At 39.0% G+C, this 60,792-nt stretch overlaps 4 protein-coding genes across 8 annotated transcripts; 2 read left to right on the top strand and 2 right to left on the bottom strand.

The window, feature by feature from the left end:
* Positions 1–1,728: 1,728 nt before the first annotated feature.
* LOC147868128 (uncharacterized) lies at positions 1,729–10,169 on the bottom strand. Its single transcript, XM_087339383.1, has 5 exons — positions 9,957–10,169; positions 9,088–9,153; positions 8,857–8,988; positions 4,116–4,913; positions 1,729–3,371 (listed from the first exon to the last, which is right to left on the bottom strand). The coding sequence occupies exons 1-5, from the start codon at positions 10,167–10,169 to the stop codon at positions 1,929–1,931; spliced, it is 2,652 nt and encodes an 883-aa protein (XP_087195509.1). The 3' UTR covers positions 1,729–1,928.
* A 12,022-nt stretch (positions 10,170–22,191) lies between these two features.
* LOC147868127 (uncharacterized) lies at positions 22,192–26,150 on the bottom strand. Of its 4 annotated transcripts, XM_087315692.1 has the most exons (8): positions 26,007–26,150; positions 25,192–25,417; positions 24,602–25,023; positions 23,570–23,638; positions 23,406–23,474; positions 23,032–23,118; positions 22,848–22,915; positions 22,192–22,475 (listed from the first exon to the last, which is right to left on the bottom strand). In XM_087315692.1, exons 1-8 carry the CDS (start codon positions 26,100–26,102, stop codon positions 22,394–22,396), a joined length of 1,119 nt encoding a protein of 372 aa, XP_087171818.1. In that variant the 5' UTR covers positions 26,103–26,150; the 3' UTR covers positions 22,192–22,393. The 4 variants fall into 4 exon arrangements, with proteins under 4 accessions (XP_087171818.1, XP_087171816.1, XP_087171821.1 ...); XM_087315690.1 differs by having other exon boundaries at positions 24,602–25,417; XM_087315695.1 differs by lacking the exons at positions 22,192–22,475; positions 22,848–22,915; positions 23,032–23,118; positions 23,406–23,474; positions 23,570–23,638 and adding an exon at positions 23,648–23,987 and having other exon boundaries at positions 24,602–25,417.
* Positions 26,151–28,499: 2,349 nt separating this feature from the next.
* LOC147868126 (uncharacterized) lies at positions 28,500–37,476 on the top strand. 2 transcript variants are annotated; one of them, XM_087315677.1, is made up of 9 exons: positions 28,500–28,742; positions 28,888–30,072; positions 30,460–30,793; positions 30,927–31,020; positions 31,112–31,233; positions 34,990–35,047; positions 35,206–35,308; positions 35,378–35,434; positions 35,504–37,476. In XM_087315677.1, the coding sequence occupies exons 1-9, from the start codon at positions 28,647–28,649 to the stop codon at positions 37,469–37,471; spliced, it is 4,017 nt and encodes a 1,338-aa protein (XP_087171803.1). In that variant the 5' UTR covers positions 28,500–28,646; the 3' UTR covers positions 37,472–37,476. The 2 variants fall into 2 exon arrangements, with proteins under 2 accessions (XP_087171803.1, XP_087171799.1); XM_087315673.1 differs by having other exon boundaries at positions 34,975–35,047.
* A 16,556-nt stretch (positions 37,477–54,032) lies between these two features.
* LOC147868125 (uncharacterized) lies at positions 54,033–58,090 on the top strand. The gene is made up of 2 exons (XM_087315669.1): positions 54,033–54,236; positions 55,840–58,090. Exon 2 carries the CDS (start codon positions 55,897–55,899, stop codon positions 57,997–57,999), a length of 2,103 nt encoding a protein of 700 aa, XP_087171795.1. The 5' UTR covers positions 54,033–54,236; positions 55,840–55,896; the 3' UTR covers positions 58,000–58,090.
* The last annotated feature ends 2,702 nt before the right edge of the window (positions 58,091–60,792 follow it).

Below are 60,792 nucleotides of genomic sequence, written 5' to 3'. Positions count from 1 at the left end.
ACCAACTGCATTGACCACATTGATGATTGTTGACATCAATCAAAATGCCATGCTTCAAATTGAGAAGCTCTATTTAGGTTCTAGTTGTTTTAAGGAAACCATCTTGATCGTGTGCCCTCATTAAAGCATAATTAATCACACTTAAGCAGATTTAGTCATCAATGGTAGAATCATGTTCCAACTATTAGAAAAGGATTAGAAAAGCTCATTGCGAAGAATAATTAAGGGATTTTATGCGGCTCTGGGTTTTTTAAAGAAACCATCTGGAGCATGTGCTGAGCAAGAGGAGGAGTTGTCTGGGGCTGTATCTCTCCAATGTTGATCATGTGCCTTCATTAAAGCTTAATTAATCACTTGAGCAGACTTAGTCACCAATGCTAGAATCAGATTCCAACTATTAGAAAAGGATTAGCTCATTGCAAAGAATAATTAAAGAATTTTATGCAAGATCAAGATTATTTCCGGGATTTCACTTCAAATTAACCGGCATTTTTGAGGAATTGAGAGATTTGATTGGTATCAATTTTACATTAAATTTAAGTGCCCAATTCATCATATGGCATGATTAAATCACTCTAAATTTAAGCTCCATTCCGAACTTAAACCCCTTTCTGTTACTATAATTGAATATCGAATTTTGATGTCATTAATGGCCATTGATCACTCTCAATTGCACTAATAATGAATGCATGATTCTTCTTTTCGATGACTCCTATGATTAAGTACTCTAGTTAGACATCGGACTTTATCATCATTCAAATTAATCCCTCTCAACCACTTCAAACATTCAATTCATCGTTCTCTCACTATCAATCTAGTTTTAATCATTATGATTGAATGCACAAATTATCATCATCATAATTAATGTATCCCCATTAGTAAAACAAACAATGTGGCTTTCTAAGTGGAAACATAATTAGAGAATTAAGGTTCAAATTACTTGTCCAAATCACAACACAATGCTCACTTAATAACTAAAATGCAATTAGTGTTTGAATATCATACTTGACAAAACTCATTTCCCAAGTAATTCCAAATTGGTCCTAAGGTCATCTTGAATATCTGCATCTTAGTTTGGGCTTAATGTGAATTTTTTTGTGATAAGGAGCCTGAAAAATGTGTAACTATGTTTCTTATATATATTATGTAGCATAAAGAAAATCACGACTCTATTCATTGGAAGAAGCTATTATGTTATGAACATACATATTTGGACTCAAACCTTAACATTGTTATTAAAATATTGCTGAGATAGTTGTGTCTGACTTGTTTGGATATCATAAAGTCATTGATGCTGTATGCACATTGGGAGAAGTGAAAAAGCATACATTGTCCCTCCTTAAATACTCAATAATAGGAGGATATAGATGTGCACAAGGAAAAGATCATTTACATGCCAATGTAGCTATGGTCATTAGATCAACTGTGATACCAGGAGCTAGCATTGCAAGTATAGACCTATAAAATTGAATTCCAACTTCATAATAGTTGCACTCGTGAATGGTCTTCGAGTCTGCGGTTACCCAGCACTGCAGTTACCCAAAGTGTTTGCATGCCAGTGTCAATGGTCTTAAAGATTTAATGCATAAACTCAATGAGCTAAAATGTTTGGTGCACAGTACCAGCAAGTGTCAGCTCCTCTGTCACACAAAATCAAACCACAGATTATATACATCATCAAAATGAATTTTTTTGATGCAACACTAAATGCTGTTAACATCACATGAATATTTGAATAACTTTGTTGCTGGAAGTAATCATATAAAAGTAAAGAATTACATATCAACATGCAGATATGTGGACAAATATCTTTTCCATCACTCAGTGGATGTACAAAAGCCCAACTAACAAAGGGTTCCGAGATTCACTTACAACTTCCTTTATTTTGATGGACTGGAAACGTTATGCCCTACAAATGGAGAAGCCCATCAATGATTCCATTGCCGCACTGGACTAGAAATTATATGCAAAGGATCACGAACAATCAACAGGTTGTCATTGGTGTCCTCATAAAGAGAAGCACGCCTGTAAGCCTTGGTCATATTTCTTGCTTTCACATTTGGGTTAAGTGAACTCGTATGCTGCTCCATGTTTTGCCATGATTTAATACTTCTCTCATTATGTTCCTTCAGACTCCAATCTCTCATTTTCTCACTTTCATTGGCAGTGCATTCAATCCAACATGAATAATCTCGGAGTTCCCTAGTTCCTCTTTCACCTTCATTTTGTTCCGAGTTAACATGTCCATTTGGAAGCAAAGCTCTTTGATCGATAAAATCTTCTCCTCTGTACTCATATTCACATTGATGGAAATGATGGAAAGGAATGTGTGTCCATTTCAAGTGTCGATCCTTATTCAATTCAATTGAATGCAAATCATCATCGTCAAATGCTTCTTCAAGGTCAAGCTCTGAATCTTCAATGTTGCAGCCCCTCTGATTGTTTTCCTTAATTAGCTCATGGTCGTGAGCTGAATCAGTAGATTTCTGAACAGGATTAACCATTCTTGAATTGTCACCTGGCTGAAAGTGTCTGGCCAAACCTTGGAAAACAGCTAAATCATGCAAATCACTGCTAATGTAAGGAGATGGTCGACCATCGCCAGATCCGATTACAGAAGGTTTCACCTTCTCATCAACTCTACGTTTAGCTTTCATGAAAAAGGCCTCCACATCGCTTCTTAACTTATCCAGAGCCAACGTCTTCACTTCCATCTCTAGTTTTGCATCAGTAAGCTTCATTTGCACACGTTCTTCCCTCCAGATATCTGCTAATTGAAGCATTTTTCTCTCTTCTTCCACCTCTCCCCTCATTTTCATCGACTCACGTTTCAACTCTTCTACCCTTTCTTTGTCATCACTTATCTCCCTTGCTAATTCATCGCACACATCTTCCATCAGTCGCCGAGCCTTGATCTCTTTCTCAAGTTCTTCCAGAGCTTTATTCAACCTTCTCTTACATTCCCAAAGCTCTTTCTCTACCGTATTGTTGTGGAGCTGCAACTTGAGCTTTTGGGTCGACTTCTTTTCTTCTTCAAGCTCTTGTTTGATTGATTGTACGGCGATTTTAATACTTTCTTCTTCTTTCTCTCGCCGTCGAGCTCTCTCTATCGCCAATTTTTGGGCTAAGTTCTCAACAGCCTTACAACGTACTTTTTCATTCAGCGTTAACATTTGTAATTGAGACCGAGCTTGAGAGAGCTCAGATTGTAAGATATTTACCAAATGTGTACTCAATGCAGATTGTTCCTCTGAGAATTCCAGGAGATGAAACTCCTTTAGGTCAGGCTTTGAAGAAGTGTATTCTGTCACACCACTGGCCATCACATTTGCCATTGTTGACGTAGAAAAAACTTTTCGGGCCGCATTTTTCTGAAACAAAACATCATCGTAATGCGTACAAAGATTGACGGCCAATAAAAAAGGTAACAGCAAAGATTGATTGAAAGGCAAAATTTCCATATGGAACACAAATAAACCCCATCATGATTCTCTGCCTTTTGTTGTTTTTATTATCCTGTCAACTTACCTCTGGACAATAGTAGATCTCTGACATTAGTGACTCGAAGTTAACTGTCAAGACTTTGGCAACAGACAAGGATTTTTGGATAATTAATAGGTATTAGAAGAAAATTTATCAATACTCTATGAGCATTGAAGAGGATTTATACATTCTCAATGAGTTATCAACGAGGATATATGCATTAATACATGCAATAATGTCATTCCAAAGCATAGTTACATTGATAACACTTAATGACACCATAGATTGAAACAGGAAGAAACCAAACGCTATAGATCTTCAGCAAAAAAAGAACCTCAAGGAGCTCATTGATACCATCAACCAGGATTAATACATGAAATTCTTGTCATCTCAATACCTAAATCTTAGGAGTATTGAACAAACGTATTTGTAATAAGACAAGGCATTAAAATCCAACAAATTTCCAAGTACAGATCTGGGTTTATACATTTTAAATATATGTTAACATGGATATATGTTATATTCTTGGTCAGCTTTTTATAGATTATATTCCTGATGAGCATTTTGTTTTCATTCCTAATGGTAGGTTTACAAATTACAGCGAAGATGAATAAATGTGAAGACTTACAAACCTGGGGGTGATGATGATCTATATTAGAGGATCGTGATAATGTACTGGGCGAAAAGCTGCGAGGAGAGGTAATGGAGCTCTCCCAAAGAGAGGCTGCCAATCGCCGTACTGAGACAACCTTCGATGTATTCAAATGCTTTTGTTTTTGCTTTTGCACCTGATTTCTCATATCATGTTGCACTTGATTTTCCAAGTCATATTGTATCTGCATTTGGTTTTGCAACTCATGTTGCATTTGCACTTCATTTTGCTTTTTCATTTGCATTTGGCTTTGACTTTGATTGTGCATCCGCATTTGCTTTCGAGTGTTCCACTCCATAGGGATCTCGCGAGCTTTCCAGCTTGGCACTGGGGTGGAAGGGCCAGTGGTGATACCACCTCCGCCTCTGTTGCCACCTTGGATTAAGCCTCGAGACGAGGTGTGAAACGGACGTTTGAAGTGGTGGCGATGGTGACGGCGGAAAAGGTGCCCAGACCTTGATAATTGGGAAAAAGGGTCTCCCCTAATCTTTCGTCCTCCAATTACTCGAGTGACTCTGCAGGAATTTACGTTAGAGCTGGCTACAGATGAAGGTGATGGTGGTAACGGTGATGGGGCCTGCCGGATCTGCAGGATTCCCGTGTGTTCTTTTGTCAATGATGACATCAGCGTGTCCTCACCACCATGGGATGAGGACCAGGACCAGGACGCCATTGGAATAGTATAGGTCTGGGCTTCAGGGTTTATTGATTCCTCGTCTGGCTCATTACTTTCTGGAGGCATGAGAGTAGGGTTCAGGGCTCTACCGTTTTCCAGGGTTTAGGGTTCAGGTACGGATTTCAGACTTAGGGTTTAGCGGTTCTGGTTCTGGTTCTGGTTCTGGTTCTGGTTCCGGGGTCTGGGTCTGGGTTTAAGGATTCGAGAATTTGTTGTTTCTAGGGTTTCGAGTTTAAGATTTAGGTCACCACGACTGCCGTGGAGATGCTTCCGCTTGGCTGTAGAGGAGAGGGGTCCCGTCTCCATCACCGTCCTCCCCCGTCGCGGTCTTTGTGTCTGTGTGTGTGCACATAATATGTATTTGTTTTTCACTGCATTTGTTACTGACCATGTAGAGATGCCCCTTCTACCTACCTACCCCTTCTATAATAACCCTCCTACCCTTGGATTTTATTATTCTCGAAGTGTATGCATGTACATACATATGTATATGTAGTGTATTTATGCATATCTTCTCTCCAAATGTGTGCATTCTTGCCTTCCCATCTAAAGTCTATTTTATAGGCTCCTCAATGCTCATTATAACGAGAACTTTGCATTTGAAAGTATAATCCCTTTATGGGAGCCCTAAACAGCATTGATCCCGCAAACAAACGATTCAATATTAGCATTGTAGCCATCTACTTCTCGATTGCAATAAGCTATCACTAAGTCTCGCATTCAGTTAGGAGCAAAACTAAAAAAAAGGCAGTTGTTTAAATTTTTTATCCCATTGTCTACTATGGTTTTATAGTGTGATGATAAGCAAGAGGGGAATATATTGTGTTGTGCACATCCATTAAGAGACCCCACCCAATAAGCATCGTAGTCATCTATGTCTCAATCATTGCAACCGATCACCAAATTCACCAAATCTAGCTCCCAATGAGGAGCGAAAGATAAAAAATAGTGGTTATCGTTATTACCCTAAACCTCATTCGTTGTCTTCTAATGTTTTTTTCGTATGAAAATTAGTGAGAGCAAAAAACGAGAAAGATAGTTTTAGATTGATATACTCACCCACCCAAATTAAGGCCAGTGTTATGAAGGTTTGTGTTTCTATTCAAAAAATATGGAGAAAAGTAGACTAATATGCAAATGTAGGCTATTTGCAAGTTCAACTTTGATTATTGCAATCAAGACACACTTACTCTCTAATTAAATGGACGTGGACAACTGACTATCGAAATTTTAGCAAAAAATCATCTCTTGACCAATCTTCATACTAATGTTTCGTTTGATTGGACGCCTCAATTATGACGAAGCATATATATATATTGCGGATAAATAGCATATTTTAACAAAAATCCTTTATTTTTTTATTGTTATTTAATTGGTTTTTATGAGGATGTGGATGTGTTTCACGGTTGACGGTAACCTTACCACCCTTCATTAAACTATCTTCTTTCCAAGTGCTTTTACCTTACGAGGAAACCCAAAAGTCAACACAAAAGGGGCTATGAGCGTAACTTGTAAGTTCACCTTGTCTAGACACCTAAGCGTCTAGTTGAAAAAGCTCCAACTATTTGTACCCAAATGTTGAAGAAATTTATCCATGTTAGTTGAATGCACCTTGATTGCATTTCATACATGGCCATTGGGAGAATGGTAGTATATAAACGTCTCCTCCCAAAAGTGTTGCCAGTTTAACAAGAACACTATATATAAGTCTTTTTTTCCTGATACATATTATGTTTTCCTTCCAGAATTAACAGACAATAACTAGTTTTATTTGTTTGCACCAAATAGAAGGGTTAAATATTTCAACGCTTTGCCCTATCAGTTGCATATTGCATACAATGGAATGCATACTTAGTAGATACGACAAACTTTAGGGAATTACTCGATTGATTTATAGTCAAACCAATAATAATCGGTTGAAATCACCAAATGAAAATAGGGGGAAATGTGTTTTGTTGATGCATAGAGATTCCATGAGCTACTTGCATACTCACAATAACGTATAACATAAATCATGTTGAAAGGTCTTAATCGGATGTCGTTATGGCCGGAATGCTCAAAACAAGCGACTTTCAAAAAGATTGTGATATTCAAAGAGTGCATACTCCACTGTCTTTTTTACATTGAATTCCATCACTTCACATAATTAATGTCACTTTTAAAACACCTAAAATCGATGTTGTGTTTGTTGAAAATTGAAATGCTCAAGAGTCAAAACAATGTGTAAGTGCTATTGGAATTTTATTTTATGTGTATGAGTTTGGGGGTGGTTGTGTGTGGATGTGGGTGTGTGGATGTGTTCTAATGCGTGCATGTGTCTATTAAATTTTTTTAGGGGGGTAGCTGAGCAAAGTCTAGGACATGGGTTCTTAATATGTACATATATGATTACTTACTGATTTTCATTGGAAAGAGAGGGGTAGTTTGGGAACATGATGTTCCCTCCTCCCTATTATTGTGGGGTACTCCCTTCTTTGCCTTCTTCTTTCGGCGGGGCAGAATGTTAGGTGAGTAAAAAAACATGGGGCATTTCGTGGGTCACCAAGTGAATGTGGAGGCTTAGCTCTGTTTAGTAGTAGGCTTGATTGCAGGTTCAAGGGCATTTAGTGTGCCTCGACGACAACATGCATGCATCTAGACCATTGACTTCGCTTGCTCTTCACGTTGAAGGAGGTTTCCAATGAAGGAATTATGGAGGGATATATTTCCCCTGTGCCCCTGTCTTGGGGCCGGAGCTTTGGAACTCTCATAAAATTCATAAAATACTATAGTTTGAGAGAATGCACCCTAAAAAATATGGCATTACAAATTAGATCTAGACATATGCTCCTTAAATACTAGTAATACTTAGTTGATGCAACATTCCATCTAGCCAAAAGATCGCATCACGAAACACTTTGTATTCGTGTCTTATAAATTTAGACAATTTCATAATATTTTCTTCTCTTAAAATGTAGTTCAATATATGATGGCAAGTTTTCTTATCATCAATAGATATTCTCAAAAAGAATGTGTTAGATTGATGTAGACTTATGCATGAGCTACATTTACTTTTCACCTTGAGGAAAAAGGTTCTTACCTTGCATGAAATCATGTTATTTACAACTTTCTCACTTGCCTAGAAAAACCGAGAGTGCACTAAATATCTAGTGTAGCAACATATTAATCATGGCCCATGGGTAAAGGAAATGTACTCAGGCAGGGTACAATGAAATTTAACGTATTCAGTAAGGGTACAATGTACTCGGTTTCTTGTAGTCAAAGTGATTTAATCAAAGCGCACAAATAAAGATCACATAATTGTCTACCAAGTTATGTCATGCAAGGATTCTCCATCTTCCCTAAGGTGACCCTTGGCTCAACAAAATATATCCAGTTCTGCAAAAAACCAACGATAAAAGTAATGAGGATTGATTGTACATGTGTGAAAAAAATGAAGTAATTGTTATACAATAAGTTAATCCTTGTTCATCAATGTCTTCCTAACATTGAATGATTTGGTTGTTTACAGATATATTTCCCAATTTAGAACCAAAAAAAGAAACCAAATATGCATGTCATGCATACACAACATATAATCTTCTTTTCATTCATACGTCTTAAATTGTAAATGTACTATTTACTTTTATGATTATGTACTTATTTATTTATGTGAATTATTCTTATTAGAAAGTATTTTGCTATCACTTTCACTAGAAAAAGAGAGTGAGTGAGTGGAAATGATGGCACATCGCTTTCTAATGAGTGTAAACCAATACAGCCAATGTTGTTGATGCTTGTAATCTTCAATAATCAGTGTGCAAAGTTTACAACGGATTATAATTATATCAATACTAGTGCTTTACAACATTGACATTTTTTGGAGTGCATTGCTAGTGAAGGCAATGGCATCACCCTACCAAGTTATATTAGAAAAGGCAACTACATCACCCTTTAAAACTTTACATTGTTATAAACCTAATTCTAATTATTAAGTGCAATGTTAAGGAAGGAATGTTACATGTATGATAATATTTCAATTAGTGTTGATATATAAAATTATTACCTGGTCAGATTGGAGCTCACGGATGATGTTAGTAGGGCTTGTTGCAGCGAGCTTCATCGATAGAAATTCAATTTGTTGTTGCAAAGATTTCACATAGTTGATTATCTCTTCCAAAATTGCAGCTTTGCCCAACTAGTTGGATTAATGACATCATCATAAAATTAATCGACATTTAATAGGATTTACTAACTAACCAAGCGAATATACATATACAAAGAGTATAATGATTACATTCTCGCAATTTGGGATGAGTTCTTGGAGGAGTTTCATGCGCGTATTGATTCGCTCACGTCTAAGCTGAAAACATATACATTTAGCTTTTAAAATTGTAACATTACAAGAAGGTCGAAAGCTAGAAACCACATTTACTTAAAAAGTGTTATTTATGACGGGATGTATAGTATAGTCACAATTTGATGAACAAGGAAAGGGCGAGTGCAATCCGTGCACGTTTCTAAGAGCAAGTGCAACATTTGTCGGCTCTTTCGGTCTGTTGAAGAGGGTTTCACGGGTCTGGTTGTAAGATGGTGTGGACAAGGAGTTGAGTTTCGATCCAAACACACACGCGCGCGTATCGAGGGAAGGTTTGGACCATGGTTTCTACATGCAAGTAGGAAAGATGAGGATGTGTGCGTTCAATAATATGTTATGCTAGCTAGTTAGTGTGGGAGGCCCAAGTTCCAACCGGCAACCAGTAGAATGGGGGAGAAAGGAAGGGCGGGTTGGGCTGGTTCGTTAGTTAGTTAGTTAGTTTTATATGTATATGTATATCAATATGTATATATATACTACTGATACATATCCACATGTATGTATTTATATCTATGTAGATATCGATAAATCTATAGTTACTTACATATATGTATGTATATCATCCTATCCTATATGTATACATATGGTTGTTGGTTATCGATATGTATATACATAGTTAAAAGAAGAAGACACAGATATGAACAGGAAGCAGAGAAAATAGGGGAGGGAGGAGAAAAAACAAACACAGAGAAAATAGCGACTACTCTCTCTTCTCTCTCTGTCTCTAATAATCGATTTCTCTTGAGACAGCTCAGTTTTTTTTTTTTGGGGGGGGGGGTTTGGTTTACCCGCTCTGACACACTGTGGCTGTCTGTCGCCTCTCCTCTGCGGGCTCGGACGTGGATCACCCTCCCTGAATCCTCTGAACCACCTGAACCACCTAAACCTGAACCAGAAGAGCGGCGCCGCAGCGCCTCCGCCTCCGCCTCCGCCATCGCTGCCGCTCCTCCTCCTCCTCCTCCTCCTCCTCCTTCACTTGCACGCTTCTTCCTCCTAATCATCGCTGCTGCTGCTGCTGCTTCCTCCTCCTCCTCCTCCTCCTCCTCCTCCTCTGTCTTCGTCTTCTTATCGTTACTACTGCTAATGCTACTACTATTACTACTACTACTACCACCACCACCACCACCACCATTATTATTATTATTATTATTATTATTATTATTATTATTATTACAGTTATTACGGGCCCTCCTCCTCCTACCCATCATCATCATCATCCCAGCAGCAGCAGCAGCAGAAGCAGCAGAAGCAGAAGCATTATTATTATTATTATTATTATTATTATTGACCCCCCCCACACTCTCCACCTTCCTCCTCCCACTCTTCTTACATTTGTGATCATCCCTCACCCTCATTCTTCTCTTTTCATCATCCGCCTTCATTCCACCACTCTCATTACTAGCATTCCTCCTCCTCCTCCTCATATTGCCCCATAAACTATTATTGCTCTCACCCCCATCATCTTGGTCTTGGGGAACCACTTTACTGTTACCCGCCCTCACCTCCTCCTCCTCCTCCTTCTCATGATTCTTCTTATTCACATGCTCAGGATTGTTATTATTAGTAGCAGTAGTAATCGTCGTATATCCACCCAAATTAGAGTTACTGATTATCCTCGCATCATCACATGAATAATCCATCATCATTAATAGCTCCCCCTCCACAGGATGTTCCGGATAACCGAAATTATAATTGTCGGCCAATCCAATGATCTTCCCATCATTACCCATCCCCATTACCGCCTCATCATCATCCACTAGCCTTCCATTCATTGCCAATCCATTTGCATTTGGGATCGTCAGAGGATGGTTGTAATTCATTATGTTGTCATCCATCTCGTCCATGACGAGGGCATTATCACAATTACCTATAGTCCCATCATAATGCTGGGTCATGATTAACGGATAATTAAATAGCCATGGATTCACTAATCCATTCATCAATATTGTTGCATCATGATGGTCATTGGTAGGAGGAGGAAAAGACTTAGGATTCCAAGAATGTTCCATGGGATGATTTAACAATATATATAAGATATTTATTTGTTATCTTCACTAATGGAATTTGTATGGGAGTAATGAACTATAATATATAGGTATAGTTGTAGTGACCCCCGTGTTGAGACACTTAACAATGACATATATTTATAAATAACGAACTCAGGAACTATTATATATATATATATATATATATACAAATATGAGTAAGAGTGGAGCTTAGCTGAATCGACGTTACACTTACAACGACATATTTATTTATAATAACAATATTATCTTCGTATCGAAGATATTATTATTATTACTATTATATTTGGAGTCTTCTAGTACGGCATTATAATAATAATAGTAATATATAGTTATTATTATTATTCAACGTTCCTGGCAGTAGCTGCATATACATATACATCTACATCTACATCTACATCTACATTATTATTACATGTACATGAACATCTACATATACACATACATATACTTAATAATGTTGTCCACACAATACAAATAATACACATAATTGATTAATGGTAAGTACATTGTCTCACATACCACATGGTCATCATTCCGGATCATCAAACTATTATATGCAATATGTATGCAATGTAGAGAGCTTTCGCCCCATTAATTACGTGGAATGACGTTTCCAGCCAGCAACTTGGGTGACCCCTGACATGTATCTTTTGTTGTTATATGCGCCTATAATTCTTTTGATGGGATGCCTGCCTCGCGACAAATCTCTCTACCCACAATGCATTTTGACGGTACTATGATCCAATATATGATAACAATACATGTTATGTTTCGGAACGATGGTTTGAATCCCACTTTACAATAAGCTTTGACCCGAGCTAGTAGTGGCATATACGTACATATGAGTTCCAAAATTTTATTCTATTCAAGTAGGACCAAAAGTCCCCCACCGTTTGAACCATTTTATGAATAAGTTTATCAACAACGTCCATGCTTACATATATATTAATATACATGGTTTATAACCAAAACCTAGCACATGCCAAATTATTCACATTTATAATTGTCTCTCTTGAAGGATGTTATTATATATTGTACCTGTTTCAAAGAGCTAATACATCAACATTATCCAAATATTATTCTAAGACCAAACGTCCACATTATAAAGGCCATCTCTAATTATGGCAAAATCCTAACTTACTCAAGTTGTTCGTTGTTCTAATTGTTCACATTCCATATCTTTCAATCGAGACTTGGTCCATGTGTTTAGCAAACATTAAGAAAAAAAAGTACTCTATGAAGCATAGCGAAATGTATTAACTGGGATCATTATATCAATAAGTATATTTGACAAATTCAAAGCATTAACTTCTCATATCATCTAATGGAAAACTTATATATTAAGAGATCCCAACACGTGAATTTCACATGATCATATGTATCAAAGCTCAAGGTAACACATTAACTACACAACCTAAATTCTTTGTATTCGAGTTCTCTCTAGGGTTACACACTACTAGATATCTTTGAAGAACAAGGTGCAACCCTAGACAAAATTCCAAGACACTTAAACACAAGCCTTATGATGTAGTAAGTCCAATCCCGCGAGGCCGAAGAATGTTTCCCATGTGTCTATCAATTGAATTGGCCTGCATTATGTTTAGGTGAGGTTATATTTGGAGACCTGACAAAACAAGAGTGGTGTTGATCACTGACGGATACCACATTGCCACAATCATGAGGAGCTACATGATGAAATGATCTAGCCATATTTGAATAGACTTTGCATATTCTTGGTGTCAAAACATCAACGTGTGTGGAACACATGTTAGGTGTCCCTTAATGGGACCTATTGAATTCGTAGAAGTTGTGGTACTACTTTGATACCTCATCCATAAGGTTAGGGACCCTCGTTTTGGCTACGTGTATATATGCGCGCACACACACAAACACACACATTATGTTTTAATGACTAAACATATAGTCAGCATTACACCAATGAGAATTAGATTATATTCCCAATATATTGCAATATTTGGTATGACACAAGAATACAAGTAGCAATAAAGACTAGAATCTAAGAAGAAAACAATGATTGCTTCACATGTTTTATGCGATTTTGTGGTCGGTCCGACCATGTTAGTTTGATTGCATATATTGTATGCCAAAATTCTTGCGAGTCACTTATTATTAGGGATTGTGGACAAATATATCAAGTGTCGATTTTAATATTTATCATTTTTCTCCGTCTTTTTGCCATGCTTAGAGTAGAGAAGAATCCATGGATATGGGTTCAGTCGTATGCATGGTGTTTATGTGTCTTATATACACCTATTTTCTTTCATTTATACACACTTTTGACATTGGAGTTCATGTACATGATGTTTATTGTTTGGTTTCTAGTGTCATTCCTTTTGTTTATGTGATGTTTGAGTTGAAGAATGCATGATGGTGTTTATCATATCTTTATGTGGTTTACGTCTCTTACACAACCACATCTTTTGATAGAACCACTTTTGTTCACATATGTTTAACATGGCCCACATGCTTAAAGAATAAATCCAGTCTAATTGTATATACCAACCTAACTCAAGCCCATGTTTATCCCATACATGTTGCGCAATCTTCACGCATGCAACATCATATCCATGTTTAATGTATGTCTTATGTACTCCAAATTAAAGACGAAAAAACGTACAAAGAACACCCCCAACCAATGGATTAGTGACACCCTCTCCCAACCCCCAAACTTTGTAATAATGTCGAGTAGTTACATTTCATATTCTCTTGAAAGTGGGTTTTACATTGCCAAGGAGAGAAAACAAAAAGAAAAGGAAGCAAACTTGTACATATTTATCCATTCCCAACTAAGATTTTGAACTATTCAAAAACCATAGCACAAGCTTCCCTAGGACATCTTGCAAATGAACAATAAAAAATAGAGGTGGGTGAGTAGATCGTTGTTGATGACATTCACAATTTCTAAGAAGTTGGCGCCACCATGGTATCTCATCGATTGATTGATTGAAGGATATGCTTTTGATGCACCAAGTTTGAAGGAATTATACCCTAAAGAAAATGGTTTGCCAAATATGTGGAATTATAATCTCGGTGGTAGTTATTTCAAAACTTTTTCGGATGTTATTCTCTATCTTGATAAATTTTAAGGATTTCTCCACAAATGCCTTTGAAAAGAAGGCTTTCCACACTAAAAAGGGTCCCTTTTGAAATGAAAGGTTCATGACCATCCTACAATTTATACTTCATGTCATATATGCCTCATCAAGGCTGTGTATGGTGCCAAAATAAGGCTTGATATGCAAATGTGCTTAATATAACAATGACCATATGGTTTATTATACTGATTATTAAATTATTTGCCCAACTTGTGGAACATACCTTATTACATTAAATCTCTAGTTATGATTGTGACACAACTCTTGTCATGTTTTACTCATCATTTATGCATACTAATGGAAATATGTTGACTGTTACACACACTATTTTGAGTTGAAAGTCATCGTTCAATAGTTCCCCACACAACTCACTGATAAAGACATGTTACAAATGTAAAGTTTCAAGGCGGAATGAAAAAGAAGAAGTTACAAAAGACTTAAAACAACGAATAATTATCTTCATTTTTACCTCTTGTGAATACTTTCTTTTCAATGCCTTCAAATACCAAATTTCATTACCAACCTTATAACTTTGTCCCAGTCACATGGATGTCTTATACGCTAACCATGCTCGTAATTCTATAGTCCTTTTGTTTAATCAATTGAAGCCTAGACTTGACAAGATTTCAATATGATTAGAACTAGCTTAATTCATTGTCTTCTACTTTAAGAAACATCATATCATTATTGTTTATTATGTTCTCACAACGTCTCTCAATATTGTTATTCTATCTTCTACAATGCGCTAAGCCATATTCGAACTACATTTGATTGGACATAAGAATATGATTTGACAAATTGTGTGGGGAAAGAGGACATCCTTTTCATTTTCTTCTACATCTCTCCCGTCCACTTTAAAGCTTGTCATACACGAGGAATACATACTTTTCACGTGGAAGAAAGGCCCCTTGATGTTTTGATTGTTTCTTCTTCTTCTTCTTCTTTGGGGGGGGGAGGAGAATAGCCTAACCGGATTTAAAATTATGTGACATTTGTGCCTATTATGTGCCGAACGTTGTGAGTCATGACAAAGGAAAGATAATCTCCACTATAAAATGTGAGATATTGATGACTTTCAAATTGTATTATTCAAAAACAACGTAAATTTTAAATTTCACAACATTGCCGACTTGTTCTTACAAGGAAAATGGCTTCATTAATCCAACCAATTTTCACAATCATATTTCATAGTTGTGCTACCAATGACATATTTTGCCTATAAGAAATAAATTCCAAGGAACAGAATATACAATCTCATAAATTAGTCTAGTTCAGCTGAAAATACCAATGATGAATCGATGTTTATCTCTACATTCCAATGCTTTGGAAAGGTTTTATCACATTAATCTCATTTCTAATATTTAAACTATAAAGTTTCAAATTGCATCTTTTTTTTTCACTGAGATTATAATCAATGCAACTGGATAATTGATTTATCATTGTAAGAGGAAGACCAGTCAAATAGTAGTTTATGTTGCGAACAACGACATCGTTAATCTCTATTACACTTATGCCCACTTTCCATTTTGGACAATTATTGTAGCCACAAACCTTTATTGAGAATGTTTGGTTTGTTTGGATTATATTTGTGTGTGTGTGTGACATATGTGTGAACATCACAAATTCACTAATATGTGAGAACTCAATTCTCTATAAGAAAGGAACATTTGTACTTAAGATTTATAAACAAGCACACACATATGTGTGACATTCATACTAGTATTTTTAATTATGATCAAAACTTTTGCACATAAAGAGCTCCATAAGTGCCAACAAAAAGCACTTCTACTTATTTGTGGGTGATTGTGTTCACGTGATGATTCACGTGACATGTAATGGTCCACCTACACTACATTCCTTATATTCTCCTATTACTCATATACTCATAATGAATTTAATACAACTAGATTCTATTAGGATACAAAAATGCATTCTTATGGTTTAGGAACACACATATGTGTATTAAAATGTACATTTCGTAAATGATGATGGAAACTTGCATACATAAATGAACAACAATGCAAATAAGCCCCTAACATGATTACAATATTCCTGTGATGATTGATGTGGATCACACTACCCTATGTTTTTAAATTTTAACTCTTTTATATATAATCATAACACCCCTAATTCCTAGGATGTTGCTTTCCTCTACACTTCCGAAAACCTACTTGGAAGTTGGAGCACTTTTTCAAAGATTAAAATTATTATGTAGTTTGATTGAAAATTTCAAAGACAATTGTGTATCAAATAATTTCTCAATATATGTGAGGGGATGAACGTGTAATATATGAATCGTGTTATTTATCTTATTTGATGTCTATGTTTGTTTATCTAATACAAGAAAATACATGTCTTCCCTAAATGGTAGTGCCAATGCACATTTATGTTATGAAATTTAAAAGCTATGCATATACAATGTTCTTTCTTTTTCTCATATTAAAACACAATTATAAAAACTCCCTTGTTGACCCCATAGTGAGTATGTATCTTTATGGCAAGGTAAAACATTTTAAGGGTAGTTGACACAAAGTTAGCTCTTTTGAGTATAATATGCCTTGTGGAGATCAGCTGTGAGAAGTTCCAAATCAAAGTTCCTTTTGACCCATGTGCATGTTGTAGCATGTGCTATCAAACAAGAACCCATTTTTCATACTTCAATTGTATCATAGCCCCCATTACTTAAGATGGTCAAATACTAAAATAGGAGGGTAAATCTCTAACTTTAAGAGCTAAAGCCTAGAACCTCTAAAAAAAAAAGGGGGTGAGGGGATGGTAAAGAATTTGTGCTATGATCCCCTCAATCAGGGTATCAAAAAAGCCATGACCCATCTAAATTATGTTGGTGTTTTAATGTTGTTGACAAAGGCAAACCACCCACCATTACCCATCAACTAAGAATTGCCCCATAAATCTCTCTCTCTCTCTCTCTCTCTCTCTCTCATCTTAAGGTCATCAAAGGTAACTCATCCACCAAAGAAACACTTTCCCACAAAATGGATGATAGGATTTCCAGGTTGTGGCCAACAATGATGTCACCACCAAACATATCAAGTAACATTCCATCTAATCGATACCTCCCCACATTACAAAGCACAACGAATTTAAACCATAGCATCATAGTGATAAAATTGAGGGAAACCAAGTTCTACCCTTGCCATTAGTTTGATCCCATGCCATACATCATGTTTGATTTCTAGTGTGGATACCACTCTCTCTCTCCCTCTCTCTCTCATGGGCCAATTTTGGCCTTAGAAGACATTAATATATCTTTCGTTCTCTCTTAGTTAAATCTTATCTTTCCTCTACATTTTCCAAACTTTAAAATTGTATTCTAGTTGTCTATTGCATTGCAATAAATTAGATCAGACCAAAAGTGGATTAGACTTGAAATTGCTCTACTCCTTTTCCTTTCTTTTAAAAGTGCATCCAATAAGTTTCAAACCTAAAACTTGATTTTTTAAGGACCTTTATTTATTGCATCGCTTACTACCTACCATAGTTATAAACCACCTAATTCTTCATCCACCTTCATTGCCCATTTATCTTCGGTAATTACACTAGTATTGTCCTTCCAAACTCATGATGTAGTTGGACCCTACTTAGCTAATAACATCTTTTTACTTTTAGCCAATGTTATGAAGTCTTAAACAACAACACAATATGGATGATACACTTATCAAAATATATGCCATCACATGTATCCTTAAAACATTCTAAATAAGATACGTTTTCTACTCCAAGTCTTGCAACACTACTTGATGCACCCACAAGCAGGAGTTTTGGAAGTATTGATGGCATCACTTTGCAATTCTGTTGAGGACTATGGTCAAACTTGTGATGTATATTTTGTCACGGACACACCAAGCGTGGACTAGGACGGAGCACAGATGATGGGGCTACGAGCGACGGATGAACTTGGAGCTAGATGTGACGAGGCGAGGAACTCTAAATGTTGCGAGCGACATGAGGGCATGAAGATAGAAATCAAGATCAAGGAGACAAAGATGAGGCGAAACGAGAATACTAGATTGATGTGTCAATGACTGGCGTTGAATTCCTTGAAGGGACCAAGGAGGTTACAAGTATCTATACATGTTTCGAGATTGAATATCTCTAGAATATACTCGAGAAATATCTCTAGAATATACTCGTCTAGAATATGTCTTACAATATTTCTAGAATATACTACTGACTAGAATATTCTAATTCTGAAATGTACTATACGTTAGACTAAAGAATACTAAACCATCATACAAATGCATGCTCATATCAAAATGGTTGAGCATGATATCTTGTAGTTGTGAGGTTGCAAGTTCAATCCTCACTAACTATATATTTGACATCGTTGTGTCGTGACATTATCCTCCCCTTTACGGCTGCCTTTTCAAAAGTGTGGTGTAGGGTTGGACGGGAATTGGAGCACTGAAGGGCGTGAGGAACCATATATTGTCCTCACCGGAGACTAGAACACCAATGGACGTGAGTGACCATGTGCGGTCCTCCCTGGAGATTGGAACACTGACGAGTGTGAGCAACCATGTACAGTCCTCACCGGAGATTAGAATGCCGACGGGTGTGAGCGACCATGTGTGACCCTCATCGAAGACTAGAACAGGGACAAACGTGAGAGACCATGTGCGGTCCGGGAACATGAACGGGCATGAGCGACCATGCGGCCCTCATTGGGAATTAGAACACAAACGGGAGTGAGCGACCATGTGACCAGGTGAGCGATCGAAATTGGTCCTCGCCAACAGAAAGTTGCGCGAGACTTGAACTATAACGAAAATACAGTGCAAGCGAGCAATGATCCAATCCCCACCAGGAAAGTGAGTGGTTGTGACCCCCCCCAGAACTAGGAAGGAGAGCAATCAAAAGCACTCCTCACCAAAACTGTGATGCAAAATGATACCTAAAAATGATGACAAGTAGTGTTGATGATGACGATGGTTGGGCGAAGAGGTGCTGAAAATGATGACGTCGAAGACAAGGATGCTGATGACGATAACTCCGGAAGCAAGGACGGTGATGATGGTAACTCTAGATGCAAAGGCGATGACGAAGACGGGTGGTGCTCCCAGTTGGAAGGGATTCAAATTGTCAACGAACACACCAAGCGCGAACTAGGACGGAGCATAAATGATGGTGCTATGAGCGACGGATGAACTTGGAGCTAGATGTGACGAGGCTAGGAACTCTAAATGTTGTGAGCGACATGAGGGAATGAAGATAGAAATCAAGATCAAGGAGACAAAGATGAGGCGAAACGAGAATACTAGATTGATGTGTAATGACTGGCATTGAATCCCTTGAAGGGACCAAGGAGGTTACAAGTATTTATACATGTTCCGAAATTGAATATCTCTAGAATATACTCGTCTAGAATATACTCGTCTAGAATATGTTGTAAAATATTTCTAGAATATTTTGATTCTAAAATGTATTATATGCTAGACTATAGAATACTAAATTATTATACAAATCCATGCTCATATCAAAATGGTTGAGCATGATATCTTGTAGCTGTGAGGTTGCAAGTTCAATCCTCACTAACTATGTATTTGACATCGTTGTGTCGTGACATATTCTTGATCTAAGATACATTGATATCATCCATATAGGTTGTTGCAAACATCACCAATGTTAGATGGTCAATACAATTCATTATAACTCTCTACTCCTTCCGTGGGGGGTGTTGATCCATGTTGGACCATGATTGAACATCTAGAAATCTCTAAGAATTCTAAAGTTCAAGATTGTAAAACACAACTCCAAGTAATCAAACTGAAATTTCTTAATATTTGCATGATGCACAAACCACACACATCTTCCATAGATCATCATCACCTCAACTCTTCACCAAAGTCACGGTTTGAGTCGTACATGGATATTTTGACATGATATGAACACTATCATGCCATTTGATGGGTTAGATTATGTGTATACATCCAATGTTAAACATCTGATTGTTGGAACTCTAGTTCTATTTCGGGTTGGGCAATTCCACCCTTAAGTTATGTTCAACTTATTGATGAAGTTGTTTTGAACTCCAAGATCATGCACAAGTTATGTTGCCTCTTTGATTGGTTGAGTCATATGCCAAGTGATCAAACTTCAGAACCCACGGAGATCTTGATAATTTCCAAGATCGTGTATCATAATTCATCATCAATAGCTTGATAAACCAAGTCCCTCTTAGTGCATTGAGACTCATGAAACTCTTTGTCAAACAAGAGGGTGTCATGAGCAAACACAAAGTATAGGTTTTGGTAGTCACCCCCATGATCTGTGCGCAATGAATTTTAACTATCATACTATCATATGGGAGATGACATGTATATATCTAAATATATGATTGCCAAGTGGCAACCATACACAATAGCAAGTGGTAAACGCACATCAATGCTAGATGGCAACTATACATAACAATAGGAGTATTGTGTGTGTGTGTGTGTGCGCGCGCGCAAGATCTTGATGTTGTCAACCCATTCCGGTTCAACACTAAGCTTTGGCACACATCAATGTTAGGTGGCAACCATGCATAACAAGAACATCGTGCGTATAAAAAAGTTGGTATCTAGTTCACACTCTAGGCCTAGTGCACTAGCTTCAAGACAAGCATCAACATCATATTGTTCTATTTGGTGTGCAGTTGGTGGCCATCAGACCAATTAAGATTTTGGTATCAAGTCTTTAGCTCCAAGTTATGGAAAAAATGAGTGAGGACTCATTCCTACAACAATGCCTGATTTATCTACTCAAACTTGATGAGAAGCACCTCAAAAGCATGTTGTAGTTAACCATTGAGCATCTCCAACAGCGGAAGGCTTTTGACAATCATAATTATACAAATCACAAACAAGCGTTTTGTTCAGGTAACATCATTTTCGCGCTCCAAACCAATTCTAGCCCCAAGAGGTTATGCCTTCTATGGGCCAGCCCCAATTTTATCCCACAATGTCCATGGGTAGGTACCACATCTACATCTCAACATGCAAGTCAAACCCCAACTTGTCAACAACTTTTCATTAAGTTGTACAAAGCTATGCAACAAAACAAATTCCCACAACAATTAGAGACCATGAATGGTTACATTGGACAATTTGTTCCAAGAACCATCTTGATGACCATCCAACTACATTGCATACTCGTATGTATACACTAGGGTAGTTCAATATTTTTCAAACATTGTACGTTTTTACTTGTCCCAATAAAATTCACAAATTATGAGTTTTATTATTCCTTTCCAAACAAAAGCATAGATGCATGTGGTGTCCATGCTTCATATTTTGGATTAAGACAAATTTAACATGTATATAAGACAACATGATGACAATTGGAATATATAATAATGCAAAATGAGATATTACCATTTATTATAATTAATTCAAAATGCCATGTTGCGTTTACATAAGAGCTGCTCAGAGTACTTCATATTGACTCAAAACTGTCTTTCTTTTACATATACATTTCACAAACTACACAAATGAGGCAGTTTTGGATGGAATCTTCTGCAACTCAAGTCCAGCTATCAGAAAGAAAAGAATAACAACCCACTCTGAAGGTATCAATGTTATGGAGCGATCAGAAAATAAAGAATATCAACCCACTCTGAAGGTATCAATGTTATGGAGTGATCAGAAAATAAAGAATATCAACCCACTCTGATGGTATCAATGTTATGGAGCGATCAGAAAATAAAGAATATCAATCCACTCTGAAGGTATCAATGTTATGGAGTGATAAGAAAATAAAGAATATCAACCCACTCTGATGGTATCAATGTTATGGAGCGATCAGAAAATAAAGAATATCAACCCACTCTGAAGGTATCAATGTTATGGAGTGATCAGAAAATAAAGAAAATCAACCCACTCTGATGGTATCAATGTTATGGAGCAAACCATCATATTCAATAAAGAATATCCAATAAATAGTAAAAATCAAAATGAATAGTTAACATCACCAATTTTTGGTAAAGTTATAGTCTATAATCATGAAGTATGTTACATGAGAAACAAAAACCAGTACCATTACTACATGTGCTATTATTGTGTACCATGCAAACCCTCGTTCCTCTCAAAGTGTGCATCCAGCACGACTTGGTGGCCAGTATCGCAGCACAGACCTTGCATATATGTTCTTGACAGGCAATGGTCCCCTTATATGGCAAAAACATATCAAGAACTAAATATACATACATACATATTATTTATTTATTAAAGGGGAAAACACCAAAATGCCCCTAATCTGTTAGGCATTAAGAATTATTACGTGAACACCTAAGTTTTCAAAACAAATATCCCACAATACCACTAACTTCTTGGTTATATACCAGAATTCCCCTATATTTTTGAAGCATTAACATAATGCCCCTAACTTATTGGATATTTAACAGAATACTACACCCTAAACCTTCCAAGAAAAATACTGGAATACCCCTCTATTGACTGGAAGCGAGGGTATTTGGGTGTTTTCCCTTCAGTAAAAACCACAATTTGGAAACAAATAGCAAGGAAAAGGAGAAAATTACCAAACATGTGAATCATTGCTGTTGTTGCGATTATCACCCATTACAAAAACATATCCTTTGGGAATGCACTACACAAAAACAAAATAGAAAATGTTGTTTCATACATAATCATATGATAAATTTAAAGTTTTATAAAGTTGAGTTAATACAAGAATACTAAATTCACAAAAATGTTTACACATACAATTGAAGTCATGTTATATGATACTGGCTCTGCAATAAAATCTTCATTTTTCACATGACCATTCACTAGAAGTCTCCCTTCATCCACCTGGAATATAGGTGAGAAAATAAGCTCACAAGACTACTACAGATCTTTTAACATTCGTTCAGAGCTATGTTTTTCAAGCTCTGGTAGTCTATACGCTAAATGCTTATTTTTCCACCTTGAAAACGTGTTTCCATAAGGAAATTGAGATGTGTAAAGTGTTTAAAAAACATATGTAGGTATTTTATATGAGAGGAAAATACAAAAGCAAACGTATGAAAAACAATAATATACATCTCCGTAAAGATGCTGACCTCTACAATATGACAATATGTTGTATTTATACTGACCTCTACAATATCACCCGCTTTTGCAACAACTCTCTTAACAAAAACTGCCTCGCTGTTGTAGCCAAACTTCTGTTTAGCATGATAAGTTGAAATTATCTAATATGTGACAAAATGAGCACATGAAGAAATTCACATAAAAAACAACACAACTTGCCACCTATTACCTGCAAAGTTTGCGGAACCCTGAAGAGGACAATGTCATTAATATTTGGCGTCTTAAAATAGTATGATACCTGCATGAATTTATAATCCAATTAGACATCAGGCAAATGCAGATATCAAGCAATTTACAGATATAGTTCACATTAAAAATCATTCAAGATCCTTCCACATTTCACACAGATATTTCTTTACAAGTTTATTAATTGAAAAATGCCTCAAATTCCAAAGTTCAAACTAGCAATAGAATGATTGGACTATCTGTAATGGCTGTACTACTTCTCAATAAAACTTCAAACTCTCAATGCCAAAACACCATAAAATGCAAGAAAATATGTTCCCCATGTATGTGTTTACATGACCTGATCTACAAACCCTCTTCGAATCTTAAGAACTGCATATATGTTCCTGTGAGAAAGGCAACTGCAAAAATCAGATGAAGCAATCCTTCACTACGTTTAGAACTGCATGCAAGAAAGTAAAAGAAAAATATATTTTTAAGGATCACAATTCATAATATGACCTTACTTTTCAGTATTAAATCATAGCATGCAATAATGCTGAGAAATTAGGATTTTTAATATATATATCTATATGGAGTCTATCTTGTTGATAATGAAAAGATAACAGGGAATAATAGAACTATGAGAGAAATATTTTCCACATTGCTAGTTATACGTAAACAATCTTAAAATGTCATAATGATATCGAGAAGTTTCACTTGAAGACATTATAAGTTTTTCAGATTTAAATCCTCTCTTCCTTTCTCTGGAAAGGAAAGAAAAGTATTTTCCTTTCTGCACCTTTTGAACTACGAATGCGATCTATCAGATTATTTGGCATAAAATTTGGATTTCAACACAAGATCACCATGATCTGAGGTAATGGCTACACTGACCTACACAGGTAATACAAACCTTTTTAACCAAATCTTTTGACTTCATTTTTCCATTCCATGTTTGACAATGAACTGCTTGAACCATTATGAACAAACTTGAAACACAATAACCTTTTTGGGAATATGATTTCTATATTACCTTTTCGGCAATTATGCGATCACCAACATTGAATGTAGGATACATTGACAGTGTTGGGATGAACCTAGGCTCAGCTACAAACCATCTGAACATCAATGACACCAAGAAAGTTGTGAAAACCGTTTTTGATTCATCGGAAGATAGGTGTTGCATTGACGGCAACGAAAACCATGACCTACGTTTTTTCGGCATTCCACCATCACCATCTCTGTCATGATCTGAGCATGGTTTCAAGCCATTGGAACCATTCGAATTTCTACCATTGGAGTTGCCATCACATGTGTCAAACCATGAGAAATCATCTTCATTATCATCTTGGGCATTAGAGATCCTACTTTGTTGTGAAATTGAAGCACTAGTAGAAGGAACAGTTCGATCAAGGTGTACAAACAAATCATCTTCTTCACCATCCTTATCGCCTTCTGCATATAAGATCCCCTTTCCTTGAGACATAGAAGTGACAGAAGCCTGGCGGCTAGGTCGTGAAGGATCATCATGAGTATCATCATCATTTACATTTGATAATTTTGTCTTATCCACCATACCGAAAGATGCTCGGACGAATTCATGACAAGGAAACCACCTGATACCTTGGAAGAGCGTAATATTGATACATTTCCGCATCCCAGATGATCCAGCACCACCAGAGGCGCTGGCATAGAAGCCTCGAGAAGATCCATGTTTCCATGGAGTAGATTTATGTCTCTCATAATGGTGGATTGAAGAAAATGAATGTGGAGTCCACCTCGTCTGATGATGATGATGACGAGCATGATACAGATTTCTAGACTGGATCGACTTCGTACTATGAGGAGCCTTCAAGAAGGCAATAAATATTCCAACACAAGTTACGGGTCTCTTACAAATTTTACTGTTCTTTTAGCATGAAAATAAGTAAAAGGAACTGGGTTTCTTATGCTTTTTAGGTCTTCTTACGAGTTTGGGTTCCTCTTGTGCTATAAGATTGAGCAATTCTTAGGGTTTCTTAGAAAGTTTAGTTTTCTTAAATGATATAGGGATTCATTTATGCGAAAGAAGGTATTAGGATTTGATACAATAATGGAATAGAAATTAAAATGCTAGCAATTCTCGCTAAATCCTAGAAGAAAAGTTAGCATTTTTTCCTTCTATCACACAAAGGAAATCCAAAATAATAGAAGAAACACGAATAAACCTGCGGGAAAACATACAATTTTTATTTTCCATCATACAACAGAAACCCCAAAAAGTAAAGTTTGAACTGTCAACTCACAAAATAAGCCCTAAAACATGCAAAATAAATCTCTAGCAGTTTTAAGCTTTTTTTGAGTTCCGGTAAAACCTGGTTGGGTTTTATTACTTCCTCCAATTGTGCTAAAGTGGAGAACGTAAGGAAAGGTAAAGGTCTGTGTGGGCGGGCAATTACCTGGCGTAGTCGATGAAGATGAGGATGTCCGAGTAGACGAGAAGAATCGGGAACCAGGTTTAGGCAGACTGTGGAAACCCTAATTCGGCACAACATCTCCTTCCTCTCCAACAAATGGAGAGATGGCGACGCCAAATTTCAACTCCGCAAATGGAGAGCGATGCCCCTCCCCTCCCTTTTTATTCCACATTGTGTTGCACCGCACCAAACAAATTACAAAAAGAAACCCCATCCATCTCCATGACCCGACCTCGGCTCGGGTCTTGAGACCCCGCCCCGAAAATCACCAGAAAAGCCCCATCCCCATCCCTTTCGTCCGCCATCCCATCCACCACCCGCTTGGTTCACATTCTCTTCGATGTAAGACAATATAGCATTATGTATGTATTGGGATGCGATGGGAGAAGACTCGTGTCGACTATGCCATATCCTCATATTCATGTATAATGGCTACATGGTTGGTACAAAACTACATCTTCAGAGTCAGGCCATACACAGTCTTCCCTAATTTGGATAAGTTTGTGGAGGTGGCCTAATATCCTTAGTAATTATGTGAGGTCATCACCAAGGAGATGCATCCCCTATACAATATCTAGGCGTGGGAACTTGTTTTGAATCCACCGCTTAAGAAGACCATTAGATATTGACGATGGATGTATAAGAGGAAGCATGACTCGATGGCTCTCTCAATGGGAACAAGGTTTTCCTAGTGGTGAAAGGATATGCCCAAACACGTGGCACTAACTACAAATAGGTCTTTGTCCCCGTGGCAAAGATGATTATTGTTTGCGTTGTATTTTCATTGGTTATGTTGAGGGGTGGTGCCTCTACAAAATGAATGTTTAAAACTCATAAAACGAGCAGGTTCACGTACAACAATGTGTCGTAGTTAATCCAACATGCACATAATATTGATGCATCATCAATAATTCTATCTACACAACTATCACTTGCACCAACCTCGACTTTATAGTTTGTCTCCTTAGCTATCTCATTCAAACATTGCATACCCCTGCTTGGAATGAATTGAGTGTGTAATGAAATTTATTATAAACGATTTGGATCATAATATCCTATTTAAAGAGAGAATATAAAACATTTTCCACAATTACATGAATGTTGACTTGGCCAAACAACCTAACATATTGATAAATTGTAAATTTGCAAATTTCATCCGTGTGTGGTGACATCTCTTAGAGCAACGAAAAACAATTAAGCTTGGCTTTATGAAATATAAGGGTAGAGCATACAAGGATTTCATGATTGTTTTGTGTGGATTTGTTTGTTTTAAGCAAATATCAACGTACTTCAACATCCACAACAATAGAGTAGTCTTAATTATTTGCAACAAAACTAAGAAAAATACAATACGCAAGGAACCTTCAACGTATCCACAGTAATTATAATTAGACGACGGACATCCTTCCAAGAGGCAATCGAGGCAAACAAGATTAGACCATTTTCAATATCCATTAGCCTACATCCACTTTGATCCACTGCCCTCAAGGGGGATTGAAGTTGTAGGGAAAAGAAAGCCAAGCTCTTCATTCAAATGACCATATGACACATTTGAACCTGAAGGGCCATGTTGTCATCTGAAGCTCATTTAGAGCTAGTGTATGGGCATACACTCCTTGGAGCATGTGTTATACGAGCAAATTGAGATACTCGTTATGTTGAATGTTGGAGATACTTCATGATATGCCACTCATTGGTTTTTTATGGAAGTATAAATAGAACATCTCGTATAGAAATTAACTCTCGTCCATGTATTTGTTATTGAGTTATAAAGTTTATGAGTAGGTTTGTAATCGTATAATAATCTCCACTATGTTTAATACATCATCATACGTAACATTGCATGTTCTCTCTCTCTCTCTCTCTCATGTGCACACACACACACACACACACACACACACACACACACACACACACACACACACATACAAGGACCACTTGGTGAAAAAGGTTTTGATACTACAAGAGTCATTGTGTGAGGCGAGCTTGAAATAAACCAAATGAGTTTACTAGGTACGAAGTGCATGGTTTTTTTTTAGTATATCACAACAAATCGCCATGTGATGCAAGTTTGGGATATTATCAGGCAAGTTCACCAACTAGCAACAAAGTGGTTTGGAATATCGTAAGAACTCCTTGCTTGGGGGTGTTGGTTTACGATGTACCCCAAGGTGGGTGGGAGCGGGAGGGCTCATTATTGCAATTGCAAGGCAGCGACCGAGTTCACGACAGGATGAAGCGAGCGTAGTGGGAGGCAGAACAAAAACAAAAATACTCTTCCGATGAGGTTTTGCAAATGAGGGAGAGGTGCAAGGTTCGAATCCTGATTACAAATAAGGGGGGGCCTTAAAACCCCCTTAAAACCTTCACATATGTATGTACATATTCTTACTATGTACTTATACATATTTGTGTATGTATTTATATACATAGCATACATAAACCCTCCTTCCCTCCCTCCCTTCCATCATATCATGGCAGGCACCCTTGCCTCCTCCTCCGCAGCCATGGCCGGCGATTGATGAAACGCAGTGAAAAGATAGACGGAATCAGAAGCAGAACGCTGCGGCAAAAACAGAGAGATAGGAAGAAAGACAGCCTGGCATACAAAGAAAGAAAGATATGGTCCCTCACCAATCCTTCCCCGCCGCTGTTGCAGGCAACCGTGGTGTTATCCCTTCTCTTGGGTTTCATAATCAAGATTCTTCTCTGCAAGAAGTAAGTCCCCAAACATTCCCTCCTGTCTCTGTTGGTATTCTTGTTTCTTCTTCTTCTTCTTCTTCTTCTTTTTCCAGTGCAACAGGTTACAACAACTTATTGCATAATAGTAACAATAATTTTTGAATTAAAATTTTCTGATCAGACCCGACAAGTACCACATCAAGCTATGTTAGCTTCTTGTGGAAAGCCTTTAGATCCATGCCAAGTCAAGGCTAATGATAATTCGCTTTCTTCGAATGGTAATGTGGTATCATCCAATGTAAATATGGCATCTTCAAACAGGAATATGGTTTCGTCAAACCAGAATTTTGTGGCAGAACCGTGCCAAGCACAAACTATTCCGTGTACTTCTCAACAGAATGAATCAGTGTATCCGCCAGGATTTGAACCTCGGCACAGCAATGTTGTGATTGTTGAAAGCTTGAATGATCATTCTCAGAACACTACTTGCACTTTCGGTGTTGGAATGTCATTTACTGATAAACAATATCCAACACATCCACATGATCCACATACACAACCACATATATCACATCCACATGATCCCCACATATCTCATTTGTGCGAACAGACACATCAACATATGTCATTTTCGCATGGACATATATCACATTCATATCAACAAACATCACATTCACAAGTTCTACCGCCGCCACCACCACCACCACCACATCCACAGGAAAATGATCCTCACCTATATCCATATCAGCATTCACATGAACTTCAATGTTCATACCAGAAATCGCACAATCCACATTCACATGAACTTCAACGTTCGTATCAGCAGGTTCATGATTCTCACTTACAGTCATATCAGCAACTCCAAATACATTCTTATCAGCAACCACATGATCCACATCAACTCGAACATCCACGATGTTTTAATAAGCAGAATCCACACTCACAATCAATGTCTCAGACATCATACCAGGGTGTTTCATATACACATCATCCCCAGTTATTTCCCCAGATGAAATGCCCAGAAAACTCTTCCATGTATGCATCGCCAATGTTCCCATCTGCAGTGGGTGCATGTGGGTCGAATTTCCAGACATATGATGCTGGTGGAACTGTTATAGGAGTGCCAGTGATGAATTTGAATGCACATTCGTATTTGGCTAACCCCTCTGGTTCTCAATCAAACCAACCACCACAGCTACTGATACCACCGCAACCACAAGCACCAGCACAAGTACAGCCACAGCCAAGACCACAACCACAACTGCTGCCTCAACCGCTAGCTACATCACAAGGTCCGAGAAACTATAACTCAAGGGAACCTGAGGACTGGAGAAATGCAACATTGAGGAAAGGCGGCGTATCCCAGGTAAGCACACAATATGATTTTTGTGGTAGAAACTTTTTACCATTTGTAGTGTCTCAGATTCGTCAAATTATACCATTCGTACTTACTTTGGTTCATTGTTCTCCTAGATGTTACATTTGAATTGGCCTCTTAAGAGACATCAATCTACCCTTTTTCCCTTCTGAAACCATTTCATGTCGATGTAAAACCTTGTATGCACACATCGATTTTGTCTGTGAACTAATATTTGTGACGTTATGAGGCAATGTAAACACAATCCTTTTTTGAGCGGAAACTCAAATATTTTCGTAAAGCTTGAAATTAACTACCTTTTCCTAGTCTGATTTTCTTTTTTGAGAGTAAGAGTAATAGGGGAACAAGATAGTTTCTGACATCACTGCTGTACAGCATTTCAGGAATACATTTAAGTTTACAAAATACGCTCAAGGAAACCATTTACATCAAAGTAATATAGATAAAGAGTTTCTTTCGAGCAAGCGGTATCCTCAAAATTATCTGAGGAATAAGCAGGAACATTTTGAACCACTTACAGAATTTTCAAGATACAGTACATGCCATTCGTCTTCAGTTTTTGAAGCACACTTTTCAGTTCCTGAAATTCAAGATGAGAAAATTCTTTGCATGAGGGAGTACAAAGCTTCAAATCCAGAGAGCAGTCAATGCACTCCCTTGAATGAACATGTCGAATCAGATGCATCTTATTCTTGTTCAACTTTTGGAGGTATACAATCTTGGGAGGGCAAAAAGTATCTTTGTGATACTTATTTGAGTGTATATTGTCAGAAAGTTATGAGTCTTTTGAATGCCGAATTATCAGTCCATATTCAAGGAATTTAACATCTTAAAAAATTCAGGGAAGAACCAAACAACCTTGGTGAATGCTCCACAAGCATTAATAACCAATGCCCAAGCAGGAAACTGTCATGGACATCAAGTTTTAGGAGATAAGTGAGTTGTCTCAGGATTTAGGGATGGTTAATTTCTAAAAATTCAAAATTTTGAATTTAAATCTAATCTGATTTCGATCATGTGTTTTCAGACCTGATTGTAAGCAACAGCATTGTGCTCAGTATGGAGATGGTTTCAAGAGCACAGCTTACGTAAATTCCTATTTAAACATAAATAAAAATGATGCCATGCGAAGGTTCGCTGAAGCATCAGGTAAGGGCTGCATATTTTCTGTATGTAGAGGAGCATACTTTTGATTATTGAATCTGTGTCCTATCAGTCTAGATTGTGCCTTCCATATCAATTAATGTGATGTAATTCTGTATTTGAATTTTTTCAACCCTTTCTTGAGTCGTATTCTATAGTTGAATATACAAAAGATATTGGACCAATTTCACATGATATGAATATTTGGAATTAAGAATTGAGAGTTTATGATGTCTTCTTTATCTTAAATCATGGTCATTAAGACATTGTAATCCTTTAAAGAGTAATCTTGTAAGTTATTCTGAGATGGAGTTCCACCTAAGAAGCTGAAGGGGCCAAATGTCTGCCACCATTATATTAGGGACCCGTCTGTTAGAATTCTGAACAAACATTTTTTAATAACACCAACTGCCAAATTCAGTGTCCTTGTCCAGAAATTTCAGTAATTAGAGTGGTGCTCTAGCTCAAGCAAATTCCTTTGATGGGCGTTCTTTTGATTAGTCGTGCTCTAGCAGGGAACTTATATTCCAATATTATTAAGGCAATGACCCCATTTTGATAGAAAATTGCGTCATATATTTCTAGAAGTTTTATGAGTGTCAGTCATGCATACAATAGGAAATTCTAATTTATTGGAGAACATCTAGAAATATTCTACAAATATGGTCTCCTGTGTTCAGGCTGCTCATTTTCTTATACCATCCATTACTTCTTGCAATTCTCATCTTGCATGGCTAATGCAGATGAAACTACAGCTAGACGTTGGTGATGTTTAAGATGCTGCATTTATATTAGAAAGTGTTGGAATCATTTGATAGATATTCATCCTATCACATATTATATTTCCAATATAAACCATATGATAAATTTATGGGCTAGCTGGTGCAATTCATGATGTCAAGGGCCTTTGTGCATTATTGAAGAACTTAATTACAAACATTTTCTAACTGAAGCACTCTTTCTAGTTGTGAAGCTGTCATTGAAATTGAATAAGAAAGTTGGAAGCCATTGAACCTAAACTCATGCCTTTGTCACTTGAATAATTCTAAAATAATGCCTTTTCCTTTAGGCCTTAATTTATCAAAGGTCGAAACTGCCATGCTGATATTGTCAGCCCAAAATGACTTGGCAATCATTTAGCTTCATCCATATGTCATGCTATCTTTGTGGTGGTTTGGTTGTGGCGATGCACAATACGATTTTGTTGAGTTAGGTTCAGATCTCCCATTGTTTAGAGACTTGTCAACTTCTTCCTTTCTAATTCTCCTTGATTTGTCTGAATCTCATTGTTCACCATCTTTTGCCACCGTTATGTAATACCCAGACGCTTGAGACTTAATCTGTATAGAATACATTCACTTATGCATGCTATCATAGTTTTTAAAAACGTGTATTTTATGCATAAATTACATTTTAGAATACTTTCTGAAGTATTTAACACATACTCTACATTTTAGAACTGCCATTTCAAAATGCTCCACACATTTAATGTATTCTAACTATTCGACGTACCTAACAAGTATTTTACGTTTCCTAAAGATAAATAAAAATTTCTTCCGAGTTGAAAGGAATTTTTCATTGCGCAAATGTTTTGGCACGATTCCTTGATTACATGAGGTTTTATTGTGTGATAGGTCTATTAATTAGAGAGATCAAAATTAATAAAAAAATTATTAGATGCAATGCAAATATAAGAACTATTTAACGTATTCTGTCTTTAGAATATGTTTTCTAAGTATTTTTTATTATAAAAAGGTAGAATGTGTTAAAAATACTAAGCATACTTATTGTACACATAATGTATGCTAAGTATTTTACAACTATGCATTCTATAATTGTTGATAATCAGAATGTAGTAGGAACTATGTCCAGTGCCTACATAGAGTATTTCTGAGTAAGATTCGAAATTACAAACGCTAGAGGAATCTTTACTTGATATATGCACTATAGGGAAACAAATTTGTACTGCTTGCCCTTCATATAAGCCTGACATGGTTGCACCTTCCTAAATGCAGGCAATTGTGCAATGATCCACATCACTTCAAGAATTGGATATTTGCGAGTGCCAATAGTTCTCTTGCCACAACTTTATCAGCTGTCTCGTCATATGTGACTGAGAGCGAGTATCTCAAACATGTTTCACATTGTGTTACCAAATACCTAGTCATCTGTGTTTTAGATCTCTTCACTAGTTTTTTCGAAGACTCGAGTGTCGCCAATTCGCAATCCACTAGTGTGGAAGTTGACATTTGGTTCTCTTTTAGTTGAGGTACCAGAAAAACATCAGAAAGATCTTCAAACTCACCATTTTGAGCTGGAAAAGAAAAGTATATGGGCTCTTCAGGTGGCATTTTGCAGTTTTGCCAACTGTTGCATCAATGGGCTCTTTGATAGGCATCAAAGAGTTACCTCATTCATTTTTGCAAGTCATGTGATGAGATGCTCCGCTATGAGGAAGCCATGAATCATCTCTTGTGTTCAGAAGAAGCCTGACGGTTCAAACTTCTGTAATATATAATTAGTTCCCATCAACTTGCCTTCCGTAAAGGCCAGTGGGGTTGAGTAAGATGATGAATCATCTCTTGTGGTCTGAAGAAGCCTGAAGGTTTAAACTTCTGTAGTATATAGTCAGTTCCCATCAACTTGCCTTCAGTAAAGGCCAGTGGGGTTTGAGTAAGATAATGGCCCAATGTAAGAATGCGAAAGGAAAGAATTGGAGAACATTATAGGGTTTGAGTAGAGACACATGATCAACCTTGTTTGACAATCACAACTGCCAATGATAAACAAATATTTGGAAGCTAAGAGAGGCCATGTCTATGAGAGTTAAGGTGTTGTTAAGGCATAGAATTCTGTGTGGCATAGTAAAAGACTATAGGCTACGTCCACTTGAACCACATGCTTGTCACATTTGTTATTGATAATCAAGGCCATTGTCAACTCACATCAAAGTTGCTTCCCTCGCTTTGGAGATCTTTTCATCTTGGATCAGCCAGAAGCCATGTCTATGAGAGGTAAGGTGTTGTTAAGGCATAGAATTTCATGTGGCATAGTAAAAAGTTCTAGGGTACGTCCACTTGGACCACATCCTTGTCACATTTGTTATTGATAATCAAGGCCATCGTCAACTCACATCAAAGCTGCTTTGCTCGGTTTGGAGATCTCTTCATCTTGGATCAACCAGCCCTTGTTGAAGACTTCAAAGGCCAGATGTTTCGGTCCATCTACCCTTAGAAAGTTAAGCGCTTGGTTAACAAGATTATCTAGTACTGCAGACAGTTTTACTAATATAGTTATATTTTTGGTTTGTTCTCAATGTTGAGAGAATATTTTAAGATGTAATCTTTCATTCAGTCTCTTTCGCTATTTTGGCCTATTAAAGACGTTAATATATATTTCTTTCTTTCTTCTTTTTGTATTACCTTCTTTAGATTTCCCACTAAATGCACATCAGCAGTTTTCCTTCTATATTTTCTTGTTTAAATAAAGTAATTTCCAGTTCGTATGCAATGTAGTGATGAAATGTTTGTCTGTGGTGATATTCTGCATGTGTTAATTATTGTAGTTAAGAGTTTTTATCTGGTCTCTAGGGTTTGTTATAAAAATTCGATTTTAATCTACACAAAGTGATACATGTAACAGTGTAAATTACAAGTGCTTTGTATATTCTACAAGAACTATAGTCATAACAGTAGCTTTTCTTAAATTTTTTAAATTTTAGCTTATTGAAATTTCTGTTGTTCAAAGACAAAATTAAAACAGAGAAGATCATCGCTGAACAAGAAGAGGATACAGAGGCAACTATTTCCAGCACAGACCAGTATGTAACATTGTATATTATTATTATTATTTATTTATGGCATCTGCAACTTATTTTTGGTTCATAGAGTGGAAATATCTGTAAATGAAACAAATTATGAAACATAATCTTCTTTGGTTTGAATTTCTTTTAATGACCTAGTGACCTTCAAATTTTAGGAGTCAGGTTTGCCAAAACACAAAAAGCGAAAAGGAGGTACAACAATTGTATAGAAAGCATACAAACAATTCTTCATCATCTTGTCCGAGAAATGTACATAAGGTATGTACATCCATATAGGCATACGGACTGTATTATGCTAGGGGTTTTACCATTAATTTCAATGTACAGGTAATAGGTGAACCAAATAATGTGTCTATTGATGGAAGATCACGCGAAAGTCTCCAGGTAATAGAGGAAAATAAATCTTTCATGCGTCTTGGTTAAAATATTTGTTCATGCTACTTTCCTTGGCAGATAATGCAAAAGACAGATTCTAAGCAGACTGGAGTCTTTACTAAGGATGGCCCTAGACAAGTTGCCAGACTTCAACAATCGAGCAAAGATAATGAATATATTAACAAATGCAGCGTGTTTATAAAATGTAATGGATCTCAAAAGAACAAATCTGAGGGGATAGAGAAAAGGCAGATGGATACTATTCATAATGAAGATCTTCCTTCTAAGGCTCCATATGCTAAGCAGTATGGAGCACTGAGCAGATTTAGGACAATTGAGGTTAAAGAGAGAGACATTACTGGAAGTCAACATAATGGATTTAGCAGGAAACAGAAAGATTCCACCAGAAATGACTCTGATATTTCATGTTCTGTCGTGAACATAGAACCTCATGTTGTTACACATGCTGTGGATCATCAAGAAGAAAAAGAAAACAGAGCTAGTAAACGTATAAGAAGCAAAGAAATGGAGTCAAAAATTCTCTCTACAACACATAATAGAATTTTTTCTATGACATGCAATGAGGTTGTATCTGATATATCTGAGAGGGACAGAAGCAGTGGAATCACACTGGAGGCGGAAAGCTCGGATGACGTTAACACAGAATTTATTCACAATGGTGCATGCTGCAATCTTATTAATGTTAATGGAAATATGCAGGCGAAAGTGAACAGGACTACTCAGGGTGATGATGGAAGTCATATAGCCACAGATGCCTTTGAGAAGGCATGTGATATCATTGTTGCAAAAGCCATTGATACAACTTCAAATTCGAGGGATAATGCACATAATACAGTGTCACAGAAGAGTCTTGATGAAGTATCCAGTGGATTTTTTAAGGTAAAAGGGTCAGCCAGCGGAGTTTTTACAAGCTGTAAACATCACAAACACTATGTAGAATGTAGTAGTACCAAAGCCAAGAAAAAATTGCCGTTACAATGTGTTTCAAATGCTCTAAAAGAGAGCAGCTATCTTTTACAGTGTTGCAGATTCATTGTCAACAACGCTTTTCTGCAGAAAAAAACACCTGCTGGTTTGAAACATTTTCAATGGCTGGGAGCAAAGGGGATGCTTACTCTGAGTGATCTGTCGGGTCAAACAACTACTGTGGAGGATTCTTCAACTGAAAAGAAGATTCATACTCTGACAGATTCCACTGAAGTCCCTAAAAAGGAAGAAATATGTGTGGCACAAAGTTCTAAAGAGCCTGATCCTGCCAAAGATCATGAAAGTATTGATGTGGAGCAAAGAAATTGGGAAGCAGGCAACTCATCTGTTAGTAACAACAAAGATCCATTTGATATTGACGAGCTGACTGAAGATGCATCACTTGCATCAGTGTTACTTCTACATGACTTCACAAATAAGGAGGACCATGATATGATATTAGAACAAACATCTTGTAAGCATGACAATCAGCCTAATGATGTTTCAGGACCTGGTTTTTGTTCTGAGAACCAATCTTTCATTGGCAAACTTGCTGAAGCCACATTGTCAAATGATGCACAAAATCAAACTATCCTGGAGTGGCTTGCTAGTTGTGGCCAATCATCTATTCCTTTGAAGTTACATAGCCAACAAAATGAACCATTTCACTTACAGAACCATTCTGATGGCGATAAACTTTCTAGTTTTATGCATCCATATTTCATCATGGATTCATCTGGCACAGAAGGTGAGCAGGATACACAAACTTGCTCTTGGAGACGGTATTATAATGATATCGGCGAGTATCAATCTTCTCATGATGTGATGTGTAAAAATCGAGGAGGTTTAAGGGAGGCAGCTACCTTTAATGAGTTGATACCTGATGCAAAATATGCATCCATGATGTCAAATATATATAGCTCTGAAGGTCGGAATACTGGCACTCTCTTTATTGATGATAATGAAGACATGACCAATCTAGGGGATGATGAAGATGTCATTTCTCAATATATAAATTTTGATTTACATGGAACCGATTCTGGAATTTGTTTTGATTGAGATTATTTGTTATACTGAGTGAATTTTTTTTGAGAAGATTTTTTGGGATTCTTCGTTATAGCTGATGTGTACATGTAGAGTTAGTATCCTTCAATAAACTGCCAAATTTGTGCTATCTTGTTATATTATCAGTTGTGAAATGAGCTTAGATTCTTTAAATAGCCTTGCAATATCCATTATCCATTTTATCCTAGGTAATTTAATGTATGTTACATTCAACACAATGTTGGTTCTTATTAAATATGAAATGAGCTGCTATTAATGGATTAGCAAGAAAAGAAAAGATGCTGACTCCATTTTTCAATTCAATTTTAACAGAATTCTGGTAGATTTTGTAGCCAGAAAAGTTTGTAGAAAAGTACCTTTATAAAGAAACAAAGTTTTTTGATCCAGGTAAAGGGATATCGTCTTTGCTGAATGTCTTGACCATTTAATCGGTGTCAAGAGAGACAAATAAGGTGAACTGAGTCATGAATTTCTCTTCTATAAAGGACCTCCAGAAATTCTATGATGCAAGTCTTAATAGTTCATGAATTTCTCCTCCGTAAAACACCTGCATTAGTTGGATATGTTATGAACCTTGCTTGGAAACATTTTGCCAATGCATCTTTTGGAATACATTCTCTTGATATTTGTAGATAGATATTTGTTGGCGTTTGTAGCCGTTAATATGTGGGCTTTCCTCTCCATTTATAGATGAACTAAACTTGAATATCTGAGGTTTTAGTAATGTGTGCATATTTTTCTTAGTTATTATTTGCAATGTATTCACAATGTTTGAAGGGAGTTCGCCTCTTGTTGCCTTGTTAAAAGATCACATGAGATATGACAACCTTTGACAAGAAATCATGAGATTGAGACCCATCAAACTCAAATATGATCAAAGGTGGGGCAACACAATAGCGTGATATCAAATTTAGGAGCTTATTCCATGCAACATATTTATAGGCAAAGAGACTCCTTGTATTTGCCCCAACACCTTGTCTCACATTGAATACAAGCACACCGTTGTCTCACAAACACATTTAGGTAAAAGCATGAAATCAATGGTCAAGAACTTATTTTGAAGATTGTGCCCTATTGACCATCTCAGCACTAAGAAGACTAGAGTTTATAATTATTCTTTTTTTTTTCCCAAGAAAAGATACTACATTAGTATTAAGAAATACCCTAAGGCTATACATAAAAGATGTTCTTTTTGGTAAATATTATTGTTCTTGTAGCATCATTTTGTTGTTACCTTTATCCTCACATTTGTGCTCGAAGGTTTATGCAAATCATTCACTTGTCTTGAATTTCCATTCTTTGCCATCTAATCCTAAAGCACACCAATATGGTGGCTTTTCATCGACCACTATTACCTTTCGCTTATTCACACTTAGTAGTATGTTGTTGGAGTCTAGTGTTGGTATTAATGTTGACAATGTGTAAAAACAATGGCCTCAATATGACACTTGTTCGTGAACAAGCAACACATCTAATGTTGTTGTAAAGAATCAAGAGATGGATTCTTGTGAAGCGGAATAGGTGTGAACTGTGTGTGTGTGTATGTGTATGAGATAGAGAGAGAGACACACACAGAGTATACGCAAGGTTAAGTATATTAGCAAAGGAGAAAGACTCAACACTATACAAGGTGGGAGGAGGGTGCTTTATATAGTCACCCTCTCTCTTCATTAACTACAAGGCTCATGGAGCATGGGGAATGTGAAAGCTCATAAGTTATGTGTCATAGAATATGATTCTATGACTCATACTAAATGCTAGAATACAAAGTGGTGACATAATGGTGACTCTTGACCGTTGGAGTGTCTATTCACTCTCAGGGTGAGTTCACACACTAGACCAAGTTGAGCTTGATTCTCAACACGCCCCCTGAAGCTCAAGTCGGTTTCAGACGGTATCCGAAATCCGCTTCAACTCACGTTCCAGAGTCCACGTCGACTCGCTTTATGCGGAGTTGCGGAATCCATGCTCCAGCTTGCGTTGTGCGTAGTTACGAAGTCTGTGCTTCGGCTTGCGTCTTTCTTCGTGGCTTTGCTCGGTAGATCGGCTCTTCGCTGCTTCGTTGCGTGGTTGCGGAATCTATGCGTTATTGCGTAGTGTCTTCAGTACTCCCCCTCAAGCTTGGCAGGTCAGGGATCGTCAATCCGAGATCGGTCATGAATTGCCATAGCTTGTCGACTCCTAAGGCTTTAATGAAGATGTCGGCCGTTTGAAGATTGGTGCTAATGTGTTGTAGGTCGACACTGCCAGCCAGAACGCGCTCTCGGATGAAGTGATAGTGCACTTCGATGTGCTTTTTCCGCGCGTGGAACACCGGGTTCCGAGCTAGATAGATACTGCTCATGTTGTCGCAGTAAAGGGAAGTCGGATCCATGATGGGTACGCCCAGATCCTTCAAAATCCTCTTGAGCCATACGACTTCACTTGCAACTACGGCTGCGCCTCTATATTCCGCCTCCGTACTCGAAAGAGTGACGGTAGGCTGGTTCTTGCTACTCTAGGATATTGCTCCGCTGCCGAGGGAGAAAACAAATCCGGAGGTTGATCTTCTATCGGCTTTGTAGTTGGCCCAATCGGCGTCTGTGTACCCCTCGAGTCGTATTATCATTGCGGTCTTGTAGAGGATGCCGCAATCCATTGTGCCGCTCACGTATCGTAGAACTCGCTTAGCGCAATCCAAGTGAATATCACGCGGTGTTTGCATGAATTGGCTAAGGAGATCGACCGGATAACTGAGATCGGGTCGAGTGATCGTGAGGTAGATGAGACTCCCGATGAGTTGCCGATACCGAGTCGGCTCACACGCTTTGGTGCCGGAGTTTGCATCTAGTTTGAGATTACGATCGAGCGAGGTTGCCACAGATTTGCACTCAGCCATCCTGAACTTGTATAACAAGTTGAGGATGTAGTGCCGTTAAGAGATCATGATTCCGGCCGGAGTCCGAATCACCTCGATGCCAAGGAAGTAGTGGAGCTCCTTCATGTCCATCATCTCGAACTTGTCGGAAAGGAGGGATTTGACCTTAGTGATTTTGACGAGATGCTCACCTCCAATGACTAGGTCATCCACATATAAGATGATGACGATCGGACTTGCGGAATCACCTCGTATGTAGAGGGAGTTGTCCGATTTTGACATACGAAAGCCGATTTGATGAAGATATTGCGTTATCTTCGAATGCCAAGCACGCGGTGCTTGCTTGAGGTCGTAGAGTGGCTTCTTGAGTCGGCATACGACTTTTGGATGGGTGCTCGAGTTGAAGCCGGGTGGTTGTATCATGTACACCTCCTCTTCTAATTCGCCTTGTAGAAAGGCGTTCTTGACGTCCATTTGATGGAGGTGCCACCCTTTCGCCGCGACAAGCGCAATTACGGTCCGCACCGTCGTCATCTTTGCCACCGGGGCAAAGATCTCTTCGTAGTTGACGCCATGCGTATGAGCGTATCCTTTCGCTACGAGTCGAGCTTTGTAGCGGTTTACGGAGCCATCAGCGTTATACTTCACCTTGTAGATCCATCTGCATCCGATTGCCTTTTTGTGTGGTGAGGTGGAAACGAGATCCCACGTCTCGTTCTTCCGTAGTGCCTGCATCTCCTCGTTCATTGCTTCGATCCATCGCGGGTCCTTCGGGGCTTTCGAAAAGGTTTCCGGCTCCTGTATTGTCGCTATCTTCATCATAAAGGCGTAATGGTACGCCATATAATCGTTGTAGCCGAATCGACTTACATGGTTCTTTTCTCGAGTGGATCGGTAGAGCTTTTCATTTGCAGAGATGAGGGCTTTCTTAGCTCCGATTGGTACATCGAAGCCGCCGAACTCACTATCGAGTGAGTGAGTTGATTCATCGTCGTCGAAGCGATCGTCTTCATATTCCACCATTTTCGCCTTGCCTTTGTCCATCTTCGGGCTAGGCCGTGATGTGCTTTGATCGCTCAAAGGCTCTTGTGGTCCGCTCAGTCGGGTCGTGATCAGACTTTCTTCGATCATGCGCGTAGGGCGATCTTCATCCTCGATCTCTTGTTCGGCAAATTCCGGGTCGAGCAGAGGCGAAGTTGTCTCTAGTGCGTACCATGATGCAGACTCGTCAAAAATGACATCTCGACTTACTCGAGATTTTCGAGTTGAGGGGTTGTAGCACTTGTACCCCTTTTGCTCCAATGAGTATCCTACGAGGATACATTTCTCCGACTTTGGGTCAAGCTTTTGACGCTTCTCCTCGGGGATGTGCACGTACGCTATCGCGCTGAATATCCGGATGTGCGATAAGTCCGGCTTCTTTCCGAAGTATTTTTCGTGCGGAGTGACCTCGTGCACGCCGGATGTTGTGCACCGGTTCATTAGGTAGACGACTGTATTTGCAGCTTCTGCCCAATATGACTTGGGCATATGCTTCTCGTTCATCATGGCCCGCGCTACTTTGAGGATGTGCCGACTTTTGCGCTCGGCTACTCCGTTTTGTTGCGGAGTGTGTCTGCAAGTGAATTCTCACCGAATTCCTTCCTTTCGGAGATACGCCGTGAAATCGTCCGAGAAGTACTCCTTGTCGCCATCCGATTGAAGGCATCGTACATGTCGGCCCGTGGCTTTCTCGACTTCATTCTTGAAATTTTGGAAGTGTCCGAACACTTCGCTTTTTTGCCGCATCGGGTAGATCCAAGTGTGCCTAGAGAAGTCGTCGATGAAGAGCACGTAATATCGGCATCCGCCAAATGTAGCCATCTGCGCTGGTCCCCATACGTCGGAATGGACTACGTCGAGTAGACCTTTGCTCACGTTCCGCTCTTTCGGGAATGGGCGTCGGTGTTGCTTGCCGAATTGGCACGCTTCGCATACACCTTCAATCTCCTTCTCTTTGAATGTGGGGAGTCCGATGACGACTCCTTTTGATTTCATTGCTTTAAGTTTGTTGATATTGATGTGGCCAATTTGCTTGTGCCATAGCTCTATGTCGGAGTCGACTTTCGTGTTTTTCGCGAACATGGCGGATTTCATCTCACGTTGTCGCGTTACTACGCGCGTGCATGGAGAAACGAGGCGGGACCACCGGGGTCTTGAACCGAAGAGCAGGTGATAGGAGGGGGAAGAGAAAGAGAGGGACGACCGGTTACGTATGAGCAAAGAAACACAGGGACATGGCCCGTCAACGCAGAAAACACGAATGGACACAGAGGCAGAGAGACACAAATGTTTGTATATTAACAAATGACACAAAACAACAGAGCACGCGAGCGGTTACAACCGAACAGGCCGGCGAACAGATGTCGATGCGTGCTCATCTGCGCACGAAAGGGGATAGGATGGAGGTGTTGCCGGAAGCACACGGGCGTTCCTCGAAGCAGCGCGAGCCTCCCGAAAACCTGCAGAGAAGAGCGATGGAGAATGAACAGAGGAGAAGCGTTCGGTTACGGTCCGACAACACTTTGTCCTCCTCAATGCGCGATCCCTTTCTCCCCGCGCCTCCCTCTCTTTTATAGCTCCAAGAAGGGAACCGTTTCCCTCATTAACTTCCTACCTACCGAATCTAACTACCTAGGATATACCTTTGTACTAATCCTTTATTATATACATTAGAGGGCACGCACGCGTGAAGAGCCGGTTCGCGCGCGCTATACACTGATTGCGCTAAGGGACGGTTTTCTTCACGACAGCGTGAATCGAGAATGAACATCCGGCCCTCTCTTCGTCTGCGTGCAATAGGTCGGCCCTCTTTTTCGATGAAGCAACCGCCTTGATTAAATCGAACTTGAATCCCTTGCTCTACAATTTGGCCGAGAAGACCAAATTCTTCGTAATGGTCGGTACATGCAAGACATTTTTAATGTAATTTTGCTTACCTTCTTTTCCGAACAGAACATTGCCAATGTGCTGAATCGGGTGTGTAGTGTCGTCTCCGGTTTCGACATAGCCGGGTCGACCTGGTTGTCGAAGTTCTCGGAACCATTCTTGATGCGATGTCATATGGTTCGAGGCACCGGAATCGACGAACCATACGTCTTTCGGACCAAAGGCACTAGTTGAGGTAGCGGCCGACATAGAGTTTGCTCTATGTTTCATCATGAACATTCCGCCATGGTCGGAGTTGTGCGCATACATTCCGCCACGATCTTCGTAGTCGGAGTTGTGTGCGTAATTCGTGAGTTGTCGGCTTGTGGAAGCCGATTCACGCATCTTCTTTCGGCACTCTTCTTCGTGGTGGCCGAGCTTTCCGCAATATCCGCATTTGGTTGCGTTTTGATGGCTCGGGCCGGAGTGGAAGCTCCCCTTCTTGCGAAGGTTCCTCGTTGGCCTCCGTTTTGCGGCCAAAATTGGGAGTTGTTGTCCGCGTCCTCTTCCTCCATTAGAGTGCGTGTAGAGCATGTGGCCTTCCAACTCATTGCTCCTTGTACGCACGTGGTTTTCTTCGACCAATAGCATAGATTGGAGCTCGAAGAAGGAGGGAGATTTCTCCTATGCTAGAACGGCGGTTCGCATCACGCCGAACCGTGGTGCGAGGCCGCTGAGGCATATTTGCACCATCTCATCATCATCTATACTTACGCTTATTGAGTCGAGCGAGTCGCAAAGCTCCTTGATCTTCAAGGTGTATGTCGTGATGGACATGTCCCTTTGTTGAATGTTGTTCAACTCTTGGCGGAGTTGAAGCTTCCTCGCGGTCGTGTTGGCGGCGAAAATCTTTCGTAGATTTTCCCACGCTTCCTTCAGCGTCTTGGCTGCTCAAATGTAACGGAGCATGTGGTCGTGAACACATGTCACCAAACAATACATCACGCGGCTTGCAGCTTGCTTCCATGTCGTGTATCCGTGAGTCGCTTCGGTAGGTCGGTCTTCATGCGCTCCTTTGATGTAGCTCCAATAGCCTTGTCCGACAAGGTATTGGTGCATCTTGTACTCCCAAGATGCGAAGTTGTTTCGATCCAACTTCTTGGTAGGGAGAGCGCTCCCCATTTGAGTACTCATTATGTCGATTCTTCTTCTTCTTCTTCTCTCCAAAAGCGAGCTATGTAGTGAAGCTACGATAGCTATGAGCCGGTTCTTGGTCGTCGGCGTAGAGCACAACACACGATCACGATGAGGCGAATGGGCTAGATCGAGCTACCAAATCGCTCTGATACCATGTAAAGAATCAAGAGATGGATTCTTGTGAAGCGGAATAGGTGTGAACTGTGTGTGTGTGTATGTGTATGAGATAGAGAGAGAGACACACACAAAATATACGCTGTCACGGATCATAAGCTCAAGAGACAAGCAAGAAGATAACCAAATGGACAAGAAAGAAGATAGTATTAAAGGAAAGACTCCATAACTGGTGTTGTTCACCTTGAATTCCTTCAAGATGAACTCCTCTATTTATACTACATGGCATGCATCCTTGTTGCACGCATGTGAATCTACAATAGAGCATGTAGGTATGCATGCATGTGCCAAGTGTAAATACTACAAGGGAACAACTATGCACATGATGCTAGCAAAATAATAAGGACCAATTACATACATAACTAGTACTAGATATCTTGGTTAACTCATAATACTAGATTATAACATGGTCGTGTCAAGAGTTCGAATCTTGACATTATCCCCCCTCCTACGCTGCCTTCCTAAATCGGCCGCTGGTTTGTGGGGATATCGGTGATGAAAATCTTGGACGACCTCTGGGGCATTTTGTAAATTTGCCGATGGTTCCCATGTGGCCTCAGACATGGGGTAACCCCTCCATAGGACGAGGTATTGCAAGTGTCGATGGTGCCAACGCAAGTCAAGGATTTGGTCGACCTCGTATTCCTCCCCTATCGTCAATTGCACAGGTGGTGGTGGTGGGGCTTGACGTCGTGGGAGTTGTGAAGCATAATGGGGTTCGAGGAGGGAGACATGAAAAACATCGTGAATCCGGAAGTGGGATGGAAGGGCGAGCCGGAGGGCGGCGGGATTGATGCACTCGATGATACGGAATGGTCCCAACTTCTTGTAATCAAGTTTCGCACATGGACGAGTAGTAGAGATGTGTCGACGTAACAACCAGACCATGTCTCCAACGACAAAGTGTGGAGTGGAAGATCGATGGCGATCAGCCTGCGTCTTGTATCGTTCACTAGCAAGACTGAGCTCCAAGGATAAATCATGATGTAGTTCTTCCAAAATGCGGGCGCGATCCTCCGCCGAAGGGTTCACGGAAGTGGTAGGAAGGGAAATGTTGAAGCGAGGATGTAAACCGTAGTTGGCAAAGAAGGGAGTGACGCCAGTCGATGCATGGAGAGAATTATTGTAGGCGAATTCCGCGAGCGAAAGTAAGTTGACCCAATCATCTTGTTGGTAACTAACCGAGCACCGAAGATACTGCTCAAGGATTTGGTTGACACGCTCCGTTTGCCCGTCAGTTTGGGGGTGATAAGCGGAGGACAACTTGACAGAGATGCCTAAAGTTTGTAGCAGGTGTTGCCAGAAGTGAGAGACAAACTGGGGTCCGTAATCCGAGATGACATCATCGGGGAGTCCATGCAAGCGTACCACATTGTTGAGTAGGAGATGCACCATTCCTTCTCCGGAAATGGTTTTGGAGCATGGAGTGAAGTGAGCCATCTTCGTAAACCGATCGACAATGACCAACACCGAGTCATAGCTATTGACCAAGGGTAGATCAGTTATCAGGTCCATAGAGATAGAGGCCCAAGGACGACGAGGACATGGAAGTGGCTGTAGTAAGCCGTATGGCCGATGATGAATGGCTTTGGAGCGAGCACAAACCTCACAACTCTTTATGTATTCTTTGACCAACTTCCATGGTTGTGGCCACCAATACCCCCGAGAGATTAGCTCGAGGGTTTTCGCGACCCTGAAATGACCTGCAAGTGGGTCATCGTGGCATTCCTGCAACACCCGGGTGCGACATGGGCCCTCTGGGACGTATACGAGATGATCTCGGAACAACAAATCCTCTTGTATGGTGAAGGTGTCAAGATCCTTCCTTTTGGTCGCCTTGGAGGGGTTTTGCAGACTATCTCGAATCTCGTTGGCGAACGCATCGGTCTTGGATGCATCAGTGATTTGTTGGAGTAAAGAATCATCCTGCAACATAGAAGTGGCAAAAAGATGCAATTGGTCGGGTTTCAACAAACGTCTAGATTGTTGAGCATAAGCAGCATCCCCAGGGCGGAGTGCAAGGTTAGCTCGACGAGAAAGGGCATCAGCCTTCCCATGTTGGCCACCAGGTCGAAATACGATCTCAAAATCGTAGTCGGCAAGAAATGTCGACCAACGGGCCTGCCTTCGATTCAAAGTACGAGTGGTGGAAAAATAAACTAAATTTTTATGATTAGTCACTACCTGGACACGATGTTCTGCGCCGGCCAAGTAGGGTCGCCATTCTTCAAAGGCAGCAATGATAGCAGCAAGCTCCTTATCGTAAATGGGATAATTGATTTCGGATGCCGTAAATTTTCGGGAATAGTAAGCCACTGGGTGCATTAGGTTGTTGTCATCTGCTTGGGATAAGATGGCGCCAATGGCAAAGTCAGAGGCATCGGTTTCGACTTGGAAGGGTTTTGTGGGGTCGGCATGTAGCAGCACTAGGGTAGTGATGAATGCGTGTTTGAGTGAGTCGAACGCATTTTGTGCCTCCGAGGTCCATAAAAATGGAGTGCCTTTATGGGTGAGAGCGATAAGAGGTTGTGCTAGGGTGGAAAACCCCTTGATGAAGCGACGGTAAAAATTCGCAAAGCTGAGGAAGGATTGCACATCTTTAAGTCGCCTTGGAGTCGCCCACGCCTGAATGACAGAGACCTTCTTCATATGCATGGTGATGCCAGTGGGCGAGATGATGTAGCCCAGAAATTCGATCGAGGTACGGTCGAACTCGCATTTCTCGCCTTTGGCATAAAGGCCATGCTCGCGAAGTTTGGCAAGAACTAATCGGACTTGGCGAGTGTGCTCCTCCATGTTTGGTGAGAAAATGAGAATATCATCGAGGTAAATGACAACAAAAAGATCAAGATATTGCCGGAAAATATCGTTCATCATATGTTGAAAAATTGCGGGAGCGTTAGTAAGACCAAAAGGCATTACCTTGTATTCGAAATGCCCATACCGTGTTCGAAATGCATTTTTCCATTCATCCCCCGGCTTGATGCGTACTAGATTGTACGCTCCACGCAGATCAACTTTGGAGAAGACACGCGCAACTCGGAGCCGATCAAGGAGTTCGGGGATCAGAGGTAGCAGATAGCGGTTGCGCACAGTGAGTTTGTTGAGACCTCGGTAGTCGACGCATAAGCGTAGAGAGCCGTCCTTCTTCTTCACAAATAAAATGGGGGCCCCGGCTGGTGACTTAGAAGGTTGAATAAATCCTTTCTCGAGGTTCTCATCGAGATACACACGAAGGGCCTTCAACTCTGGTGCAAACAACGCATATAGAGGACCAAAGGGTGGACATGCACCTTCTTGAAGATCAATCGGACAGTCGTAGAACCGGTGTTCAGGCAAACGATCAGCATTACATTTTTCAAATACATCGGAGAAGTGTTGGTATTTTTCGGGAATAACATGGAGTGTGTTAGAAATGGCGCCACAAACAAACCCATCCTGGACCGATGTTGGGGTAGTCAATTCGGAGTCGACCGTCTCCGAAGGATAGGAAACTGAATTTACCTTCATACTTTTGCATGAGCATCTTGGCTTGCTAAATGTGATCGAGCGGTTGCACCAATCCACTATTGGATTGTGCGCCTCCAACCACGTTAGTCCTAAGACGATCGGATGTCGAGGAGATGCGATGAGGTAAAAGGTGAGCTCCTCCTGGTGTGAGCCCACCCGAAGCCCTAATGGGATTGTAGCTTGAGTAATTACACCTGACGAGAGGACGCACCCGTCAATGGCTTCAACTGGAATGGGTTTTGAGAGGCCAACGATAGGTACGCCATGTGCTTGGGCAAACGCGACGTCGATGAAGCAAGAAGATGCCCCAGAATCAAGTAAAGCAACAGACTGAATGGAACTAGAGTTAAACGAAAGCCATACCTCCAATGTGAAATTGCCTGATGGTCCAGCAATGGAACCAAGAGAATGTGGGCGACAGGAGATGTCCAGTTACATGGCTCCTATTGCAACCAAACAATGTCGTTTTCCGGATGTTGGGATTCGTTAGCTCAATGGAATTGTGGGCGAGTACTCCTAGGACAATGGCGAACGACATGACCGGAGGCGCCACAATACATGCACAAGCCATTAGCTCGCCGAAATTGTCGTTCAACATCAGTCAATGGCCGAAATCGGGCTTGATCAATTTCCATGGGGATAGGAGCATCTGCCAAAGTAGGCGAGTGTGAGGATGCTTGGGATTGTATGACCGGGGCGTGGCGTGGAAGTGAATGAGATGGAACCCAAGTCCGGCGCTCTTCTTGGCGAAATTCGAAAAGACGATTGTCACAATGGACTGCTTGTGAAATCGCTTGGGATAACGAGGTGGGCTCCGGAAAGTTTAAGAGAAGATTCTTGACATTGCTTCGAAGGCCGCGCCGAAAGTGATCAGCTAAAGCTTGATCATCCCAATTGACGTCGCATGCTAGTTGTCGAAATTCGGAAGCATAGACCGAAGTTGCACGTGAACCTTGTTCGAGTGCATAAATCTTGTTAAGAGTTGTACGTCGTCGGTCCGTCTCTCCAAATGTGGCCTCTAACTCGGCCAGGAAGGCGGGAAAGTCCTCCAATAAAGGTGATGAGGTTTCTACCAATGGTGCAAACCAAGCTTGGGCCGGACCGGAGAGAAGGGTGCCCACAAGGCCGACTTGTCGAAGACCATCTCCATAACGTTGAGGTTGTAGCCGAATGATAAGTCGAACTTGGTTGATGAACCCTCGGAAACGCGACCTCGTTCCATCAAATTTTTCTGGGAGGCTAACCTTAGGCTCAAGAAACTGTGACGAAGCTAGGCTAGATGTTGGTAGAAGATCGGGCTCTAGGCTAGGTTGTTGTGGGAGACTAGGGTTCGGGGGTTGTGAGGATAGGGAGGTACCGACTTGAAGTTCTTGTAAAGAATTTCGAAGAGCTTCATTTTCAAGCTGCAGTTGTCGTAAGGCTACCATTATTTGGCCTAACTCACTAGTTGAGTCGGACATAGCTATGGCTTATGAGAGGGAGAGCTATGAGGATGGAAGGTGAACAAACTGTCACGGATCATAAGCTCAAGAGACAAGCAAGAAGATAACCAAATGGACAAGAAAGAAGATAGTATTAAAGGAAAGACTCCATAACTGGTGTTGTTCACCTTGAATTCCTTCAAGGTGAACTCCTCTATTTATACTACATGGCATGCATACTTGTTGCACGCATGTAAATCTACAATAGAGCATGTAGGTATGCATGCATGTGCCAAGTGTAAATACTACAAGGGAGCAACTATGCACATGATGCTAGCAAAATAATAAGGACCAATTACATACATAACTAGTACTAGATATCTTGGTTAACTCATAATACTAGATTATAACATGGTCGTGTCAAGAGTTCGAATCTTGACATACGCAAGGTTAAGTATATTAGCAAAGGAGAAAGACTCAACACTATACAAGGTGGGAGGAGGGTGCTTTATATAGTCACCCTCTCTCTTCATTAACTACAAGGCTCATGGAGCATGGGGAATGTGAAAGCTCATAAGTTATGTGTCATAGAATCATAATGCTAGAATACAAAGTGGTGACATAATGGTGACTCTTGACCATTGGAGTGTCTATTCACTCTCAGGGTGAGTTCACACACTAGACCAAGTTGAGCTTGATTCTCAACAGTTGTGATAATACCCAAAATGATCCCACCAGTTGATGTAGGTTGGTTGTCATTCAGAGAAAATACTAAGCCAACTTATGAGCATGGTACAATAGGTTTAAAAACAATCACATTTTGATCTAAGGTGGAACTTAAGCCTCAAGTCTTGAGTCTTTACCCAACGTGTTGATTACACCCATAAAATTGTCAAATGCTATGTTTACTAGGTTGATGAGAGTTGGGAGTGCAAATATGGCCATTTGAGGAGACCATGCGACATCTTGCTTTCTTCAATGGTGATGCCTTTTTACAAAGCCAGATTTAGTATGAATGACCTTGAGACTATAATATATCTCTATAGGGTAATGATTGGCACCCGACTTTTTTTTTAATGCAATGAAAGGATGATATTTGGTGGCAGTATGATGTTCAAAGTCAATATGTAGATCGTGGATGAATAAATTATCATTGAAGTGTTTGGGCTTGAGACGGATGATGAAGGTGTATTGTTGCACATTATATAATTATGAAAGGAGAGACTTGGGTGGAAATAATCAAAGAAAAACATATATTATGTGAAGCACTTTCCTTTGTGTTTCCAAACACAATTGTTTTGAATGTGAAACAAGAAGAGAAGTGGTGTTTAATAGAAAAGAAATTATACTTGTCAAGCGTCATATTGATAAATGACAAATACTTTATTTCCCAAGAGTCATGCACTAATGTTGAGAAGTTGTCTTTTTTAGTCAAGACAATGATAACTAAAAAAATATAGGAGCCTTATAGGGATAAATTATGATTGTGTTGTATACTTGATTGAACTTTGACGACGAGGACTTTGATTCATCAACAAGATCTAAAAGTAAGGAATATAAAATGCAAATTTTGTTTGGTACTTGGGATGAGTAATGAGTACTTGCTGGTAGTAGGTAGGGATAACCACTATGGGCTAGGTTTATCTTATCAATGTAAATGATTGAGATAATTCCGTTATATTATTATTAGTTTTCATGATAGAATAGTGAGGGCACAATTTGCAGGGGTATCTTGTGGTATTTTGTAATCGTCAAATGAAGTATATTTTAAATTTGTTCTATTGGAGAAAACCATTGCCATCCATACGGGTTGTATATATCTATATATGGAGAATACATGGCAAGCACGATGACAACAATTTGAGTTTGAATGACAACAAAGGGCAATACAACTGCTAAGTTAATATATGATCACCCTTTTAAAATGTCTATATGACATTTTAAGAGCATGTGACAAGTACAATGACAACAATTTGAGATTGGTTTTGGGAAAGTAAAGCATTTTGACATGCATGGACCAATGATGGTTGATTCCAACGAGGCATATATGCGTATGAATGTTTAGGTAGCCTCATGATATGGACGAATATTGATCAAGCTTATCAAGAGATCACAATGAACGCAATGAACGAGGTTTGTTGTCTTGTTTCCTAGTGGAACCAAGACATCACGGACCACACAAACATCCTCTCTGAGGTTTGTACTCCCCTCTTCTTGAGCCCAACAAAGGATCAACTACTTCCCCACCCCTTGTGTTGATAATGTGGTTGCACTAGAACCACCGCCATCAATCTTGTGGACCATCCCCCCAATTGCATATTAGTTTGATATCGATGATGTCATCCTAACAAGCATTGAATTTTCTACACAACATAAACCCTTCAAACTCCTCTCAATTATCTTGGGGTTTCTTCTTCGAATCCGGTGTTCCATGAGTGTGCCATGTATTGCCATGTAGAGGGAAGAAATAAATATATCATAGTGATAGGTGTAAAATATAAAGAGAACGTGGATAATCCTTAAATAAGTAGAATGCCATTTTGTGAATGGAAAGAGATTGTTGGGTTGGTTGATGATTGTTTAGAACTTTAAATCTGAACAATAGGATGGTGACCGACTGACCATGTGTAAACATTGCACAAATTAACATAGAAAGATCCAAGTGGTTGTAATGTGATTTTTCTTGCAAGATATATTTTATATCATTATCGATTGAACTTTGATTCTATTTCTATGCATATAAGTCTTGTTAATAGAATAATAAGCTTGTTACTAACTAGTGTTAATCTTACATTGTTGAAGAGTTTGTTGTGAGCCTGCATGGTATACTAATAAATGGATCCTAATCTCACGAGACAAAGTGCCACTTGACCAAGGGTAAGTCTACACCACAAAGAGGGTGGTCCAATGAAGTACAATTTCTTCATTAAGTGCACAAGAGGTGCAACCACAACCATTGGGAAGGATCAAGGGGCCATGAGTAGAAGCAAGGGGACATGGGTAGAAGTTCACCATACAGTGGTTGAAACTTATTGCATTTAGTTGATGAGCAAAACCAGGAAAGTGGATGTACATGTTAAAGTTCACATTTCAAAGCTCAAATTCAAAATGCAACACATGATTTGTCACTAACAGATAAAGTAGCAATGTGTAGTTGATTTTGATGAAAACTTCTCCAATTATAAAGGTGTTGATGTTATAATTGCTACTTCACATCGAGGTGGAGGAGGATGTGGAGCTAGAGCAAATAAATGTGAAAACCGCTTTCCTCCATCGTATTCTCGAGGAGGCATATGTAGAGAAACTTATTAGGTATAAACAAATGGGAAAAGAAGTCGAAATATGCATGCCAAGAAAGAACCTCTAAACCTCCCAATTCATCTCTCATTTTTGTAAAATAAGTGGGTTGCATTTTGTAGTAGATATGTTTTTTTAAACTAATGGAAGGATATCTTGTTTAGAAAAAGAAAAGAAAAGAACCTCTAAACCTAAAGTGGGGACCTCAACATTGTTAAAAAATACTCAACTTTGTCATGAAGCTAGAAAGGCTTTTGCCACAACAATGAGGATTGTTGCATATACAAAAAATGATGTTTTGATGAAGCAAATCATGTTCAATGCGAATTACATAAGATAGGAAGAGTCATATGGTTTATATATCTCTAGGTGAATATATCCCCTAGGTGCTCACGTGGTTCCATATGGGTGGAGCTAGGCCTCTTTGTATGCCATGACCTACTTCAGATTACGCAAGGAGGGTTGCCTGAAATCTAAATTCAACTAGGAAAAGATGGAAAACGTTCCAATGTACTCGTTAATTGTCCTAGGCCTAAACTATGCTAACATTGTGGGCATCAAACCTGACAATGTCTTAGAAGCAACCATTAGCATATTCATATTAAGCATAGAGGAGCGTTGTTAGCGGCTTCATATGGGTGGAGCTAAGCCTCTTCGTATGTTGCTACAGAACATAGCAAGATTGCTTGATATTTGAATTTGACCACACGAAGAGAATAGAATTGAGAAGAGAAGAGAAGAGAAGAGAATGTCATGCCACTTATCAAAAAGAAGAAGAAGAAGAAAGAATGTCGTGCCACTATTATTTTTCCAATATTACAAATTTTGTTCTCCCTGCTAAAGGCTTGAGCCTCGAAGATTTTAGAACCCCTTTTACTTAATTAACTAATTAATAAATCTAAATAATAAAATGTGCCCGTTAACGAATTTAAAAGAGAAAAGAGAAGAAAAAATACGCAAGAAGGAAGGGGGGGGGGGGATAAAATCCAAAAGGTCAAGGAAAATAAAAAGAAGGGAAAGAAAGAAGAGAGAGAAGAAATGAGGAAAAATAATAATAAAAATAAGAGAGAGATAAATGCTGCCCCTCCCTCCTACACCCCCCACCCCAAATGGAGGAGGAGTTAGCGCGCCAAGAAACCTGCCAAACTCTCTCTCTCTCTCTCTCTTTTCTCTCATTTCTTTGAAGAAGAAGAAGAGACGAAATAAAGAAACCGAGAGAAGGGAGAGGGAGACGAAAACAGATAGATGAGAGAGAGAGACAGACAGACAGGAAAATAGAGAGGTAAAAACAGAGCTAGAAGCGCGATATTTGAACCACTTGTAAAAAGATCCCATTCTTCTTCTTCACTTCATCTTCACCATCACTCTTTCCTGGATTTGATGTTTTCAATCTAAGGTAAGCTGATTTTTTCCTTTAGCAAGATTCTGATCGTTTTTTTTAAAAATTTTAAACCTTTTTCCCTGCCCCTCATTTGATTCGTATCAATATTCAAGCATTGGTAATTGAATCAGGGCGTGTAATAATAATAGCAATGTATAGCCAATGTCTGGTCTATTCAATTTTCAATCAAAGTTTCTAATGGGACCTAACGTATGGCCTTTGTAAGAATCTGATCAAATATATATGTATGAATGCATATAGGTATATACCTATGCATAGATAGGCAAATTGGTGTACGTATACATGTGCAAATGTATTACGTATATGTGCGGGTGTATCTATGTGGATTAGATTCTCAATCGAATTACATCTTTGGGTTTTCTTCAAACAGTAATCTTCGATGAAACCTTGTTAGTTTATATTGATCGGAAATAAACAGGGAGAATGATAAGACGAGTCCTACATATCGGTTTCTTTGTTTAGACTAATTTTACTATATGGATTTCAGTCAACCTATGAAAATCACAATCTTTATGTATCATGTTAAAAATACGTGTATGTTGGAGGTCATATGAAAAGGTTGAATTCAGGGGTCATAAAATTAGGATGCTTGATCATACAGCTGAAAAAGGAAAACAAAACCATTTCCTTTCCGTTCTTTTATGTCATATAGCAACATATAAATGGAGAAGGATAAAATGAGTTTCTATTTACTTTCTGGCATACGGTAACGTATAAGCGCAGCAGGAAAAAGAAAAAAGGATAGGTTTCATTGCCTTTGTGGCAAGATTTGAATCGGTCCAACCAAACCAATTAAGGTTTCTTGTCAAAAGTTAATGCTTTCAAATTGAGTTATCTACTTTTTGTAGACTGTTCCCAGAAGGCAGATGAATGTGAATCAAACCTGCTTTACTCAACATAATTAGGCCTCCATTATATTAAGCCATATGTGTATTTCCAAGCATAATTCAATGTGGGAGAGAATCTACTGATAATCATTGCCATGTTTTGGTCAACTGTGATGGCAATAAAAGTGAGCAAAGATTCCCTTTGAAAGCTTTGATTTGTCCAATTGCAAGTCACTGTCAAATTTCTTAAAGCTTTGCCATTTGCAAAAAAAATGGCAAAAGACAAAGAAACTGCGGTAAAGATTGCATTGCATGGTCTTGATGATCCATACGGTTGTTATATAAAATGCAAATATTCTTTGTAATTAAAATGTAGATGGTCCCTATCATAGCCTTATGTGGAAAAAAGAAATCATAGCCTACCACGCATACCTGGTTTTGAATTCAATTGTCATCAATTTCTCATTGGGATTGGAATGCCCCATCATTTATACTTTTTCTTTCTCTTGACTTTATACGTTTTCGTTCTCCTGACTTTTTCTAGCCGCAAGGCAATAGAGATCATTGACTCACATCGAGGGAAGCTATCTTATGTCATAGCTTACTTAAGGCCACATGTCTATATGTGAAAATTGGCCTCCAAGAGAATTATGAAGCGCCTATTTTGAATTTCTTCTTCATTGTATTGAATCTCGTATGCCCTTTTCATTTTTTTCTTGAGTTTCTTTTAATCCAACAGTTCATTATGCTTGCTTTTATATATATTGCAGGGGTTTCTATCGCAGCAATGTTTGTGGTTACGGTTTAACTAGAGAAGTCTTTTAACAATGAGCTTGTTAGCACATCCACCAAACAAAATTGTAGATAGTAGGAAAGATGTTACTGGCTCCCGTAAAGGGCTTGAAAAGCTCGTCGAAGTGGCTGTCGAGAAAGCTTTTATGCTCCAACGAAAATCTCAAAAACTTGTTGATATCGTTGATACACGAAGTTGTGGTGAAGGACTTCGTTGCTCCTTCTCACCTCTAGCATCCAAAGTTTCAAGGAACTTATCGTCATTGTCATCATCATCATCACCAGTGTCATTATCATCATCACCAATGTCATTATCGTTATCGTCACTGATATCTGGTTCTCGGAATTGGGTCCTTCCAAAAAACTCTGAAGATCGGAAACAGATTTCAATCAAGATTCACTCTCTTTTGCTTCAATGGAAGTGTGATTTTAGCTTTGAATGGAGATCAAGAGTTGCTGTGTCGGTGCCTATTATTGAAGAAGCCATGTATCAGCAATCCAAAAGTAAAGAAGATTACATGAATTTGTTACTATTAGACTATAATCTCAAGAGGGTGCTATGTCATTTTGAAGCAGGAAATGGTCCATTTTTAATACAAGGTATGAGTCCATTGTATCCTATTAAGAATCATTATTTTGTTTTGGAGGGAATTGGAATCTCAAACGAATCTCAGATGGATCAAAATGCATCATCACATTCAGACTATTCAGAAGATAGGGAATCAGGTGGTATCAACATTATTTATGAAGCAGGTGGATGGGAAAGATCTGTAAGTTTATCCCCTAGTTCAATGTCTATCCAAAGGACCCAGGAATTATTTAAAGATTTAGTCAATCAACAGGATGTGGCTGTACCAAGCTGCACCGAGTTAGTTATGATGGGAAACCGTGCCTATTCTCCTCACAGGAAGCTTGTAAAGAGGATTGTTAGCATGCTGTCTAATAAGAGAAAAGAGGATCATATTCTTTTGAAAGGTGACCTTACAAAGAGTGATCAGAATGTGGAGAGCATCGCTAAGCTATTTGCAAAGGCAGAGACAAAGATTGTCGGCCAGAGCAGTGTGAAAAGCACCACTGAGACATCAGAATCATTGCTACAAACTAGTTACCGGGTGCCGCATGATGATGTCATTGCAACGAGAACTAGTCTATGTGACAACGACAAGATGTTAGATGGCAGAGTTTTGATGTCAAATCCTTGGAAAAATGGATTGAATATGTTTGAACTTGTTGATGATGATGTGCTATCAGGCCCAGAGTCGTTACGCTCAGATTCGAGTTCAAGCTGGGATACTGTGGTTGAGAGTGAGAATCCATCATCATCATCATCATCATCATCATCATCATCATCGATGTCATGTGCTTTACAACCATCTGCAGCGGTGGCACCGATAAGTGAGAACCCACCATCGTTATCATCATCAAGTCTTCATGATTCTTCCTCATTTCTCCCTTTACCACAGACTTTACCTCAACTGTCTGTTGGGGCAACCCTGATAGCACCTATGTCTTCAACTTCAACTTCAACGTCATCTAAGGCATCACCATGTATATGTGAGAATCCATCATCTAAATCTCCTGAGAAACCATCCTCATCTTCATCATCCAAGTCTCTGGAGATTCCATTATCCGACATGTTAATTCCATCAACATCATCTCATGAGAATCCATCATCATCTTCATTCAAATCTCATGAGAATCAATCATCCTTATCATCAATTCCATCACCATCATTTCCACCATCCTCGTCATCGTCATCTTCATCATCAATGCCACCGTCCTCATCATCAGTGTCAATGACATCATCATCAATTCAACCCAACACTAGACCAAGTACTACTCATGGTACAAGGGCTCCATTGAGCACATTTCTAGCACAAAGAGATGAACATAGTCCAGAAGACGAATGTGTAGTGCCTGTAGATACATCATACGAGGCAGGTCCATGGGACACATGGGAGGAGCCGACGGAACAACTTGATCCTTTGTGTTGTGTGTGCATGGTTGGGTTGAAAGGTGCTTGCTTTGTCCCTTGCGGCCACACATTTTGTCGCACATGTACCCGAGAGTTGTGGAGGGGTAGAGGGACATGCCCTCTTTGCAATAGATACATTAGAGAGATCCTTGACATTTACTGATAATCTCTGTCTATATATATATATATATATATCATAGTTTATTCATCATTCCATTCACATTATCCAAATATCCATCATGGTTTTCTTTTTATTCTAGTTCTTTGTCAGGCTTACATGTGATTATGTCAGGTTCACATATGATTATATATATATATATATATACCATACTGGCTTTGCATTCTATTTACTAATCTATAGTGTGGTGGTGCCTGAGGTTTCCAACAGTATCCTTTCGTATTCCAATATACACACATTGTCTTCTAATTACAGAGTTTCACCCATTCTCAACCTCCATGTGCTCGTCTCTCTTTGTGTCAGACATCCGAGGATGATAATCAAATATATTTGCATCTTTGACTCTCCATAGGTCAAAATTGACCTTCTACCATGACTAGATAATATGTCTATTTGTCTATCTGCCTGCAAGTTATATATACAAGATAAAAGGATTATGGATATACAATTTGTAGTTATTTGTGGGGGTTTTCATGTAAACTTTATGGCACGCATTACTATGGATTGTTAAACACTATTTGGTACATATTTCCTTCCTTTTTGGCTTTCAAAGTGCTGTCATGAAGCTTGTGTGTGTGTTACCATAACCCTAAACCCTAAACGTGTTCAATTCAAGTAACACAAATAAACCATTAGGACATAATATCTAGAACACACCTCAATGTACCTAATTGTTAAAAGTATACATCCTTTGCTATACTAGTGTGTATCTTTTATATATATATATATATATGCTATTGGGCATACCATTCCTTACCATCAATGGATTAAATTGTTTGTTTTTCTTTGCTAATGACTTTAGCCTCTCCTTCATTTTGCGTACATGGAAATCTCAATATGAACATCTTAATACCGCTAAAACTATTTTGCATAGGGGAAATTGAATCCCTAGGGATACTATTCAATCCTCTAGACCAAATCAAGTCACGAACATGATGGCTTGCCAACTTACATATTTCCTTCTTGATGTGACAAATGCCTTAGCGGTTTGACCTTTGCCCATTCACTTTGTTTCATTGAAGCTACAATGGTGTATGTGTAGTGCTTGGTCTATCTAATTTGTATTGGAATTGCTACAATGCAATTACAATAGGATGCAAGGCTGCAACATTTTCAGAGTGAGACCTGTGATTCCACTCCTTTAGCATAACTTCGTGATATTTTAACTAATTGACTTTTCTAATAATGAGAATTGCCATAGAAGAATGCCTATTAGCCTCACAAGACATACCACTTTCTGCCAATTAGAGAATAAACAATAAATGCAATTTTCATTCGCTGATTAAATAATAGCTCCTAATATCATAAATACTCCAAAATATATTGGAAATGAGGTGATATGCCTTCCAAATCTATATACACAAAAACACACTCAAACAATGATTTGGCACTCTAGTTAAAGACAGGTAAACCCATGATATGAAGATATGGGCTAATGAAAGCCCCAGACCTTTCTAACTTTTTCCACAATCCAACTATACTTCCCAATAAACATCATTTGCCGATACCATGACAAGACTCTTATTCCCAATAAAAATCCAATCAAGCTCATGTGATCCTTCCAATAAACTTGCAAATTGGTGTAGCAACATTGCTAATGCCAATAACGTCTTCCAAATATGGTTGTAATGTTTTGGAACACCAAATCTTGACCTTATTGACCTCCTTGGCGTTAATCTATTTTGTGTATCTAACATGGCATATTGTACTACTATTAGTTCTAATTAAGCCATCCTATTCAATTGAAGCTACAAAGAATGATACCTTCGGATCCTAACAAGCTCGATGCAGCGACAACCTCCAAAATCATAATGAATTATCTGATGATCTCTCTTTCATTGGGAAATCTCACTGTTTTGTACATACTACAACCCATCTCTTTGTTTACCATCTACAACAAAGCTTCCCTACGACTTAGCTCACATTCTCTTCGACGTGAGATGGGACATTGTAGTAGTGGTGAAGATACTCATAGAGTATGCATATTTTGTTGTGAACAAGTTTGAGAGCTAGAGATTTCACGCGTACAAATTTCAAATTTTGTTGGATGGCTTGAAGTTTCTTAATAAAGCCATTGGATTCCTCTAGCAATGTCATCCATCTCTCAAGAAAAGGTGCATATTGCAACCATGCTAGTGTTGTACCAATGAACGAAGTATTGTTAGGTTTTATACACTTGACGTATATGATTATTTCTTGGTGTTATACCTTTTGCAAAAGCTCCTCGTATTGTTACGCCATCCAAACACCATTGGCATGTACTATACCCAATGATCTTCTCTTGATTTCTGCCAACTTAATCTCTTTAATCATTATCTAATCATATATTTAATGTTTGCCTAATTCTGACAAATGCTCCTCATTTGTGCTAAGTCTTGATGAACATTTTGAAAGCGAAGAACAAGTCACAATGAAGTTTTTTTTTTCTCATTCCGACAAATGTTCCTCATTTTCAAATTTTGGGAAGTAGTTGGCAAATGTGAATTGGGCTTAAGGTGTGTGGGGAAGAAGGAAGGCATAATGGCAATATGTCAAGCATCTTTTTGGTATACATGTCTTCATGCTAAGATACTAACAACATACTCATGCTCCTTGTACCCAAGTTTAGACCAACATATATCGTTGTGATGCCCACACTAGCACCATGTGGATCTTCAAGCTACTGCATCACTCTCATCGAAACTCAATCTTGACCTAATGAGGTTATGTCGCTAGTGTTTGAAGGGTCACGTTAAAGCTTGACAAGTTAATATCTCAACAAGGCAAGGACGATACCTA

This window comes from Azolla caroliniana, unplaced genomic scaffold (assembly GCF_043228905.1).
Source record: "Azolla caroliniana isolate FFs.n. ecotype wild unplaced genomic scaffold, voAzoCaro1.0.p SCAF_1, whole genome shotgun sequence".
Lineage (NCBI taxonomy): Eukaryota > Viridiplantae > Streptophyta > Polypodiopsida > Salviniales > Salviniaceae > Azolla > Azolla caroliniana.
Note: the sequence above shows the minus strand (reverse complement) of the source record. Positions and strands in the feature narration are given on the sequence as shown.

Excerpts from the sequence above, each read along its gene's own strand:
- LOC147868128 (XM_087339383.1), bottom strand. The coding sequence starts at position 10,169 with ATGATTAGGAGGAAGAAGCGTGCAAGTGAAGGAGGAGGAGGAGGAGGA. Across the intron at positions 8,989-9,087 it reads TCATCCCAAATTGCGAGAAT|TTGGGCAAAGCTGCAATTTT; the intron begins GTAATCATTATA and ends TAATCCAACTAG. Across the intron at positions 4,914-8,856 it reads GTGAGCTCCAATCTGACCAG|ACCCTGGAAAACGGTAGAGC; the intron begins GTAATAATTTTA and ends CCTGAACCCTAA.
- LOC147868127 (XM_087315690.1), bottom strand. The coding sequence starts at position 26,102 with ATGTTGTGCCGAATTAGGGTTTCCACAGTCTGCCTAAACCTGGTTCCC. Across the intron at positions 22,916-23,031 it reads CATATAACATGACTTCAATT|TGCATTCCCAAAGGATATGT; the intron begins GTATGTGTAAAC and ends GTTTTTGTGTAG. Across the intron at positions 22,476-22,847 it reads AGCAATGATTCACATGTTTG|GGGACCATTGCCTGTCAAGA; the intron begins GTAATTTTCTCC and ends TTGCCATATAAG.
- LOC147868126 (XM_087315673.1), top strand. The coding sequence starts at position 28,647 with ATGGTCCCTCACCAATCCTTCCCCGCCGCTGTTGCAGGCAACCGTGGT. Across the intron at positions 28,743-28,887 it reads AAGATTCTTCTCTGCAAGAA|ACCCGACAAGTACCACATCA; the intron begins GTAAGTCCCCAA and ends TTTTCTGATCAG. Across the intron at positions 31,234-34,974 it reads AAGGTTCGCTGAAGCATCAG|ACAAAATTAAAACAGAGAAG; the intron begins GTAAGGGCTGCA and ends TGTTGTTCAAAG.
- LOC147868125 (XM_087315669.1), top strand. The coding sequence starts at position 55,897 with ATGAGCTTGTTAGCACATCCACCAAACAAAATTGTAGATAGTAGGAAA.